The sequence below is a fragment of the Canis aureus genome, chromosome 24 (assembly GCF_053574225.1).
Source record: "Canis aureus isolate CA01 chromosome 24, VMU_Caureus_v.1.0, whole genome shotgun sequence".
Classification (NCBI taxonomy): Eukaryota; Metazoa; Chordata; class Mammalia; order Carnivora; family Canidae; genus Canis; species Canis aureus.
The window spans coordinates 17,337,448-17,409,536 of NC_135634.1; the positions used below are offsets into that span (position 1 = coordinate 17,337,448).

The window sequence follows — 72,089 nt, forward strand, 5'->3', positions numbered from 1 at the left end:
CAAATTCTGACTTTTTCCATTTTTTAACAATGTAATCTTGAGCAACCTGGACTTCACCCATGTATGTCTCCCAACCTGGACTTCACCATCTATAAAATAAAGACAATACGCCTATCTACCAGTGTCACCGGAAATAGAAGAATGTACATAAAGTGTTGTGCCATTTTTATCACCTGTTATCCCCAAATTATTCTCAAGTTATGAGACCAGGAACTTTGCCTTTTTCTCTGTGGTATCCCTGGGCCTGCCATGGCACCTACCACACAGCAAGCCCTGAAATATTTATCAATGAATGAATCAAAGAAAAAGATGCAAAATAAGGACCAACTGATTGATGCTTATACATTTAAATACTTTTCATTGAGAAATCTAAAAGGCTAAAGCTTAATCTTTAGCATTTGCCATAGTTGCAGTTTTATATTTGGGAGATATTCCATTACTATCTGTCTTCTTTGCTAGGTTAGGAATCTCAAAGGGCCATTTTGGCTCATGGTTGTATTTTCGGTACCCAACATGTTCTTTAAAATGACTAGGCAGTCAATAACAACTTATTGAATAAATAAATGAAAGAATTTTTTTAACAAAAATAATATTTGTCCATTTCCAAATCATGGCAAGTTACCACTTCCTCCTTTGAAATGTTTCAGATTCCTCAGATTCAGCACCACCTCCACCAACACCTGCCTGCCTTTCCCGTCCATACATGCTCCTCCCACGTTTGGAGACTAGAGAATGACTCAACAACCAAGAAGAACCAGGAACGTCAGACATTACTGGTGTGGATGCTAAATTTTGATGTGATTATTTGATATTGATGTGTGGGTCACACAGTTTAGAACACTTTTACAAAAATGGTCTCATCTGTCTGATGCAGCCTATTTTTTTTCACATTTTTGTCCCCCCTAAAATACCTTTTAAACACATTTTCACTTCAGCTCCAAGGTGGTCCATCATTTCTCCCAATCTCCCTCCTTTGCCCTCATGGACCTTAGTACTTGCTGCGCAGGCTGGCTTTCCCCCAAGCTTTCATCATTTCCTGAGCTTAAGTCTGATAACACACCTGCTTTGGGGTTCATGTTTAGCATAAAGTCCACCAAAAACTAAACCCCTCAGATCCTCCCTATCAATTCAGACTAATTTTCTAGCAAACTGCCCTAGGCACAGAACAAAATCTCATTGATAAGTGTGGGTTACTTAATGTGGATTTGCAAGGACAAATTCAAGCTGCGTAATTTCATTGCCTTTTCTTACTTGTATTTCAAGCTGGCACCTGGTAATATCTGGAGCAGGAAAACGAAGTGACTTTTTTATTTCAAGGTCACAGCATTTGTAAAACTGTCTCTTTTGCACTGTTTCTGAGAAACCTGCAGCCTCAAAAATGTCAAAGTGACTCACATCAATGGCCAAGCGCATGACAGAGATTAGACTGAATTTAAAGGCCATTCTGACAGATCTGGGATTGACTATAGGCTTCTTGATAGAATTTTTAAAAAGTTATAAAAAGGAAATCCTGAGAGTACCTGATAACCATAGATAAAATTTCAGTGACCGCACACATCCTGACATGATATCTCTCAACAGAGGTTAAATAGATGAATTTTTTACTTAGAAGGACTTGTCCCTCCCCAAAGACAATTCCTGCCAGCTTTGTCAAGGGACAGTAATAAAGACGTCACAATAGCATTAATCACCAGAATTAATGCCTGAAGAGAAACCATTTCATCAATACTTCAGATAGCAAAAGTTAGTCTAGAAACTTTGTTTCACATAGACTTAACTATATCTACCAAGGGTAAGGTAGCCACAGTGAAACCTAGACATTTCTGAGGCAGAGGGGCATACAAGTAGCTGCTTCCTGTGACATAACAACTCTTACACCAACTTTTTAATTCAAGGTTCATTTCAATCTATTCCTAGAACTTCTCCATAACGTCTTTGTGGGCCTCTCTCTGTTTGCGTGTGTGCGCATGTGTGAAATGTGCATGCGTGGGCATGTGCAAGTGTAGAGTACAGCAAAGCCTATAGATTTTTATTTCCACTTTGATATACTGTCCTTGAGCATACAGAGCAAGAACAATCCATTACTTAAAAAGTAAAGGATTTGAAGTTGTATTTGGCATGTAACAATTTGTTACTTGGAACTGAGGTGATGTGATCTCTCTGGCCCTTACTTATTTCTCCTGCGAATGCAGGCACCCCACTTACCTGAACAGAGGTAGCTTCTGCCAAATAAATGAAGATCCAGTGCAGGGTTCATTTCGATGAGATTTTCAGACTATACATTTAGTTTTTAATTGAAAATAACAAAGTCATATTTGTGAACTTAACAAAAGAGTTAAGAAAGTTATGGAATGTCAAAGTATGTATAGGTGGGCCATGAGAATCTTGGGTATTTTCCTTCCTCCTTCCACTCCCAGATGACTTGGTGGTCAAGGCTGCAAGCTTCCAAACCAAATCAGATATTGAAGCATCCCAGGCACTCAGAGATATCCTCTCACATTAAGAGGTGTTCAAATTATGCACAGAATGTTCACCTTGGCTTCTTTTACACAGCTATTGCTCATCTCATCCATAATAGAGCCTCTGGAAGTGCCTCCAGGATCCGCAGCATCCCTCTGAGACCAGTCCGCACCAGGGCTGGATGCCAGTGTTGATGCACTGGGATCTGATCCATGTGCAAAATATGGGCTTCTCCTTGACAGCACACAGCTGCATCGGCCTTGGGCCATGCCTCCGGGGGTCTCTTCCCAGTGTTCTCTGACACCTTTTTAACCAGTTTCTTATGGTTGAAGTTAATTTTGAGACTGTTGTTCACACTCTCAGTAAACAACTCACTGCCTTTTCATCTTGGCTGTCTCTATCCTGGCCCAGATGTTTGTCAGCTGACTTTGGAGTCTAGGATTTGTCTTCCATTAACTCATTCCCCGAGCATTCTATGAGAACCTGTGCTTCCAGCCTCAGGGAATATCAACCCTGGCCTCAAGGAGCTTATCACCAACTCAGGAAAGCAGAACACAAATGATAATGCCACCAGCAGGCTGAGTTTTACTTTTGATCTTCCAGTATTTTCCTATGTGTTAAAGTAATGCCACTACTGACAGAGAGACTATTTCCTCATGACACGTCACCACAGGACACTGGTTACCCAGGACCAGAATTAGAAATAAAATGGTAGCCGAGCATGTCCTCCAGGATGTGGACTCCTTTCTTCTGCCTCACCAGCCAGGCCAGGCTCCATGTTGGAAGGCAGGGTTCTGTTCATGTCCAGGAAGGAAAACTATCATCATACTCCACATAGCAGACAGTCTGGAGTGGAAGCACCAAGGCACAATGGCTGGTGGGGAAAGCCTGGGTTCTGTGCTCATCACAAGAAAAGAAAATGGTAGTGCTAAGTGAACCTGCAGTCATGGTGAGGATGCAAGTATTGATTGCTATAAGAGGCACAAACCTTGATAGATGCAGAACTGTTCTGGGCAATGCATGCTCACTTTCTCATTAAAATTGCACTTCTTCCACACATATCCCCCCACACACACACAAAAAAAGCCTGTATGTCCATTTCAAAGCAAAGGAACTCAAAATTCCGGTTGGTCAGTGCTATAGATTAAATGTTTATGTCCCCCCAAAATGCATATGTTGAAACCTAACTCCCGACCTGATGGTAATATAGAGGTAGGGGCTTTGGGGGAGGATTATGTCATATGGATGGGGCCCTCATGAATGAGATTAGTGCCCTTATAAAAGAGGCCCCAGTGAGCTCCCTTGGCCCTTCTGCCATTTGAGGATAGAGCAAAAAGATGGCCCCACCTACAAACCAGAAATCAAGCCCTCCCCAGACACTGAATCTCCTGGTACCTTGATCATGGACTCCCCCTGACTCCAGAACCATGAGAAATAAGTGTCTGTTGTTTATAAGCCACCCAGTCAGTGGTATTTGTGTTCTGGCAGCCCAACCACGCTGAGATAGTTACATAACTGAACCTACACACGTGCTTTCTAAGTGGCAGGACGGGGGTTTGACCACAGGCAATGAAATTCCAGAGGACCTGTTTTTATAGGGAAATGCGGCCAACAAGAAAGAAGAGATAGCCATGGGGTCAGCAGACGGATATGTGGCCTGTCTTAACCACTATGTCTTTTAACAAGCCATTTAAGCTCCATTGGTGCCATTTGCTCATTTAATAGGAATTCATTGGTGTAAATACATTTTTTGAAGTCTCAGAGTGTTGGAAATAAAAGATGTGGCTTACAATTTTTGTTTCTCCTAAACGGAGATTACGAGTAGAACTGGCTTTTCAGGTTAAGCCAGGGGTCTTAGGAAAGCAAGAACAGGGAATTAATTTTGTTTTTAATACATCTGAACTCTAGAAACACTTTTTTCTCTACTTGTAGGTTCAAGTAGACTTAAAATGTGTTATACTTTCTTTTTTTTTTTTTAGATTTTATTTATTCATTCATGAGAGACACAGAGGGAGAGGCAGAGGCATAGGCAAAGGGAGAAGCAGTTTCACTGCAGGGAGCCTGATGTGGGACTCGATCCCCAGACCCCGAGATCATGCCCTGAGCCAAGGCAGACACTCAACCACTGAGCCACCCAGGCGTCCCTGTATTATACTTTCAAATTAAGTAATGTTTTATTAAAAAGAAGAAGCCCATTTGTTGGTCTTAAGATGAAAATAATTTCAAACACTTTAGAAACAAAAGAAATAAGCATTTTCTAGAATTATCATTTATTCTGAGGTATGCATATGTATTTTTTTCAATCAGGAAGAAAGTGCATGCTAACACCTAGGATCCTGGGAAGTAGTGCTGCTACCAGCCCTCCTCCTGCCCCATCTCTCTCCTGCCTGACAAATCCGGACAGGTTGAAGCTGAGCAAGGTTTTCAGGGCAACCACTGGTCTCCTTCCTGCCCTCTCCAGAAATACTGGCCAGGAAAGTGACAAGTATCAAGCCAGAAGTCAAGATTAGCAAAACTTAATTCATGAAGGTCTTAATTGGTTCTTTAAAGACACCAAGATTCCTTAATATTGAAAAGAAAAAAAGAAAAAATCATGTAAGCAAACAAATTTGGAGAATTTATAATATACAGATATATATTCATGTAATGAACATACTTAAATTTCACACAGGATCACAAAATATCTTTTGGGGAGGCACTTTCTGCCATACAGAAGCATCTTCCCTGACTTGGCACTTGAAGCAGAAAAAAGCCTCTTCCCAGAACACTCCCTGCTGTCCTGGCCACAAATTCACAGGGTGCCAGAAGGTCTCACTGCCCTGGAGGGTCGATCGTCTTTGGAACAAACTTGGAAACAGGCTGTGCACAATTTGCTCTATCCAGTACGCGCAAGTTCCAGGGTCCTTGTCTCCTAGACTCATAAACTGTGTATAATAATCGAGGGCTATGGCATGAAACACGAGCAAAAGAAGCAATTCTTTTTACTTGATTTTTTTTTTATTTTAGTGATTTATATTTAAACACGATGTATCCAAAATACCATTTCAACATCTAACTCATTCGAGTATTAGTGATATATCTTACATTCCTATTTCCATCAGATCCTAGCCATGGTGACCAGAGCATTCGGCATCACAACCATGTCCTCCAGACAGCATCTGTCATGCGACCCATCCATCGGTGCTCACTTTCAACAACAAGTCTGTTGCCTGTTTCACATTTGGATGTGGCCAGCTTCTTGCCAAGACTCCAAAGCTCATCCTAAGAATGGTGAATAATGAGGGTGCTTCTGGAACTCTAAGCGCTTGTTTCTGACAAACTTGACAGACCAAGGAAAAGACTGTAGGCTTAAATGTGGAGTTCTTCTGTTTAGAAAATATAAGCACCTTTATCAGCAGGCAGTGTTGACTTGCCTGGCCAAGAGCACTGTTCTCTTCAGAGAACCATTTCCTGGGAAAGTCTTCAGCTATCCCAATGAGGCTGATGTGACAATGTGTGACTTCAGTAAAATGGACACAGATTTGGAGTCTTGTTCCACAGCTACTCTTGAGACCAAATGCTAGCTATTTATGTTTGCGTGGTTTGCGGCATATTTTAGTTTACACAGGAATAGAAATGGAGAATATGCTTCCTATGTGAAAGACAAAATGCACAATTAAGGGGATGGTTTTATTCAGGCTATTGCAACAGGAAGAACATGCATTAATGAGAAACCTGGGGGTTTTATTGAGGCAAGCAAATAAGAGAGTCATTGCAAATCTTATGAAAGTCACATAGGGAAGGGTGGGGCTGGGGGTTCTGGGAGAATATGAGAGAGCAGGGTGGTCTTTTGTGGTCAGCCAGCACTGGGAACACCAAAGGGTTGGGGATTGCATAATCATGGCTGTTTTCTCCAGAGCACAGGTGAGTTCAATACTGTCACCTACCTCACAGGTCTTTAAAAGCCATGAAATCAATAACCTAAGTGATGTGCCTAGCACAGAGTGTGCCCCAAACCACAGCCAGGTGGCCCAGAGCCAGGCACTGGCCTCCACGGCAGCCAGCAAGTTGGCTGGTGACAGCCTCTGAGGTCCTGAGCAAGAGCTCTGCTCACACAGGGGCACCATACACCACAGGCCCCAATAGAATCTGCCTTTTTCAGGAATTGGATCTGGAGGTAGAAAGGAAAGATGCAGACCAGCAGACGGAGGACGCAGGAGTTGAATGGCCACACAGACAAAGGCATGGGACGGCAAGGGCGGTGAGAGGTCAAGAGGAGGCCCTGAGGAAGCAGAAAGCAAGAGACAGAAGGAGGAGCTTGGAATCCGGGGTGGTGGCAGCAGGAGAGGCATAAGCGGAGACAAAGGCAATGACACTCAAGTCACCACATGGCAGAGGACCAGCCGCCGCCTGCTGCTAAGGGCAAAAACACACTCCAGGGGCATGATGTCCGACATTTGTATGAACGTCGCAAGACGTATCCTTTACAGCTGTCCCTACCCCTGAAAAATCTGATTTGAAGATCTAACATAGTTTACATAGTTCTATTATTATTAAGAACATTAAGTATTTTTTAATAGATTTTAGAATACACAAACAAAAAGAAAAATTAGAAACGATCCCTTTGGTGCCACTAGCCAGAAAGAGCAATATTACAATATTGGCAGGTATTTTTTTTTCCTGCATTTACCTAGGCCTATTTAATCTATCATGTATTTCCGTCTCTCCTCTGTTAGAAGTTGAAGCAACAAGATGTGCTCATGATAAAATAAGAAAAATGTAGTAAGCTTTGCATAATGCAAAATGTAGCCTATTTAAAACATTTATTTACAGATTAGAGACCTAAGCTTTTTAGATATTTTGGTGTTGAAGGTTCATTTCTTTTATGAAACATGCAGTGATTATAGTTGGGAGGGACATCTCTTTGTTGATCTGATTTTAGCTTGGGCTTTTTTTTAATTTTTTTTATTTCTAGTGTTCTTTTATTTTTTTAGCCAAATTAAAAATAAACAACCATGTCAGTATTCTAATGTTTTTGGAAATTTTACTGCTGCATGAAATTCCAAAGCCTGAGAACTCCTAATCTAGTCTACATGGAAATTGAGGATGCCCTGGGGAGCTTTCCATAACAGTGTGACAATCACCAAGAAAGCTCTGAATTCCCACCTCTTAATTGATGCTCACCCACATTCAAATTGGCTCTCTTTCCAAAGCACTGACTTAGGCTATAACTACAAGGATTTGGGGGAGCAGAATCATGGCATGAAACATAAAATGTTATTATTTTATTTATTAGGTGTTGATGACATCACCATCCATGTGCACACCATGACACTTCATTGTTTAAAAAGGTTTCTTTACCACTTCGGGAAAGACGTCTATTTCCCATGGTGTGGAATAAATTACAGCCACAATTCCACCTAGAAAGAGAGAGAGGAAAAAAAAAAAAAAAAAGAGGCTCAAAATATCCCAGGCCTTCTTATCATCTCCAAAGTTTACAACTAAAAAGAGAAGGGGAAACTACTGAAGCCATATACCAACATGCAATGACATGCAGCCATTTAATCAGAAGAGAGAGAGAGAGAGAGACCAGCCACTGGAGGGTGAGTGACCTACTTTATATCCTCAGGGAAGAAAGTCACACACAGAGCTGCAGAAGGTAAACCACATCCATAGGCCATCATCAATCTTTTTGAAAGCCTTTCTGAGCTTTAAAAGCCCATGATTTTTCAATTAGCCATTAAAATCACTCTGCCATCCACTATAAGCTCTTCTCCTGGAGACATTTGTAATAGATGAGGACAGACATGAAAGGGGGCCTGGTGTTGAGTCAGGAACTGCTCCTATGAAAGGGGCAACAGCCGTTCTAACAAATCACCCACCAGGAGAGTGTGATGGCCTCAGGGGTGCTGTGAGGTGCAGACCCCTCAGCCCCGCTCCAGGACTGAATGCAGTTATGGCTATTCAACCAGCCACTCAAGAAGGTACCAAGTCTCAGCCGGCCAGAACTTTCTGAATACGCAGCAGATGCAATTTCAAAAATTATTTTAGAACAATTCTATTTTTTTCCCACCCAAACAACTTGAATTCAAGTCTGCTCTCAACTTCTCAGAGCTTCAGCTTTCACATGCACAAAATACTTGAAATGCTCATCTCATTGACCTCGAAGGTCGCAGAGAAGCACAAATGCAGCCTGGGCCTGTCGGAAGCTTAGACTAGCAAACAAATGTCAGTGATTACCATTCTAAATGCAGGGAAGTGGTGGTAAAGCAAATATTGACCAGTAAAACGGAGTGCCAGCCATGAAACCACGGCTTTATAACCCAGCCAGATCACATGGCCAAAACAGAAGGAACAAATTTAATATAAGACACTACAATTAAACGATAAGTATATGGTACAGATGTAAAATGCCAGGACATTTGTGATATAAGAATATTCACTTATTCTTCAATCATTCATTGAGTTCCAACAGCCATGCTGGAAGGCGGAGGCACTACTGCAAAAGGTGCAGTGTTGGCCCTCCAGGAGCCCAGGTGAGCCGCAGAGAAAGGCGGGCACACCTGTGAAATGGGGTCGTGGTGTGGGTAGGCACAGCTCTCCCGGCAACCAAGCTGGGGCCCCAGGCAGCTCCCAGCAGTGGGTTTTAAAGAAAGAGTAAAAAACAGCCAGGTGTGAAAGTGGCAGGAGGCAAATTCCAGCAGAGACATAAATGATACCTCGTGTGGGTATAGGTAAAGCGAAGTGACCAGCATTGGCCAGCCTGTCTGGGGGCTCAGCTTGGCAGGAGCGGGAACTGGCTTGTGCAGAAAGGCAAGTCTGTCCTGGGCTGGAGCATGGGACAGGTCATTTAAAAGTTTAGGTGTCTAGTAAGTAACTCACCCAGAACTCTTCACGGCTTCTATATCGTTCCACTGGCAGGAGGGGCAGGCACCCTTTGTTTATATTTGTCAAATGCCCATGGCTGGCGAGTCAGGCACAGAGGGTCACATGGATCACTGGATGTCTGCCACTCCATGTGCCCCTTGCAGAATATGATAAAAGAGAAAACCAGAGTGTTTCTAATAATTCTCAGTCCTTTATACTAAACAAAGTTATGAGGCTCTGCTGGGAAAACCAGAGTTGGGAATGGTGGTCACGGGGCTGCAGGAATGGCCAGCTTCATAAGACTATCTGGCTCAGATCCCTCCCTAATGGGGGAGGGGGCGGCAGGGACTCATACACTTCCCTTGGGATGGACAGCAGCAGTAAAATTACTTTCCTGATCCAAATGTGAGAAGGAAAGGCTCTCACCTGCCTTCCCCTGGCTTAACCTCATGAGTTATGAACCCCACAGAGGAGCGTCCAAATGCATGTCTGGTTCTCACTTACTGGCACATGTTGCCTGCCAGGCCCTGGGCTCTACATACAGGATTTTACATGCATCATTACCCTCTGTCTTCACAACGAACCTATGGCTGGGCCTAATTATTTCCCCTAATTCCCCGAAGAGCCAAATGAGGCTCAGACAGGTGAAATCATTGTCCTCATTTTCTTAGCCAGTTAGTGACAGACATGGGCTGCAACCCAGGTGTGACTGGCTCTGAAATGCATGGTAATGACTGCTGTGGTCTCTTCAAACATTTGAAAGAGCTGACATGGAAAGTGTGTTGATCTGGGGAGGGCCCCATCCTCAGGCTGGGTGCACAGCTGACCCTGACCAAGGATTGGTCATTGTGCTCTAGACAGAGGTCTCACCTGCACAAGGGATCTTCTTTTTCTCTTTATCAACAATTCTGATTCTGGCTTTAATGATTTGTCAACTACTACAATGATTTGTTGTTCTCCAGATCCCTCTGCAGTATTGAACTGTCAAGATTCACCTGAAATTAAGTCAGAGAGCCCTGAAAACCTTGTAGGAGGCCAAAGACCCAGAGCCAAAAGCTCCTCCACGTGGTCTTTCAGAGCAACCAGTATGCATTGCTCCCTATAGCTAAAATAGCTCCTATAGTACCCTCATGCCTCCTTGCGTGTGTCCTAGGAGACTGCTCACCAGCTGAGGACAGGGTCTGTGTTCCTGCAGATTCTGGAATCACTGCCTTCTATCCTTCCAGTGGACTTGATGTCAGAGAAAGAATGCTGGACACAAAGTTAGAAAAGCTGGCTCCAAGTCTAGACTCTGTCAATCTTCAGCTAAATCCCTGGGCAAATTCTCAAGCAGTAAGAATCACCACATCGATGCGGATTCTCTCTGGCCCATGCTATCAGGCCTGATAACTACCTTGTGCAATAAGAATGAGCATTGTCTTCATTTTTACTAATATAGGAACAGAAGCCTAGCCCATGTCTTGCCAGGTCATACAGTTAAGAGGCCTGAACCTCCAGAGTGAGCACCTACAACATTGCCAACAATACAGCCATCTGAGTTCCAGGTTCGATCTGCTGCCAACATGACCTCCTTAACACTGTGTCTTCATCTGCATGGTAAAGACGCTGAAATAAAGCATCTGCATGGCATCTTGTATGGCCAACATTTGCCAATACTAGGACAGAGGGTCTCTGCACCAGGAGCTTTCATCTCTGGGCTGTGACATCATAAATCCTAATCTCTGCTCTTCAATCCTGATAGGCAAGTCAGGTTGGGCTCCTTCCCAAGGACCGATTTCTATTCTTTCAGCTTCTACTTTTTCAGTTGGATCTCATTTAATTGTTGTCATTTCATGCATTCACCTTGAGACCCTGGGGCACTCTCTGCACCTTAAACACATCAGGCATAAAGCACACAAAGATAAATTCAATTGCAGGCTTTCCACATGGTGAAAAGCCAGCCACTTCTAATAGAACCCTGATGTTCTGTCTAAATCCCTCTCAAGAGCACCCCTTGGGCAAGGAGAAACCCCAACACAACAGTTTAACCATCTCAGGAGCTAGAATAGAAGGATAGAAGGGAAAAAAATAGAAAGAGAAAGGGGGCAGAGGAGAAAAAAATAAATGTGGTATATTCTTTTTCTTCCTTATTCATTATCCTGCTCTGTTAACTTCAAATAATTTTGAGGCCATTTCACCATAAATGTTGTACAAATTCTACTACGTGTCTTGGCTAAAAAAAAATTATTTCAGAATATCTGAAAAGCCACAGATTGATAATGATAGGATGAATTTTTCTTTGTTTTTCTTGGTTTTCATGTTTTCTGAAAGTCTAAATTTCATTGAATTTAAGGGGATATTGGTCAGAGAACATAAAATTGAAGGATCTGTAAAGAAATGAACTCAACTTCTATTTTCCTCCAAGTGAAGCAGGAATGCAAACACATCAAGATGGACTTAATTCCCAGGGTTACTGAAAACTCCTCGTCTGACCTCAATCAACCTATCTGTGGCACTCACATGCGCCTATTTTCCACCAGAACCACCAATTAAAAAGACAGTCCATCTGACCCCGAACCACAAACCCGTACCAGTATCCTGACATCTGATGGTCTCTGTATTTGTTATCTCTCACTATGCAACAAATGGCTCTGAAACTTAGGGAGTGAAAAAAGCAAGTATTTATTATTTCACAGTTTCCATGGATCAGCAATCTGGCATGGCATAGCTGGGTCCCAGGCTCAGGGTCTTTCATGACACTGTAATTTAGGTATTAGCTGAAGCTGTAGTTATCTTAAGATTCAACTGAGGGAGGATGACTTTCAAGCTCACTCAGGTGGCTGTTGGCCAAAGACATCAGTTCCTTGCCTCGTGGGCTTCTCTCCATAAAGGCAGCTCACAACACAGGAGTTTGTTTCCCCAGAGCAAGGAATTCAAGAGAAAATGAGGGATGGAGAGCAAAGTGAGAGTCATAGTCACTTTAAAACTTAATCTCAGAAGTGACATCCCATCACTTTTCTGTATTCTATTTGCAAGAAGAGAGTCTTTAGGTCCAACCTACACTCAAGAGGAAGGAATTTCACAAAGAGGTGGGGATCATTGGGAACTATATGGAAATCTCTTTAGCTTCCCAGCAATAGAACATACACAACAGTAACACTGTTACCGTTTCTGTTACTCCCATCGATAGGAGTGTGCAGGATTAGTTCCAATGCACACCAATTATCCCAGTATAATTATTCATAACTACCCCTTTTACTCTCAAAAGTTCCTCATCTTGATGATAAAATGTATGACCATTCTATCGGGAAGACTTCATTAAAATGTTCTCATAAGACAGGATCTGAACTTCCCTTTCTAATGGAAGGCTCCTGTGCTTGCTCTCCCAACCAGCAGTCCCTGTCCTGTGTCACCCAAAGCTCCACAGAGCACCAATCATCTGCCTTTCTTGGTCTTAACCACACCAGCTTTCCACTACTTGATAATTTTCTTACTTTGAAAAATGATGAAATCATTATATGTACCAATATAATTGTATGGGATTATGTGGAGTGCAGATTTTAGATTTAGAGTTGTTTATAAATATCTGTGAATATATTTAGCATATTATGAGACCATGGCACTATTAATCATTCATCATGTTTACTTACCAAAAACAATATATTGATGATATCATGAAAAACTTTCTGAAAATCTTTTTGCATGTAAGAGGAGTATGCTATTATTGCACTTTTTGCATTTGCTATCTGAATGTTTCTTAAGCAGAGTGGTGGAGAAATTAGCAATTAAAAGGGAAGGGAAGGTGCTCTTAATGGAAAAAATGCTTCTGTTATCTGAATCCGTATTACTATTAGTTGAGTCTCTTTTTTGAGGAACTGCCTATCCATTTTTTCATAAACATTTCCTAAGGACAAAAGTATTTCTGAACATATGGGCCATGTCTCTGTTTTGGATGTAAAAACTTCTGGCATTTCGCTGACTTCATTTCATTCTGAGTCACTCTCTCATTTGCTATAAACATCAGGGTATTTTGATCAATTAGGAATAACTGAGATACTTTGAGCATAACATTGCTATCACTCTGTCTTTCCTAAATGGGTAACCGATTGCCCAATGTGCTATCTTCCTCATTATTTTTAAATTTATATTTTCTGTTTATTTATTGTTCCTGAAACAGATGGTCCAAGTAGAGTTTTGTTAAACTCCAAATAAAATGCTGCCTAGTCCAGTGCTCACAGATTAAACAAAGACTGCTGGTTCTGTGTTGCCTTCGTAACTTGGTCATTATTCTCAACTTTTAGAGAAAAATTACGATCCTTATGTGGGTAATCCCCGTAAGAGTTCCATGACTTCAGGTAACAAATAATCTTTCAAGATCTTGTTCACTATACCCAGGTCTGCTGTGCTCTGGAATTGTGCGACTCAATGGTCTTACAGGTCGGTGCTCAGTCACACACACACACACACACACACACACATACACACGCATTCATTCTTTCATTTGAAAAAAAGAAAGTTGTCAAAGACTGAAGGTACAGCAATGCAGAATAAAGCAATGATGAAGACAAGCCAAACCTTTGTTCTCATGAAACTTAAATTCTAGTGAAACTTAAATTCTAGCAGACAAACAGGTAAACAAGTAAATGACAATTTTAAGTCTCACAAAGCTGTAAAAATAAAAACACAACAATTTGAAAGAATGAAAGGTATGAGGGGATAAAGACTACTTTAAGATTGAGAAGGATTTTCTGAGAAGGTGACTTTTAAGAATGAAACTCATATGCTATGAGAGAACAAGCAATGAAAACACTGGGGGAAAACAATATTCCAGGCAGAGCAAACAGTAAACGCTAAAGCCTAAAGTGGTCATGAATTTAGCCCATTCCATGCACAGAAAAACACTCCTTGAGTTAGAAGGTGCTTTTAGCATAATGGGGAAACAAGAAATGAAATGGAATGTTGCTCTTGATCCCAAGACCTCAAGACAGGTCTTCCAAAATGATGGGTGGCCAGTTGGAATCTTACGTTCCAAACCAGCATCTCACCATTCTTCTCAGGTTTTCATTTCCGCCACCTTATTCTGACTAAGTAGCTTCTTGCATCAAAGCCAACTGGCCTCCAGTCTGTCTGTCTAGTCCAGTCCACATCCTCCTGTACATAGAACTGTGAGAAGCACTGGAAGTAAGGAAAGTGAAGGGCATCCGTTCACAATGGAGAAAAGCCCTTGCCTTCTATAGACCCAAATATCAGCAAAATTCCCGATTTTTCAAATTCCTTTAATCTGCCACTGCCTGACTTTCATAAATTAATTTATGGAATTTCATTAATTAAGCAAGGTTATCTAAGCAGGGTTTTTCAACCTTGGCACTATTAACATTTTAGACCTGATGATTCTTTGGTGTGAGGGCTGTGCTGGCATTGAGGGATGTTTACTGGCGTTCCTGACCTTCACCCACTAGAGGACATTAAGGTCTACCCAACTTATGATAATCAAAAATGTCTGCATGAATTGTCCAAAGTCCCCTGGGGGACACAGTCCACCATGAAGGTTCCAGGCTAAATCATAGGGACTTTCTCTGAAACCACATGCCCCTGGAGGGAAGTGGCCCCTGGCCCTCTTACCCGGAGGATAAGTGATGGAGTTTCATAAATTAAACTATTGTCTTCATCTTGAAATTCAATTTGATTTCCTATCTTTCTTTTTTTTAAGATTTTATTTATTCATGAAAGACACACACACACAGAGGGAGAGGCAGAGACATAGGCAGAGGCAGAAGCAGGCTCCATGCAGAGAGCCTGATGTGGGACTTGATGTGGGACTCAATCCCAGGATTCCAGGATCACACTCTGGGCCGAAGGGAGGCACTCAACCGCTGAGCCACCCAGGCGTACCTTCTTTTTCTTTACATTCTACTGATGTTAACTTTGAATAATTCACATACTCTAAATCTTAGTTTCTTTATCTGAAAAGTAAGTTTGAAACTATTGTCTTCATGGGTATCTTATGGTGATTAAATAAGAAAATGGAAAGTACCTGACACATAATAATTTGTCAGTACAGTCAAGCCCTGGTTTTTATCAACCAAAAGGTGCATCACAACTGAATGTCTATCAGAACCAAAAGCCCCCTCTCTGAGTCCTATGGCTTCTCTCTAGGTTTCCTCTAGGACTAGAGTTTTCTACAATATTCTCAGATGCCCAAAACTAGAAGGTCTCTTCTCTCTAGAAATGTTTTGAAAGTGAGGACCCAGGTGGGGGTAGGAGAGACAAAGGGGGGAGGGCAGTGAGAAATCCAGTGGATTCTTCTTCTTTATCTGCCTCCTGACACAGGCTAGGGGAAATGGGCCCCATGAGACAAAATTAGAAGGCTTATTCTACACAGGGAACTGAAGAAAACTGTTAATTTTCTAAAGTAATTTCACCAGCAGAGAAAAGTTTTAAGGGTTTGTTGTTGGTGTTACTGTTTAATGAAAATGATCTGATTTTGTTGACATCCAAACAAGCTATTCAGAGTTTAGCAAAGATAGATCAAAAGAGATGATGAGGGGCACCTGGGTGGCCCAGTCAGTCAAGTTCCCAACTCTTGATTTTAGCTTAGGTCATGATCTCAGGGTCTTGAGATTGAGCCCCGCATGGGGCTCCATGCTGGACATGGAGCCTACCTGGGATTCTCTCTGTCCCTCTCCCTCAACCCTTTTCCCTCTCCTCTATGAAAGAAAAAGAGAGAGAGAGAGATGATGATGATGATGATGATGAGTGGGGCTGCAGTCAAGACTTCCTCTGGAAACAAGCGTCTCCCTTCCAGAAACCTGCCATTTCATTTTACCTTCTGCCTTGGCTCTGACCACAATGAAGAGGTTACAGTTCATCTGTGAAGCCCATAATGGCAGACAATCATCTTTACAAGTCATTTTGTTCTGACAAATTTGCCAATATTTGGAGAAATCTCTTGGGAATGGAAGAATGGCCAAGCTTTTCTACATACTTTTACAAACTTCCCTTCTCCAAAAAGGCAGATCCTCTAAAAGACTCATGGAACTCATTCATCAGGCCCTTCTGCAGCCTCTTGACTGCTGTTGGGACATTGTCCCTGAAAATGTCACCTGGTTGAGAACATCATTCTTTCTTATGGTGATCTCATATCACTCTTCGAATCAAGGAAGCCTCCCACAACTACTGGAATAGCCATTAGAAGTAATAAAGACCAATAAAGACTTTCTGAAAGATTTCAGAAGGATCCAAACAAGGCTTTCATATTTTTTTTTTATGGCTTTCATATTTTTGGCACTTACTTAATGTAACCAAGTGGCAGACTCAAAGCTTGGGCACCAGCTTCCTGCATTGGATTTCCTTTATCAAAGTCCAGAATGTTCTGCTGCTCCATTTGGCAAACTATATGCTGGCCCTTGTGTGGGGGATGATTCTCTGACCACAAACTACAAGAATACCTACCCTATGGTTATAGATTCCCCTTGAGCTGAACGACATGCTGTTGTGTAGGTGTGGCTGCACTTCAACAAGTGCTTTTCCTAGTTGTTACTATTAACTCTTCTTTTTTAAAGAGTAGGACTGATATGTAGGCTAATTAAAATGGGACCCAGTACACAACTTCTCTGCTTTGCCCCATATAGGATGGAGACCATTATCAAGAGTATTACTGATATATATATGTAAATATATATATATATTCTGATATATTTATTCTGCATACCATAGAACGAATTGAAATAGAAGATGAGTAGAAAAATTCAATCAAATCTCACGTTTTTGTTAGTCATTTTGTTAGTATTACACACAGAGAAAAAACTGTTTATTCAACATTTTTTGAGTATTTCTCATGTCCTTGGTAGTGTCCTCGACACCATGGAATAAATAGTGATTCCCTGACCTCATAGAACACTCTGGTTGACCATAATTTACTATCTGATTTTCCCCTCCCAACATCCTACAAGGGTAAGGTTTTATTATCCCCACTTTATAGAGAGGAAAACTGAGGTGTAGAGAGATTAAATGTCTCCCTAAAGGTGACCGAATAGAAAGTGTAGGAATTCTGATTCGAATCTTACTATATCAGGACACGACGCCCTTTCTAGAACACTACCTTCCTAGGCCATCTCCTCTTCTACTCAACCTCAAATACTGGAAGCTCCATGCTTTTGAACTTTAGAAAAAATTTAAATTTGAGAGAAATTCTATGGGAAATTGATCAGCTCTCTTATCTGCCAAATCTGAAATATTTGGAGACAATACTTTCTAGACCTTTAACTTTTCATGGTATCTCTATTCCAGTGTTTTACCCTGGAATCTACACACACACACACACACACACACACACACACATGCTCAGAGGCAATAAAAATATATATATAACAAATGAGGAATAAAAAGTTCACTTTCTTCCATATATTTTCTCAGTTCAGATTTCTGTCAGAGGAACAAGTCATTTATATTTTATATGTGAGTATCTATGGTTGTGTATCGGTGACTGCATAAGATGAGTATTGTTTGATATATTAAAAAAATATTCAGTTCCTGGGTTTAGATAGCTAGAGGTCAATGCTATCTGAAGCATTTGATTCCAGAGTTTCAAAGACCATATAGTGAGAGTTTGGGGCAGCAAGAAATTTACCCAAAATGGTACCCAAACCTACCTGGCCTGTGAGGACACAAGAATTGGAGCAAGTAAGAGACTGTAGCAAAGGGTACACATGTGTGACCTGGTGCCTGCTTGTCAGTTTAACCAAGATCATCCCCTTGTTTTATTTAAGCTCTTCATCCTTTTGTTTTATTTAAGCCAGGAGCCCTATCTTCCAATCAAGTCAAACTGGACTATATAGAGCTGATTTGGGCTCAGTAGAGGCCCAAGCCTTGTGCTCACTGGAGGAACCTGAGGCTTTGGGAGCCCTGTGAGATCTTTGAGGCTCTTTGTAACAAAATTTGAAAGCCACAAGCCATCTTTAGTCTTACAAATGCAACATTCCACGCTGACACCAGCACTAAAGAAAAAAATGTCAATAATGATATTGTTAACCATGAGGCAAAGTATTCTGAAGAAAGGAGTAGCCTGTAAGAAAACAAATGATGAATAAAGAAGGAAGGAGAGGTGTTGGGTGGAAGGGGGAGGGAGAAAGAGGGAGAGAGAGAGAGAAAGAGAGAGAGAGAGCGTGCCAAACGTGTGCTGGCCTAAATTGTCTTTTTTCGTAACTAGAATAAACCTTGATCTTACATTTTAAAATTTGCTTTTAACGGATAATGACTTGAGCACAAATTATAGGAAGTCAAAAAATATGAAGGATTATAGGGATACAATATGTTAAGTGTAATTTTCAAAGGTCCTTTTTTGTGAGGAATTACAGTAAATTTCTCTGAATACAAAATGACTTTGAAGTAACTCGTGCCCGTCTGCTCTGTACCGCCGGGGGCAAAGCTGTGATCACGCTGGCAGTGAGGGGGCCTGAGGAGCGCACTCTTCTCTATGTGTCTTCCACCTATTCATAGAAAATTCTACCTCCAAAATACTCCACCAAGTTGCAAAAACTAATAAAGGGAGTCATTATGCACCATGAAAAGTCATGCTGTTATACAGCCCGGGAATCTTTTACTGTATAAATGAAACATGTTTTAGACCTTTTCTTTCTTTCAAACTCTTTTCCTACTTTTCCTGTAAGAGCTCAGAATAAAATATCTCTATTTCTGAACGACGGTAAAGAGAAATGTTTATTCCTCTGTTTCCAACAGACCCCACAACCCAGATTTGGAGGGTTAACCCAAAAGGTCAAATGTTTTATATAATTATCAGATCGTATGTTCCTAGATCGGGCTCAGAAGAGATGTTTCTGCATGTTCTACAGGCTGTAGGAGAGACAGATGAGTAAGTCAGACAGAAGATGTCTAAATTCCACCCCAGGAAGCCCAGGCCCTACTCCGCACCCTGTGCCTTCGGCGAATGCTGCCTGAGTCTGCGCTGTGCGTGCAGCCCCACACTCACCACAAAGGGTCAAAGATGAGCCCAGCAAAACCCCTCACCTCAAGTGGCCACAGCAGCATCCTCATGGGTATTGCCGCCTCCAGCTCTGCTTCCTCTCAGCCTCCTCTCTTTTGTGACCACAGTGATTGTTCCAAATGCAACTGACCATGTCACACCCCTTCTCCTAAAGGCAATCCCTTCCTCCTTAGCTTGGCATCGGAGCTCCTTTATAATGTGGACCTCTCCCGTCTCTCCTCCCTTGCACCTTGAAGACCCTTACCCCTACACCCTGGGCATATATAAGTACTCCTGCCTTCGCCTGAAATGCTTTTGTACCCTCTTCACCTAACTAATCCATTCTTGCCCTTCAGGGCTTTCCCAAGGGGTCACCTCCCCATCAGAATCTTTCCTGACTACATTGTTTCTTCTCTCCACTCATGTGGGTCTAGGTGAGGAGGTGATTTTGACATTACTCGTTGTACCTGATACATACTTCTACAAATGATTTATCTCATTATATTATAGTTGGAATTTTGTTTTGTTATGTTTTTTTGTGTGTTTTTTTTTTTAAGATTTTATTTATTTATTCATAGAGATGCAGAGAGATAGAGAGAGAGGCAGAGACACAGGCAGAGGGAGAAGCAGGCTCCATGCAGAGAGCCCGACGTGGGACTTGATCCCGGGACTCCAGGATCATGCCCTGGGCTGCACGTGGCGCTAAACCACTGCGCCACCGGGGCTGCCCTGTTTTGTTATGTTTTAATGAATAAATTTTACTTTTTTCAAGCAGTATCAGGTTTATAAAAAAGTTGAGCAGAAAGCACAAAAGGTCCTCGTGCACCGTATCACCCACCCAGCACCACATTTCCCTACGATTAGCATCCTGCATTTACGTTTACTCCACGTAGCTCATTTCTTTTTTAGCCCTGAATAACAGCCCACAGTCTGGATGGACCAGTTTGTCTATCCATCCACCTAATGAAGGATGCCTCGGTTGCTTCCAATTTTTGGCAATTAGGAATAAAGCTGCTGTAAACGTTTGTGTGCTGGCTTTTGTGTAGACATAGTTTTGAACTCACTTGAGTAAATTCCAAGAAATGCAATTGCTGGGTTGTGCGATAAGAACATGTTTAGCTTTTGTCAAACTGCCTTTGAAAGTGGCCACACCATTTCATTACCTTCAGCAGTGAGGGAGTATCCCGGCTGTCCCACGTTCTCACCAGCGTTTGGTGTTATCAGTGTTTTGGATTTTTGTCCATTCTAATAGATGTGTAGCAGTATCTCATTGTTGTTTTAATTTGCAATTTCCTACAGACATATGATCATTGGGCACTTTTTCATATCCTTGTTTGTGATTTGTATATCTTCTCGAGTGAGGTGTCTTTTCAGATCTTTTGCCCATTTTTTTAATTGGGTTTGGGTTTTTTTTTCCTTATTGTTGAATTTAAAGAGTTCTTTGCATATTTTGGATATGGGTCCTTTATTAGAGAGGAATTCTGCAAATATTTTCTCCCATTCGGTGGCTTGTCTTTTCAGTCTCTTAGTTTCATTATATTTTAACCTGTCTCAAGCACCAGAATGAACACTTCTAGCTTTGTCTCATCTTGGTAAATCTCTTCTCCCTCAAATTCTGGCATGTCAGTACCAACTCCAAATACCATCAACACAACCTGTTGACAATGTACTTCATTGTTTACCACTGTAGGAAAGGACATCCTCCCCATCACCAGGGCTTTGGTAGCATCTCAGAAGGGAAAGAGCAAGGTTGGACTCTGGGAATTTGAAGAGTCATTTAAGGTGACTCTTCCAATATAGGTGGTTTGATTAAGAGTGAATAAATATAAGGGTACCTGGGTGGCTCAATCAATTGAGCATCTGACTCTTGATCTCAGCTCAGGTCATGACCTCAAGTTTGTGAGATTGAACCTCCTGTTTGGCTCCACACTGGGCATGGAACATGCTTAAGATTTTCTGTCTCCTTTTCCCCCGCCTCTCCTGCTCTCTCTCTCTCTCTCTCAACCTCTCTCTCTCTCAAAAAAAAAAAAAAAAAAAAAAAAAAAGAGTGGATAAATATTATGATGCAGTAGTTTAAGATTGTTGGAAGCAACAAGACAATGGTTTTGAAGTGGGAGGTAAACTGTCAGTTGATGCTTTCTATTGAAGAGTTGATGGGTTCTCCTGGAAGTCCCTGAAATGAACAATAAAGTTATTTGCCTGGGTTAGGCATTTCCAGGAATAGCAACGTTGTGCTAATGAAGATAATGTAATGGCAAAGTCCCATTTATGCAGACTGTGTGCTATGTACTGGTAGTTGGTTCTAGCCAGTAGTTAGTGTATATGGTGTATTTGATGTATTTGGTGTGTTTGATGAGGAACATAGGCAGGTAGACAGATGACCGTTAAGTGAATCTCAGTGGACCACCTCTAATGGGCCCAGTTCAGTGGCACTGATAACCTTCTCATCTTCCAAGACAGAAAATTCTGTCCAACAAGAACATTTCAAAAATATTCATGGGACAATTGTTCATTTGCCCCAGGACTTTTTATCCTTAGGTAACTGTGTTTGCTTTCTACTCTTTTAAATGGCAACTCTAAAAGGCATCTATAAATTCCTATTCGTGACTTTATTAAAACCACAGACCTCAGCTTTTAACATCTTGCTGTACATTCATTCATTCCCAGGACTACTCTCCTGTGTAAAGTGTCTGAGGATGTAGAGGTGCTAAGCTAAACCTGAAGCCTCTCCATATTATATTACAATCACAGGATTCTCCTCTAATCTTTTGATGTAGAAGGGAGATGATCTCAAGCAAAGGTCTTCCATATTACTTTCCTTTACACAGTTTGAATTTTCTGATGTTTACAGAACCATAAGTTATGACTAAGGTTTTCCCACATTCCGTAAATAGAGTTTTTTTGTTTGTTTGTTTTAATAATGATTCTTCTGATACTTGGTATGAGAGGTGCCTGTATTTAGGGGTCTCCCCTGTTGTGCCAGAGCTGGGGCTTCTGATGCTGACCTCCATGCCCTGGCCCCCATCTATCTCCCTGGCCTCACTGTCTGCTATCCCCAACCTGTGTCACTTAGCTCCAGCAAACGCTAATATCTTCTCTGTCACTTAGCATTCAGCCTCATTCCCATCTCAGGACCCTTGCACATGCTGCCTTTTTCTTATCCTTTAATTCTCCCTCAGGCAACCTTCTTTGACTGCCCTGAAGAAAGCAACCACCGTTCATCTCATCCTAGCCACTCTCTAGCTCCACAGCTCTTCTCAATATCTAAAAGAAGTAAGTCACTGAGATTAAAGGTACAGCATAGGGAATACAGTCAATGGTATCATAATAGTGATGTATGGTGACAAATGGGAGCTACACCTGTGAGCTGTACAGAGTGGTGAAACCACCATGCCATACACCTGAAACTAATGTAACATTGTGTGTCAGGTAAACTTCAATAAAATAAAATAAAATAAAATTATACTGCATCATTTATTCATGTATGAATTTATTGTATGTCTTCTCCCATTAGAAAGTGAAAGTTCTCCTAAGGGCAGATACATCCTCTTGCTCACACCTGTATCCCTAATCCTTGACAATGCCTGACATGGAGATGAACTCACTATTTGTTTGATGATTGAATACAGAAGTTCAAATTAAAGGATCTTGTCTTGTATTCTTCACATTTATTGTTTCTCTCTTGCTAGATTCTTTTAATGATCCATGAAGACTATGCTGTAGCACAAAGCTTTATGTACTTCTTTTTATACACTGCATCTTCCCATTATGAATGCTCTGATGCAAAACAAGATATAATCTCTGCCTGATGTCTTTCTCATTGACATTAGACATTTAGTATGTGCTGCAGTATCAATCACTGGCATTGAAGACTTCCCCGACCTCAGGCCTCCTCTAGGCTGTCTCTCCTATGTGTTTCTAGGACATTCTAAGTTTTTTTCTATTGGATTCTTTACCACATTAATATAATTGTATGTCTCCCCAAATGTCTGAAGATTCCTTGAGGCCAGAGACTCCTTGCCTTTTTTTCCTATCATTAGCACTCACCAGTGCTTTCTACATGATAGAAGTTCAGCAAATGTTTGTCAAATTAGTCAGAAAAAGCTTTCTTCATGATTTATTTTCTGATGACTTTAAAGATAAGAGCTTTACATGAAGGTTCCCCACATATACCCAAATACATTTATTTTCTTTCTACTTAAAGTCCAAGATGTTCAGTACAGGATGCACACAGCTAATGATGGTCTCCCCAAGAAATTGGTTAAGTGAACATTATGGAGCTGGACACTTTGGTTTATACCTAGCCTCTGTTCAGTCAGGAAATGGAATGTAAATGGAATAGTTAAGAAATTTCAGTTCTAGGGGCACCTGGGTGGTTCAGTGGTTGAGCATCTGCCTTTGGCTCAGGTCATGATCCCAGGTCCTGGGATCGAATCCTTCATCAGGCTCCCTGCAGAGAGTCTGCTTCTCCCTCTGCCTATGTCTCTGCCTCTCTCTGTGTCTCTCATGAATAAATAAATATAATCTTTAAAAAAAAAAAAAAAGAAATTTCAGTTCTATTAAAATCTAAACCAGGGAATTATATCCCTAACTCTCCACATTGCCTCCATTTCTGCTCCCAACCAAGCAGCAAGAACAAGCAGCACAAGGTCTAAACCCATCAGCCACTTAGAACATATTAGTTGGTGAGAATGATAATTCTGAAAGCAATCTATACTTATTCTAGCTGAAAAGCTTCTGAGGTACGGTGTGTCACTTTCCAACCTCATGCATACTGCATAAGAAAAGGCCATTCACAGCTGGGAGGGGATGGTTAGCAAGAGGGCCCCTTTAGATTCTAAGAGATTTTATCTATTCTTATAGTTTGTCAAAGCTAGGCTGGTACCGTTTGGCGCTTAGCATTTCATGTCAGAGATTTAATACTTAAATTAAAAATGATTTCTGGTTTATTTCTCTTGTTCCAGAGAAAAGAGTAAGACTAAGAGAATCATTTACATGCTTACCCACGTCATGGTAACACAAGATTAGAGAGAAAAACAAAACAGGGCATTAGCAGGGAGCTTGATTCCTTGTTCACAAGACACCCCAATGTGGTCTTTTTCAAGAAGACAACACCTGAATCAAGGACCAACATGTCTGATATGGCAATCAACCAACTGTTTAAAGAAATTTGTCAAAAGCTTACTGCAGGTCATCCATGTGTTCATTTTTAAATGTATTCAATAAATGCACTAGGTGCCAACTACATCTCAGTCACTTTATTTCTCAAATCCCCATGAAGTGCAAATGATTCTTCACATTTTGCAAGTGATGAATTTGAGGTTCACTCATCACAGGAAAAAACAAAATTTGTAACTATATGAAGTAATGGACGTTAAGTAAACTTACTATGGTGATCATTTCACAATATATACATGTATGGAAGCATTATGCTGCACACCTGAAACTAACACAATGTTATATGTCAATTACATCTCAATAAAACTGGAAAAAAACAATTGAGGCTCAAAGCACGTTAAGACTTTCAAAATTGCACAGCTCTGTTCTATCTTAAAACCTATCTCTATGAAAACAGAAGATAGGAAGATAGAAGCCTTCCAAGGGCAAAGGGAAAGCCAGTACTGAAAGTATTAAATATTACGAAGATTGAGTATGTCAGAGCTAGGAAAAGGGAACCAAAAGGAGAATATTTAGGGAAATTCTTTGCAAAGAATAAAAACAAATTGAAGTGTCTCTTACGGGTGAAATATGCCTCCAAGTCTAGGAAGTGCTCTTCATGGATAAAAATAGACACTCATGAGGAGAATGTTATGAGGGACATGAGTAGGTACATCTGAAGCACAATGACTCCTACCCCAGCCTGAAGAGAGGAGGTGGAAGGAGGAAGGATGAGAGAGAGGGAGGAAAAAGAAGTAAGGGAGACAGGACACCATATGCAATAAATGCAACTAAGGGAGTGTCTTCTATTTTATTAAGCAGCTTAAAATGCAGGTGTAGAAAGAAATTGAGAGATTGTCCCACCTTCCAACAAATCCATATTTACATTCTCTTCGACAAACTGAGAGCCTCATTGTGTGCCTTCATAACCACCACAGCAGCCATTTCAAGAACCTTCCTTGGGGAAGTGGTTTCCTCAACTTGAAACCTTCCAGACTTAAAATGAATCCTCAAGTTGTCTCCTCATGATCTATTTTAAAAAAATATATTTCTAAATGAATGCTGTGTGCAACTTCTACTATTTCATGGCTAAATAGCAGGACCTGTTAAAATATTTTTATTGCTAAGATCCTTCCAACATCGGGAGACCTGTGAGGCCCAACAGAACAAATGTTTAAAAATCAGAAATCTCCAAACTAAAGGTCTCCCTGCTCCACAAAAGACATCCTTTCAGATAAAACTCTGGCAAGAAAATAGGTATTTGCTGCATTTTCCAAAGCAATCACTTCTAAATTTTCTTTTCTTCTTGTTCAATAGGTAATCAGACTTCACACTAAATACAAATTGCCTAGCTCTTCCAAAGCTAACTAAGTGCACTCGTAGGGTTATATAAGATCTTTAGTCCTCGTAAAAAAACACACAGATTTTTCATACAAGCCCAGATTGCAATGCTCCAGGACTAATGGCATTATGCACTTTCTCTGAACCCATCATTTTGAAATGATGAGGCTTGTTTTTCTGGGACAATCCAAGCAGCTCAGAGCTGAACCTTTAATGAGCTAGATAGATATTCATTCTTGAAAGTTACTATGATACCTTTATTTCTCTAGGCCTCTCTGCTTACAATGTATTATCATACTAATTTTGTTGATTTCCACAACAATTCTGTAGGATAAGTAGAATATATATAAGCAATCCTATTTGACAGTAGAAGGAAGACTCAGAAATGAACTATCATGTTACCTCACTGAAACTCACTTTAAACCCAGGTCCTCTACTCCTTTACAATAAGATGACTCCTGTCTACCTTCACAATCTAAACAAATCAATCAAGACCTCCCAGGTGGCCAAGGATCAAAGCTTCTAGTTCCATTGTATCCACTGCCCATCCCTCCCTCCACTTCACCTCCTTCAGAATTCCACTTAATCCAATTTGGCCCATTTCATCAATGCATCTAATGAACTATTCAAGTGGAATTAGAGTGAAATATATAAAAACTCCACAGAAAGACTAGAACCCCACAGACTGGTATTTCATTTTGTTCTTCATTTCAGCCCTTAGCTTTAAATATTAGATTATGAGCATTAAATTGAAACAACTTTGTTCTTCTAGACTGTAGGTAACTAATGGAAGATTGAACCTTGCAACCCAGAGAACACATAGCTGTAAACTCAAAAACAAAAAATCTTGTCCATGGCTTTAATGACACTCAAATATATATGATGACTTTAGCAAAATACTCTACCATTTATAAGTTAATTCTCATTCTCTCTCTCCTCCTTATCACTCTGATGAAAAAGAAGTCTTTCTGGTTTTGGTTATTATTTTTTGTTCGTTTAACCAATCTTGAGTTTTATATTAATGTTATAGTATATATCTTAGCCAAATAAAATAACAAAACTTTCTCACTTTAAAACATAATTTAAAAACATAAAAATTTCTGCAAACATAAATGCCTTTTCTCTCCTTCCTATATATCTGGAAGGAAGCCTCTCAGCAATTCGGCCAAAAGTATGATCTGACTTAACATAGGAGCAAGAGAAGTTATGGGTCTGACCAAATGCATCCCTTGAGAATTCTTCAACAGACATCAAAGACTTTGCTGAATTCTCTATTCAGTTTTGAGGTTTTCAGCTTAGCTTTTTTTGCACAGCACTTATGCTACCACAGAAAAAAAATAGAAACTGTAGAACCTGATAAATAGAGACTGATTAGGAAAAAAAAAAAGTGAGCTGGCCTTTTAGGTAAAGATCCAGTGAAGGGAATTACCTCTCAGTAGTCCCAGGGCCTTCAGTTAAATATCTTAAGCAGATTGTACAATATGAAAGTTCTTCAGTTATTCTGCTTTTAGGACTTTTAGGTATCGCCATTCCAGAGCCAAATAAAGCTAGAATTACCTAGTTCAACTCGAAGAAGTTCCTATCTTCCCAGAATTGAGATTACAATTATTGAGAAGGGTGAGGGAGCCAGTGGGGTATCAACCTATTGAATCGTCTGGGCAGAGAAAGAAAGATCAAGGTACTAGCACAGCTCTGTAGAACTGTGCTATCTGGTTAGGTGGACATTAATCCTTTGAAATGTGGCTCCTACAAATAGAGATGTGCTCCAAGAGTAACATAAACACTGGATTTCAGTGTCTATATGAGAAAAAGAATGTAAATATCTCATTAATTTGTATACTGTTACTTACTGAAATGACAGCTACATATGTTATATTAAATGAAAAATATTATTAAAATTAATTTTACTCATTTATATTTCTTCTTTTAATGTGGTCACTAGACTTAATTACATACATGGCCCATGTGACATTTCTATTGAACAGGGTCAGCAGAGGTAGGCTCTGTGTTCTTATACAACTTTATTTGCAAAACCAGGTGGTAGACCCCATGGACCAAAGGTTGCAGATATCTGATCTATAGAGCATAGCCAGCATTTTAAAGTTAAGGGGTTATTTGTCAACAATTTGTTTTCATTGAGAAGTTTTTATGAGCCAACAATAGGTAAAGAAGAAGGAGATAAGGAGATCTTAGTTTCCTCTGAGTATGGAAGAATCAAACTGTCACAGCCTTTTAGGTCCGAATAATGAGGACCATGGCCATGTTTGTCCCTGGGGAGCCTGACTCTCATTCTCACCATCATCACCATCTCTCATTTCAAGGCACCCTTCAGAAGCAATTAACCAACCACTCTTCCTCATGATGACAGAGTACACACAGGCACTCTCTGTGTTACCGGAAATTTCACGGAAAGGCTCAGATACCAGGTTCGTCTTTCGAACCACAGCCAGTGATGTAATTTGTGAGCGAGTGCCATTTTGAAACACTCACTCTGCCTCTCTTTACACCTTGACTGCCAATTCCTTTACAGCCCAAATCTGTAATTCAAAGCTCCATTTGGGTGTCTTGACACTATTTAACTGGCAGTATCTGGGCCTTTTTTATAGGGACATTCTGGAGTTCCTGGGGCCAGTTGCAAAACACAGTCTACTAGCCCAAGTCATCAAACCAGAGAACACTCAGAAAGGAAGAATAATGCCTGAAACCCTTCGCCCTCCAAAGCAGTGTGAGAAGAAAGGAAACTATGTAGAGATTAGCATGCTGAGATCCTAAGGAGAACCCACTATCATTAACTATCTTCCCAAGGAACGTATGGAGATAGGGTGGTTTTCCTAGCATCTCAACTAAAAGCAAAGGTTAAATGTCTCAACAATTCTCCAAGCTCTTGTCAACCTCCAAATCTATTATCATCTTGATTTGCTCATACAGAAAGCAAAAGTTGCCAATATTAAGCGTGCCTTAATGATTTCAATGAATGATGTCACAGTTTGTACCTACAAATGCTAGGAAATCAGCATTTCACCAACCATTGCTCTGATAACCAGTTTATACGAATAGTCATTGTTAAATTAGACAAGTTTATCTTTGCTAACACACTCATAACCTCATTTCTATGTTTCTTGCTGAATGAAAATTAATACCTGCACATTTAACTCCACAGAGAAACCAAGTTTCTCCTACAGTGGCAAAGGAACTGGAAAGGACAGAAGCTCAATCGCCTTAGCGCTTCCTCCTATCACTTCTCTGCCCATTTTAAACAGAGAGGATCAAGTTACTACTTTAGAAAATAAGCAAAACAAATCATTACTGATATTAATCATTGTCAGTTTATTTTTCCTCCTCTTTTTTATTTAGTTAGGTGCTGACATGTATAAGCTTTAAGTAAATTGAACGTCCACTTGTATTTTATTGCTCGTTACAAACCCTCAAGCCTCAGCAATAGTCACAGTTTATGTTAGAAACAGCAAAATCGATGTGAATTCTGGAGCTGACAATGACAGATGGAAGCCTCACACAGCCGCCCTCACTGCTTTACAGGACCTGAGGTCCTCAGGAGTTCTGCATGCCATTTGGGACACAGGCAACTCGGAAGACAAGTTCCCACGTGCCCCCACCCACATGGCTGCCAGGACTGCCGGGGCTTGCATTTGCAGTGCATATCCAGATCACTGACTTTCCTGAAGAGGTAAACCTAGAAACAGAGAAGGCTGGGGCTCTGGTTTTCTGAAGTCTGTGCTCTACCAAAGCCCTGCCATGGGCTTGAGAACTGAGCTCAGGGCTGGGAACCAGAGAAGGAGCCTCACACTGGCCCAGGCCTGCTAGGTGATGCCTGGTAAGAAGTCACTGCTCCCTTTAGGTGCCGGTCGTCTCCTCCACCAAGAGCTAATAATGCCTATAATGCATATTTTAAGGTTTTTGTGTCCAACCAACATCATGAGCACTTAGTATTTACTAGGTAGCCTGCGAGTGTAAGATGCCTATGTCTTTCCAAGGTGGGAGTTATTCTGGGGACTTCCTTCTAGTCATCGTACTTTACAGTCAAAACCTGCCATGTGTTAGCATCTCCCTGGATAAGAAGGAAGGTGATGCAGTTCCCAGTTTCCTGTAGACCGTGTAATCCCGCACTAATGCCTTCATCCACTGAGCAGCACACATTCTCAGAGTGCCTGTTCTGCCTTGGACACCTTGCCAGAGCCTAGAAATACAGAGACACCCAACACTGTCTGCTCTCTTAGATTTTCCAGCATAGTAAGGCAGCTAGACATTTACAGAATAAATTACCATGCAATGTGAAAATCTCTTATAACAGAGGTGTGACAAATGTGCTGGAGGCAGAGAGCACTGATGTTTGAGCAATCAGTTTTGTCTAGAGGGAGGAGGAGAAACTGTCCCTGAATCAGGGACATAGAAGTTGGTGGCTGAAGGATGCATTGCAGATGATCAGATGGAGAAGGTGACAAAGAGGAATCCTGGGCTGAGGGGCAGGACATGGAACTTCCCTGGGGGGTAGGAGGGCATCAGGGGATGGAGAAAATCTGCGAAGAGAAGTTTGTGAAATCAACTGCCTATTTTAAACATTGATTTTGACACAGGGATGATATTTTCACAGTAATCCATTTGCTAAAAAATAATGGTAGTAATTATAAATTACCTTTTCTGCCTAGAGCTGACCTTTTTATCTTAAAAATAACCTGCTTAATAAAAATTCTGTTTAAAAAAAAAAAAAAAGCTTGTACATTCTTCCCGTGAAGAATCACATTGTCAGAGAAATGTTGTGGTTTTTTAATAATGTATCACTTCAGAGGGCTTGACTTTTCAGCCAACCTCAGTACTTCTCCCTTTCCTCCTATAAGTATACATCTGCCCCCCAGCTGCTGACTTTATACCACTTATGTGATCATATTCCTCTGAGCAATAGGAAGGCATCGTCCTACCCATTGATCGCAGCCCGCAAAACTGCTTTCCAGTTCAAAACTGTGTCATGGAATAGCAGACCATACGCCGAGGGCTTGACAGGGTCAGGATTCCTTTTCAATCCACAGTATCACTTTGCTAGACTAAGACCTTGGCTGTCCCATCAATAGTCACCTTCCTTTGTAATGGAAGAAGTCACTGCTGGCCACGGTATTCACTAGCAGGAGGCGGTGGGCAGCCTTGGGTCCCTTCTTGCCTCCATGGGACGGAGCCAGGCAGGGTTGGGAAATCCTCTAGTGTCCGCTATTATACACAGTATACTCAGAGTATGAGGTTGGATCACATAAGGTGCAGAATTTTGCTTTCAAGAAGGAAATCACAATACACAGAAGTCCTTCCCTCCTCCTATTGTCCTTTCATCGCAGGCCCTCTGAGGGCAGTCCCCACCCAGCACTCACCACCATTAGGAGGATTTACCCAGAGACCAAATGAGCAGAGTTGGGGGGTATTACGCAGGAATCAGGAAAGGTGGTTCATCTCAGCTCAAGGAGGCTTCCTCCTGCCAACACACACAAAATGGTATTTCTTAGATGATCAAAACATGCCATGGGGCTCAACATTTGCATTCTGCTATCCAGAGAACTGGTGAATGCCTCACTGAGACCAGAGAGGAATTTTGGGTCCTCCGAAGGCCCCAGGTCATGACTGGCATAGTCTGAGGAGTTAGGAATTCCAGAGTTTACTTGAGAGGCTCACATTTTAAAATTCTCTCAGTCACGTTATTCCAAACCCTGTCTAGAATAATCAGAGGAGCCTGAAAATAACAAATACACCAAGACAGGCCCCACACTAGACCCACTGAACCAGCAACAGCTTATCAGAGAAAATGCTTTCCTTTCTCTTATGCTGTTAGAATTTAGCCATAAATAAATAAATATATAGAAAAATTGGGGTGTGTCTGTAAGTCCTACAATCAATGAATGCAGATGGTTTCTCACTGCAGGATTGAAATGAAGGTTTCTCATGCTGCTGTCTGTGCTGCCCCAGCCAATCAGAATCTCCAGAATCAAGGTCAGGAAATAGAACTTTTCAAAAAATTCCAGTGCCAATTCTGACATACAGCCATTGGGTTAGTGCCCTGAAGATTCCCCTCTAAATTTGCGAGACTGAACAGATATGTGTGTCTTATTGGGGCAGGGGTTGAAGCAATCCCTGTTCTGGTTACCCCAAATTCCACACAGACACTTGAGTGACCCAGAAGCATTCCCCAAAGACTGCTTTGGAATTTGCCAGATACTGACAACCACAGAATTGCAGCTGAGCCACCAGGAGATTGACTGTTTTAACTAGTAGGACAAGTTCTACTCCAAAACTATAAACCAGCAAAGTGAGTCAAACCCACACTGCAAGCTCAGGTTGAGCTCCTGAGAATGTTAGCTTGCAGTAGAGGCCACTACTCCATGGGACACTCAGGGACCAGTGGGTGACACCCATTCCTGGTCCACTTTTAGCTCCTAAGATAAAGCTGATCCTTCATCCTTTGAAGGGTGGACCCTGCCAACTGTGTCTCCAGGAGCCAGGATGTGTCTGTGCTCACCCCGCCACAATTTGTCACAACCTGCAGCATATATTTTCAAAGCGATTGGTCAAGGGTAAGGTCTTGTTTGGCAGCTGTGGAGCAGAATGAAGTGAGCTGCCCATATAAACTCGGTGACCCTTGTATCATGATAACCAGGTGCTGTAAGGTATGAAAATGATGGAGCCCATTGATTATGTAGATAATTCCACAGGAGCCCCAGAAACCAGATCTCAGGCTTGATCTTTGGGAAAAATAATGATAACAGCATCATAAATATCTACCCAAGCACATCACAGCACATAAAATGTTTTACAGACAATATTTTTGCATTTCTGAAAATGTGTTTTGCCCACATTGCTTAGAGAAGTTAAGTAACCTGCCTAAAGTCATAAAGTACCAGAGGCAGAAATTAAGAAAAATAAAACTGCCTTCCTAAAAGAAGTCTATGTTCTGTACCCTTGGAAGAAACCAAATGTGATCAGTCACTTAGTTCAAATTTATTACTAATTGTGCTTTGAAGATTTTTCTTTAAGTACACATGTCCCTGCATTTCTCATCATGACTTCTGGGACATCTTTGGTCTCTTTTGGCCTTCATTTATTGGGGACCAATCATATGCCACTCACTGCATTAGTTCTAATTAATTTCATTAACTACTCAATACTTAATAACTACTAAAAACAATTTTACAAAAGAGCTTATCAAACCACCTCAAGCCCAGGCATCAGTCTTGTTTTACTAGTAAAGGAAAGGAGACTCAGAGAGCCCCTTGAAATGAAGGCCGTACCTAGGAGGGAGTGAGAGCACTTTGGCGAAGCTGCCAGAGATCAGCGCCCTGTCTGCTCTTGCTAGAGGCACATCCACATTCCTTCTGACTGATGTTCTTTTCATAAAAGTTTATTTCAGTAATGTGTGTAAAGAGGCCATCTCACATAATATTGTAGCTCACCATTTTATTACAACCACCTTCGGATTTTGTCTCTACCCTGTACCAGATAAATCTCCCCATGGCCATGGGTAGCACTTGTTAGAAACATCACATTCCTGAGCTGGTAAATAGCTCCATTTAACAATAAATAACAATAACTCACCAAGTTGCTCAGCATTTACTTAAATTTAACAGATAAAGAACCAGCTATGTACATAGGCCCAAGCTGGACAAAAGTCATTAATAGCATTAATTGCAATAATAACATTAATTTAGTACCCTCACTATTCCAGGAACTGTGATGAGTCTTGTAAAGTTTTATGAATGCAATTTAATTTCATGTAATGCTCTTACTAACCCTGTGAGCTAGCTGCTTAATAATATCCCCTCTTTCAGGAGCCAGGGGTGCAGAGGGTTAAGGAAACCACCCATAGTTACATGGGGGTTCAAGGCAACTTCAAATCCAAAGAGAGTCAACAGAAACTATATTCTAACTAATCATGCTACTTTGCCTAGGGAAAAAAATTTCAGGTTGCCAAATTATTCCTTAGATACCACTTCCTTCAATATTCCTTAGAATACCGCTTCCCAGTTCCCACATTCATAAATTCTAGGCTTAGAATTGTACCAGCACACTGTATTTTAGGTCACTATTATATCCCACTTCCAGTCTGCCTGTGAGAGAAGCATTCCCTGTAATGTTTCAGCATGTCTTGGTTCCAACAAATAGAATAATTATATGAGAGGGGATGAAAGAAGTCGTGTGGGTAAATGGTAACTAAAGCCTTTAAAAAAAAAACCCTCAAAAAAATTTCATGCCCAAACGCTGGTACAGACTGCAGAAACAAAGCTCTGAGGAAGTACCCAGAAAAAAAAAAATTCATCTTCTCTTTCTTTCCCTGAGAAAATGCAATTTTCATCAGACAGTAAAGCCAGTTTGGGTAAAGAATTCATTCCAGTTGGCTAAGCTATTTATAGGCATGTTTAACCTAAAATATAAAGGCAATAAAAATATGATACAGAATTAAAAATGAGATACTTAAAAATGACTTCTAAGGAAAACTTTCAAGAAACATAAAATTATAGGTGACTCCTACTTCCAACTCTTAGGGCTAAAAAGAGGCATTTGGCCAATCATAGGCAAACAGAAAGCTGTGAACTTCCTGCAGTGCTCATGGGCTTCTCTGAATTTGAAGATATTCTTGTTCATTTCAGTTAATATAAGTTTGAAAGCTTGAGAGCTTTGTGGTCGTCAGAAGCTATACAGCAAACCTAAAACACAGAATCAATTTGTGTTCCAGACGTTTTTTTTTTGGTCTTTCTATGAAAATAAAACCAAACCACAAAATCTCTTCAGATTCTTAAGGCCACAGGGTCTCGTTAGAAGCCAAAGCAAGAGTTTCCTTATAAAATTGTACCAAAAATTGTTATGGTGATTGGTAAATTTCAACCATTCTCTATCCAGTGCCAAAACAGCAAGAGGAAAATTACACTCTTTGGGGTTTTTTCTTCCTTTATTAAGTTTTTTTAAATTTTAACTCCAGTATAGTTAACATCCAGTGTTATCTTAGTTTCAGGTGTACAATATAGTGACTCATCAACTCTATACATTACTCAGAGCTCATTATGATAAGTACACTCCTTAATCCCCATCACCTATTTCCTCCATTCCCCATTCATCTCCCCTCTGGTGACCACCAGTTTGTTCTCTAGAGTTGAGACGGTTTTTTGGTTTGTCTCTTTTTCCCTTTGTTCATTTATTTTGTTTCTTAAGTTCTACACAGGAGTAAAATCCTAGGATATTTGTCTTTCTCTGACTCGCTTATTTCATTTAGTATTATATTCTCTAGCTCCATCCATGTCCTAGCAAATGGCAAGACTTTATTTTTTATTACTGAGTAATATTCCATCGTAGATAGATAGATGATAGATAGATAGATGATAGATAGATAGATATGACATGCATCACATCTTCTTTATCCATTCATCTATAATTGGACACTTGAGCTGCTTCCATAATTTAACTATTGTAAATAATTATGCCATAAACATAGGGGTGCATGTATCCCTTTGAATTATTTTTTGTATTTTGGGGGTAAATACCCAGTAGTGCAATTTTGTATTTTGGGGGTAAATACCCAGTAGTGCAATTTTGGGTCATATGGTAGTTTTATTTTTAACTTTTTTCAGAACCTCCATACTGTCTTCCAGAGTGGCAACACCAGTTTGCATGCCCACCAACAGTGTGAACAGTGTGAAAGTGTTCCTTTTTCTCCACATCCTCATCAATACTTATTGCTTCTTGAGTTTTTGATTCTAGCCACTCTGATAGGTGTGGGGTGATAACTCATTGCAATTTTGATGTTGAGTAATGTTGAGTGATGATGAGTGATGTTGAGCATCGTTTCATGTGTCAGTTGGCCATCTGTTTATCTTCTTGTGAGAGATGTCTGTTCATGTATCCTGACCATTTTACTTTTTTTAAAGATTTATTTATTTATTTATGAGAGACAGACACACAGAGAGAGAAGCAGAGACATAGGCAGAGGGGGAAGGCTCTTCACAGGAAGCCCGATGAAGGACTCAATCCCGAGCCCCGGGATCATATCCTTAGCCCAAGGCAGACGCTAAACTGCTAAGCCACCCAGGTGTCCCTCTTCTGACCATTTAAATCAGATTATTTGTTTTTTGGGTGTTGAAGTTTTTGAATCAAAAGGCCACTGCTCCTCTACCCATCCTAATGCCTCTGCCTAGAGTGAACACCTTCTCCCAATGATACCATAGGCATCCTTCAAGACCTGGCTCCATGCCACCCCTTAACCAATAGGTAATAGGTACAATGCTCACCTAACTTAGCCAGAGTTTATCTGCCTCATCCAAAGACACACTATTATGCTTTGGCATCACCTCCGAGACCAACCACACAAGGTGTTCGACATGGTTGTGGCCTAACATGTTTGTTGACTCTGCTTATGATATATGACCCAACTTAACATGACTATGTTTCTCAATACCTAGATTACAAATGCTTCCCAGTTCACAGAATAGTTCAGATCCAGGTGGCCTCATACCATGTGAATTTTGCATTAATCAAAGATGCTTCTGGATTCCTTCCTGCTACCTCTGCATCAGTCTGCAGTGGAGGTAGAGGTTAGGGTGCATTAGCATGAACCCGATTCCATTAATACTCCTTCAGCCACCTGCATGTCTTAATTTTCCTTTCCTTCTTGAACAGACCTAGACTTGACCAAAACTTTCCTGACAATCATTATTCAAGTATGGCAAATGTGAGGAAGGTTGATTGTCCTGATAATAGAAGCTTCCAGTAACAGACACTACAAGAAGCCTTCTCCTCCCATGGCATCTATCTGCATATGCACTACTTTCTCCTTCTGTCATTCTGCTGGATGTAATGAACTGGCACTAGGCATTCATTCTCATCCCTTTCCAGAGTACTTCTGTAGAAGTACTAGACTAGAATCTGAGAGGCTAAAAACTACATTTCTCAGTCTCCCTTTCAGCTAGAGGTCCTGATGATATTAAGTATTATTAAAATTTTAAGGATGGAAGTGAGGTAGAAGAGATTGATTCCTTTTGGCTTTCTTCCCCTCTGTGTATTAAGAGGCAGTCACAGGTGAGACAGGGAGTAGATCTTGCTTTTAACTTTCCATCCCTAGCTTCAGACTCCCTCATCCTGGAGTTGGCCAGAAGTTTTGTTCTAGGCATTATTTCTGGAGCCTTAGCCTGGTAGCTACTTCCCTAGTCCTTCTGATAATTGTGTGAGCATTAAAACTCCCTAAAGCACAGTCATTTCTGCTTAAAATATCTAAAGTGGATTCTGTGTTTTAAGCTAAAGCTTGATTGGAAAAGCAAATAAGGTTTAAAAATTTCACATCTGTAATATTTTATCGGCTGTTTGACAAATAGTTAATGGAACATCAAGCTCGTATCTATTGCACATTGCACAGTTCTATCCAAATTAGCAGAATTTTTCAGTTCTGACATAGCTTGACATACGTTGAAATCTCAGTTACCATCTTGGAAAACAACCACCAAGTGACAACACTAAAGTTGGCTTTATTGGCTATTGTATCTACTGGGGGAAAAGTGACACTTATGCATTCAGCAAAGAACCTGAATGGGTCTCACGTAGAAGTCACCTGACCTAAATAGTTCAAGGGACCACAAGTAGTTTAGAGCTAATCAAGGTGTGAGAAGTTGCTTTTTGTCTATTGTTTTTTTGAGATAGAGAGAGAAAAAGAAATCAGGAATTAGCTAGTAAATTTTAATAAGGTATAACTTTTGAGTTTTCAAAAATCAGACATACAAAAAGTCGAGTACTATCAATATTTGCCTTAAAAGTCAGTTAGTAGAGGGACACCGGGGTGGCACAGTCAGTTAAGCCTCAGGTCCAGGTCATGATCAAGCCTCCTGAGGGTCTGCTTAAGACTCTCTCTCACTTTCCCTCTGCCACTCACTCCCCCACCTAAAATAAATAAATCTAAAAAAAAAGTCAGTTAGTAGAAACATAATTTCATACTGAAGCTTGGTGAAGCCTTATTTGTCACTGGAAGGAAAACAAAAAGGTAGTATCACATCCTACAACCAGATCATTATGGAAGAATAGAGGGTGTGTTATCCATCTCTATAGTATAATAAACTACATTTATTAAAGTAAAATGCTACCTAAAAGCAACAAGAGACTACAGATAGTTCCATTATTTAGACTCCTTATGCTAACATGCTATAGACTCTATTTAATCTGTATATTCCCAAAGCCTATCATTATGTTAGGCACAGAATAAGCCTTGAATGAAAATGTGCTAAGGAAAAGATAGCAGACATCAATAAGAAAGGATAAATATATTTACTTGAAGTTTATATCCATGCAAACTTTGGAGTACAGTGAAAGTTTCTCAAGAGCTAACCACAATGAAATAAGATAATTTAAAATCAAATCATAACAAAAATGAATTTAGAAAAAGCAGGACAATTCACAGAACACCACTGAAATGACTAACATGCTGAATGCTAAGAGGGAGAAAAGTAAGAAATGACCTAGAGAGAAAACCAAAGCCAAAACCATTACAAAGTAATTTAGATACTCATACTAGAACTAGCAAACCAGAGGTGACCATGCTGCTTGAGAAATTCGCAAGAGAACTGTGAAAACTCTAAAATGTTGACAAAATAGGAAATGACATAAACATGGATTCAAAGGAAATCGTTTATACCTGAAAAATCCCATGTGAAATGTTGAAAAATTTTTTTGGAATGTTGGAATCTTGATTACTAACAATAAAATGTGCTTTTCTAAATATTAGGTATATTCCCAAGAGGTCTACATTACCTTAGAATTATTAGCAATTGATAAATCTTTTTAAATGGTATGCTAAAAACAAACTAGTCAAGTACAATTTCTATGATAGCTTCAAAAGCTATAGAGAGCCATCCCGTGTACACCCACCTGCCCTTCCTTCTCCAGCATGCAGGTTTCCCTGATGGATTCTGGAAGAGTGGGCTCCTTGCCTCCTCCTGGAGACTCCCAGTTAGAGGGTTCCTACCTCTCCCACCTGTCCTTCACACTCTGCTCCTACTCCTTGCTCTCCCCACACACACTTCCACACTTTTCCAATCTGCTGGGCAGTAGGAACCAATTACTTCTGTAACTTACACACAGACCTAATTGTTCAAAGAGTGGGGACCCCGTCCTCATCTGTATTCTGGGCAGAAAAGAACACCTGGTTCTCAATGAATATTTGTTATATGAAAGAATGAAAGGACAAACAGACAAACAGATAAGAAGGGGGTGGGAACCATGGGATAAAGCCAGGCCTCAGCTCAGGACCGTATCTGACCCACTGGACCCTGCCATGGGGTCCCAGGGAAGTCAAATGGGTACCCGGGAAAAGCACACCAATAGGGCCCTTGGCAATGTTACAGTTCTGACAGCCCACCCTGGTTGTAACCATAACCGAAGCTACAACAGCCTGTGAAGTCATACATAAATCTAATTACATCCCTAGAAACAGGAAATATGGAAGGGATCCTACAGAAATAGTTTTCATGAGATTTTAGGCTCAGAGCACTGTAAGTGGGTCTCATTATACAACATACATCAAAACTCAAATTTCACTGCTGGATATCAGTTTAAGGTAGGGCTGATCCAGGAGCCGCAGCATTTCCAGCAGCAAGTTATCATAAAGAATGAAAGAACCCTGACATGTAAATGATTTCTTGTCCCAAGGTGTCCTCTCAGCATTGCGGTTGGTTTTAATCGGGTGTTTTGCAAAAGTGTATTTTACATTTTGAATAAGAGACACACCCACTTTCATCCAGGGCCCTCCTTGTGCAGAATCCAATAAGGAAGACAAATTCCCTCTGTACCCATGATAAAAATATGAAAGCTGAAACGCAAAGCCCTGGAAAGGCTCCCCAAAAATAGATTAGTTTTCAGGAGAATTAGAAGAAAGGGGTTGTGCACTCGACAGAGCCCAAAGCCCCATGCTTAGAGAAACATTCAAGAGAGAGCAAAATGCTAAGATAAAGGCACATGTATTTAAAGACCTGTTTTAGGACTTAAACAGGAGCGTTAAAGAGGAGCGATCTTTTAGGATTATGGAATTATTTCTGGCTTGGACCTTGCAAGACATTAAATGAACTCGTGCTAATTTCTCTTTTTTAAAAATAAATTGGCAAGACCAAGCAGTGAATATTTAATTTAGAGTTGGCTGTCCGTGGCTGCGCCCATCATTCATGTTTTTCCAAATCTCTCTTCCAAAAACAACTGAAAAGACTCACAGATAACAATATGCCAATATTCCATAAATAAAAAGCCATCAAAATAGACAGTAGGAGTATCTGATACATGCTAAAATGCTTCTGTCCTCACACAAACAAGCTAGTATTTTAACAGAATCGTGTGTTTGATGCTCTCACCTGTCCAAACAGCAGAGGCAAGTCTCTACAAAGTGGAAATCAGAATTGAGCATGAACAGAAGCCCCTAAGATTAACTGTACGGAAATGGAGCTTTTGGTGGCCAACAAGCACATCTTTCCAGGCATAGGCATCAAAGTGACAGCGCTTTTGTTTGTCAATGTGCACTGCCTCATATTAAATACTTTGACAGGACCCGAGAACAAAGGTAAAGTCTCAAGTTAAACCATCTCAGAACGTGCGTGCGCACGCGTGCATGTGTGTGTGTGTAGCGAGTGTGTGCACGTGCCCGTGTGCCTGGGCGTGCGCATGTGCTGCAGGCATATGCATGCTTAGCCGTACCTGAAAATCAAAAGCCACACTTACATTGTCTAACTACATGTTTAACAGTGTAATAATACCTTCACAAACAGTGTGCCACACGAACGACACGATCCCCTGAGCAGCATGGCCAAGTATTCGAGGTGTGTGTGAGGTAAGGGAGAGCACCGTGTGCAGGTCACCGCCGGGGACCTTTCTCGAAGATCAGGCATCTCCTGAACACACTCCTCCCACTTCAGCCTCTGCATTTTTCTCTGCCTCTGCAGCTGTCTAGCTATGAAAAGCCTGGAAGAGACATCAAAATGCAGTTATTTTTTACACGGAGCACATTCCATAAAACCCAAGGCTTCTCTTCTGGAGTTGACACTTCTTTTCTGCTAATCCCCTACCTCTCATCTTTCTCCCTTTTTCATCTCCCTAATCCACCCGATTTCAACCACTGTCTCCACACTCACCTTCCGTGGCTCCGGGCCTTTGGTTCCACCCCCACCCACATTGTGGCCTAAAAAGGGACCCAGAGCGGCCAGGCCACATCCTCCCCTCTTCCCCTGCAGCTCAACTACTCCCCAACTACGCCTGCTAAGCTTCGTCTGGCACTGGAATTCAAAGATGTGTATCTATTTATGAAAACGTGTGTACACACAGCTATGTATTAAACCAGACGCTCGACAGTCAAAGAATGCGTTAGGCTACCAGCTTATACACCAGGCACTGTGATCAGGAAGCTCACTGGGGACTCTGTTCATCATTCCATGCAAAAACATGCCTCACTTGCTTGACTTGCAGGCCTATGTCTTTGTCAAAAAGCATCAGAAGTGTAGGAGAACTTGTGGGATTTCATTATCTTTTTTTTTTAAAACAACAATTAATTAAATAGAACCAAGTCAAAGAAATCATTGCGATATGACATCCACAATGTAAAATGGCCCTAGGAAAGAGGGAGCTGGTGTTTGTGGTTCACAGATACAGGCTTGGTTCTACCTTCAGTGTGGATATGTTACACCCATCACAAATGTATAGTCCAGAGTTAGACCAATCCAGTACTGCTACTGTGAGGCCTGCTCCTCACCTCTTACAGATCCTGAATATTGTTGAACAGATTACGAAGATTTATTAGAAAATGTTTTGGGCACCCAGATGGTTCAATCAGTGAAGTGTCTGCCTTTGGCTCAAGTCATGATCCCAGGGTCCTGGGATCAGGCCCCACATCAGGCTCCCTGCTCAGTGGGGAGCCTGCTTCTTCCTCTACCTCTGCCTCTCCCCACAACTTGTGCTCTCTCTCTCTCTCCCTCTCGCTCTCTCACTCTATCTCCCTCTCAAATAAATAAAATCTTTAAAAAAAATAAGAAAGTGTTTCTAAAGTGCTTTGTATTCGCCAGGAAAATGCAGGTAGGAATTTCTAATAAGCCACAGGCCTAATCACACTGGCTCCTAGGAAGGGTGATGGCTCATGGCCTCTTTTGTTTTTACACAGGAAACTTGGCACGAAGGGGGAGGTAGTGTTTTCGTTTCCTTGGGGAGGGGACATTATACTGGGAAACAAAGTATTAATAAGGTGTTAATTACTAAAAATATCTAAACTCCAGCTGCCTCTTTCAATCCTAAATTCAGAATAATCCACCAAACCTGCCAACGAATCAAATCACTGCCACTCTTAAATTCCTTTGGTTCTCTCTTTCCCCCAAATTTCCATCTGTGGATTTGACATCAGTTAGTCTCCGACCTTCTTGCCTAAATAGATCTTCCAGGGTAAAACACACTCCCCAAACCTGCACACACATATGCACACACACGCATACCCCACATGAATGCACACAGACATCACAAAATACACACATACACATCACACATGTATGCACACACATAAACCACACACCCCCACGAACCACACACACACACACCATTTGCCACATATGCATGTACACACACACCACGAACCACACAAGCATGCACACCCACTACATGTATGCACACAGACACCACAAACTATATACACACATACATCACACGCCACACGTGTGCACACACACGCACACACACAAACCACATGTACCACCGACCATACATGCATGCACACACACCACACCTCAAACACACACACCACACATGCATTACACAGTTTTTTCGGGTCTTGAACACTTCTTGTCTGATCACCTCCCCCAACCTTGGAAGACCAGCTCCCATGTTCACAACCCTTTTGGGGGAAAAATGTCCCTTCTCCACTCCACCTGACTTCTGATGCTTTTCCTCTCTGAAAACCACGAAGGAGACAGAGTATAAGTCAACAAGGGACTCAAATTCGACCTCAACCCTGACAGTGGTTGCCCTGGGACCTCACATGAGTGACCCTGAACTCACCTTCCTCACCTGGTAAGAGATATGACACTTTCCTCAACCTACCTTCCAGAGCATGTGGAAGGATTTAATGGCATAATAAACACAAAAAAAAATTGAAAAATATATAACACAGTTAAAACATGTTGTGCAGAGTTTATTTCTAATCTTTTTTCTAAAGATTTTATTTATTTATTCATGAGAGACACAGAGAGAGAGAGAGAGGGGCAGAGAGGCAGGCAGAGGGAGAAGCAGGCTCCCCATGGGGATCCTGATATGGGAGTTGATCCCGCCACTCCTGGATCACGCCCAGAGCCAAAGGCAGACCCTCAACCGCTGAGCCACCCAGGCGTCCTCTATCTTTTTTGAGGCAGATGTCATGGAGGGTAAATTCTATACTTCCTCCTAAATAAAATGTCCCTTGGTTTACCTGTGAAAAGGGGAATCAGGGCCTGGCAGGACCCAGTCTCTCATCCGCTGAAGAATCTGCAGGTCCTCGGGAAGAGCCTCACATGAACCCCCCCCCCCGCCCCCCACAAGCAGGTGCAGCCATCCGGAGGCTCTAGAAAGTGATGCTGCAACCTCTTCTGCGGGCAGACCCAAGGGACACCCATAATCCAGAAGCAAGTCCCACTCACGCAGACACAAAGTCCTACATCTTTATAGGCTCTCTTTATATAAAATATAAAGGCTCATCTTTATAGGAAGGAAAGACAAACTTGCAAGTCCAGGTGAAGAAGGCCCTTAGAAAGGGCGTGGGCGGGCGAATTTCCTATCGTTTCATTGCGGTGAATCCACCTCTGGGCTTAATTTTTCCAAATCAACGAGAATTTCACTAAGGATGTGGGTCTTTTGGTGTGGGGGAACTGGCCACAAGCTCGAGGGGGTTCTATGGTCTGCCGTGGGCCCTCCGCATGGGCCGAGGCCGCGCCAGCAGCTCCTCCCTCGCCCCCTCTGTGAACTCTCTTCCTGCTGGCGCATCTCACGAGGCAAGTTAAATTACCTGCTCATTCCCAAACGATTTTGAGGCCCCACAGTTCCGAGGGCTGTGCCGGGACCCAGGGCAGGAGGGGTGTAAAGACGCATACAACAGGTCCTGGGGCTCTGGGAGCACCCAGGCTTGGCAAGGGAGGAAGATGAGCAAATAAATGACCATAAAGCAAGGAGGCAAGTTCTAGACTCGCAGGATAGCCGGGGGCTGTGAGCATGTATGGGCACAGAGGAAATTACAAATTATTTTTCCTACAGAGGAGGTGAGGTTGAGCAGACCTTTAAAGGCGAAGTAAATGAGAAGAGCATCGGAGGCAGAATGAAGCAAGGAGCGGGTACACATGAAGAGCGCGGTGGATCGTGAGTAGTGGAGAGGACTCAGCCCTGGGCTTGGGCGAGCAGTGGGAGAGAGGGCAGCCGAGCATGCCTGAGGAGGGCCCAGACAGACAGACAGGGTTGCCTACAATCAACCATAGAAGAACCCAGATCCACCATGACCAACGTAATACAGCACAACCTCATTGGACTTAACAGTGGGACAAAGCACTCAACCCATATCAGTGGTAGGTGCCATCCCTGCTTTACCCTGAACATGGAGCACTTGATGAGACCCCTCCCTAGAGTTCTTTTGGGTTAGTGAGGAGGAAACTGACAGCCCTGAACAGCACAAGAATCATTCAGTATTAGCATTTGCGACACAGATGATAAATGCAAAAATTATTCAAAAACAAAAGGATGGGGCAGCCCGGGTGGCTCAGTGGTTTAGCGCTGCCTTCAGCCCAGGGCGAGATCTTGGAGACCTGGGATGGAGTCCCACGTCGGGCTCCCTGCATGGAGCCTGCTTCTCCCTCTGCCTGTGTCTCTGCCTCTGTGTGTGTGTGTGTGTGTGTGTGTGTGTCTCATGAATAAATAAATAAAATCTTAAAAAAAAAGAAAGGATGCTGGTAGCTCTGCATCACAGAGAGGAACAAATGAATCTGTCTTGAAGGAAGGAGGGCTGGAGGCATGCACCCTGGCATGTAGGTGGGCCACAGCTAAGACTGTAGTTGGAGGTTGTTCTGGACTCAACCTCCCTGGGATTCCGCCCTCTGCTCTAGCATTCACCGGCTTGGGGTCCTGAGACATGTTACTTAACCTCCCTGGGCCTCAGTTTACTCAACTGGGAAATGAAACATATTAGCCTCCTGTATTTCAAAATCCTGTAACTAGATGTTTATAAGGCAAAGAGCATCAATTATGTGCTTTATATACATTAAAAGGCACTATTAAAAAATGGTGGTGGGGAGGGTGGGGTGCAGCTATTTGGATGATATTTTATTTGTTGAGTTCCCAAGCAGCTGCAGGCTGAGCCGGGAACTTCGCATTGGGAGAAGCACTGGGAAGAGGCCCTGCAGCAGGGTGAGCTTCCCCGGGTGTGCACAGAGCCCACAATGGCTGGGGAGCGAGATTCACACTAAGATGCCTGGCTCCGATGGGCTAGGCCAGAAAACAACCTCCAGCTCCTTTAAAGGTGGGTAAGCTCTCCATGAGCAGAGTTTCCAGTGAACTTTCAAACGAATCCCTGAGGAAGTTAGTCTAAGAAATTGTTTACTTGTGGGTGCTTATGTTCTTCAGGACAGCCAGGCTCGAGCCATCTGGGTTTCACTGAGCACCTGAAATTGGACCTTAATGGAATAAACCGTGCAGTGTAAACACACCAGAAGAGAAGCATTTGTGGCTAAGAGGAGCCCCTTAGGTTTTAAGAGGAGGGGTAGATGCTGGTTCTGTGTGTGTTCTGGTCTGGACTGAATTTTCTTTCAAAGAATTCAATTTGCTTTCCAGAGCAGGTGAGGAGAAGGAATGTGAAGCGGAATGATCAAATTTCATCCAAAAAGTACAGAAGTAATGGAATGAGCCATTACATTAATCCTCATCTTCAGACAAATTTTTCTTAAAGTCAGCAGGTGGCAAGATAGTGGGCCAAAGGTGACAACTGACAAAATGTTCTTTCCTTCCTGCAAAGCCTGTTGCACAATCCACTATCCCTGCCTAGGCGACGCAAGGAAATTGCTCTTTTGTTGTATGAATAAGAGATCCCAATAATTATTTCTCTTTTTTTAAATCTTTCATCCAGTTGTCTGTGATTAGATTTTCCTCCGTTTGCATGAAAGGCTTCCAGCTGCCTTCCAGGTGCTCAGCAGGCTTTGGGCCTCCAGGACCATGGCTGGGTTCTGGGTACCGAGGCAGCATGTGCGTAGAAAGATCTCAAGGCTGGGGTAACTGTATTCTATTCTGGTTTTGTCACTTACCAGGTGTATGCCTTAAACAGGATACTCATGGTTTCTGAGGCTCAGTTTGTTTTCCTATCACTTAGAGATGCTCTTAATTATATACATGACCTGCCCTTCCTACCTTGAAAGGTAGTTGCCAGCAAGGTAACCAGTGGGGTGTGCTTGCCTCTGTGCCCACCACTGCTGAGGCAAAGACCCAGTTCCCCATGGGGTGCGGTGAGGTCCCACAGGGAGCAGGAGCACTGCCTGGCTGGACTCAGAAGATCCCAGTTCTAATCTCAGCCATACTGTGCTGCTGTGTAATCTTGGACAAGTCACCCCACTCTCCTCTGGACCTCATTGCCTTCAACTGCAAAGTGAAGCAATGAGGATCTTTGGTATCCTAACATCCTTACTTTCAGAGGATTCTTAATATTCCTTCCTGGTCTAAACTCCTGATTCTTTTTTTTTTTTTTTTAACTCCTGATTCTAATGTGCACTGCTCTGTAAACTGGTAATTATTACATAAACAAAAGGCACTGTCAGTCAAATTGTGCAATAGTCCAAAAGCGTGATATGAGTGCCCTGAAATGGGACCAGAGGCACCGCACCCTCTCATTCTGCCCCATCCCTATAGACCACACTGCTCCTGCCACTCAGATCATCAGAGGGCCCAAAGTGGAAAAAGAGAAACACGAAACACACACCTTCAGTAAAGATGCTGGTTTCCTGGAATTTCATGAAAAGGGCTTCCCAGGAAAGCAAGCTGCACTTCAGTGACCCCTCATGTACATAGCCCAGACTTCAAAGCCCTTACATCGCAAAGTTACTTGCAGAAAACCCATCACTGAAAACAGATCTCCTCTGGCTAAAGTGGGTTCACATACGGTGTCTTTACTCCAAAGAACTGGACCTTCCTCAGAGTTAGTAACACATTTGACCGATCACAATGATCATTCTCTAATTCTCAGTATCATGGAGAACCACTGCTTATTTTTAAATGTTCAGTGGGTATTTGGAGAGCTCTTACAAGCAATTCTGTAGAATATCAAGTTTTTCTTAAAGCTCTAAACAGTACAGAGACAAATGTTGCCCAGATAAACATCTAAGGAGAGCCATCTGAAACTCTTCTGAGCTTCCCAAATACTTCCATCAAAGTACCCCTAACAGCAAAGAACAATGAACGTAGAGTCCTAGAAATCTCCAGAAAGAAATAGAAGGGGGCTGATGGCAGGCAAAAATAACAATAATAATTGTCACTGAAGTCAGTGCTTTAATTTCAGCACTCCTAATAAATGTTGTGTTTTTAATCCCTAATATTCCCTAGGTATGCTTTGATATAATGTGAATGTTTTGAATTTTCCACCTGTTAAATTCCTTAACTCCGTTCCCACATCTTTGCATACAATTCAAGTCCTCGGAAGAAGCTGCACTGTGCTTGCATGTGACTGCACATATGTTGTGTCCTGTGTTACATGGTCTCACGTGAGTGTCCTGAGCTCAGCTGGATGCATCAGTAGGCCCTAACCCTCCTTGTTACTGGGTATCAGGGCCCTCAAATCCAAGTACAGAACACTTCCTCCTCCACGTGGTAAGGTACAGCAGGGTAGGAATGGGGAGAGAGCAGGTAAGGATAAAAGACGTAATATGAGCTCTCTCATGCCTTCCCTTTCCTACCTGTCCCCCAAGTCAGAATTGGAACCCTCAAAATCAAGACTTGCTCTAACACATTCTACTAGTATGCCACTCACGCCCCCCCCCCCAACCTTTTGTGGACAGACAAGTATAAATACGGCATTAAGGTGAAATAAGAACACATATAGCATTTTTGTGTGTGAAGTTCCATTTGCCAACATATAGCATAACACCCAGTGCTCATCCCGCCAAGTGCCCCCCTCAGTGACCGTCACCCAGTCTCCCCAACCCCCCGCCCACCTCCCTTTCCACTACCTCTTGTTCGTTCCCAGAGTTAGGGGTGTCTCATGTTTTGTCACCCTCATTTTTTAAGCATGAGCTATTATGTAGGTAATGAAGTGACTTCCCTGGGCTCACAGGAGTTATTGCAATCTTCTCCAACTTGATACAAAATCATACTTGCAGACTCTGCATCATCTTACCATTTTACAAATGTATTAGTTCACAAATGACTGATTTCTCCAACTTTGATATTCATTTCACAGTGAAGAAACATTGCTCTCCCTGGGAAAAAAAGATGCAAATTTACATCTACCTTCTGAGCAGGAATTCATCAATCAAAACTTAAGGAAATCTTGCCGTGGAAGTGTTCTTGATATTTTGTTTGGTTGGTTGATACTGGCTTGTCTACGCAACTGATAAATTATTGAACACTACATCTGAAACTAATGATGTACTCTGATGACTAATTGAATATATATATATATAGTTTAGTTTGGTTTATAGCAGAATGTGTGTATTAGTCTGTGAAATTAATGCTAACCTCCAACAAGGCAAATCTCCAAATCTCACTGGCCTGACACAGTAAATGCTTATTTGTCACTGAGGCAAAGCCAGCCTCCTGCATCTCAAAACCCCTCTCTGTGGAACACTTGGCCTCCAGACCACTGAGGAGGGGAGCAGAGGTAGGGCAGGCACCTCTGCTCTTCACTGCCTTTACCTGAAAGGGCCCCCACGCCTTCTGCTCATAGCCATTGGCACTCCTCACCTCACGAAGAAAAACAGGCACTATTTGGTGAGTCCATATTGCCTCTGCCCAAATGGGCAACAGCAAATCTCTTTTGTAACATAGACACTGCGAGCATTCGCCCCGGGAAGTTACTTGCGCCATCTCAACTGAGGAACCCTGCATTTGGCTGCCTTATAGCCCTGGATTCTCGCTTGCAGGCCTTATCCCCAGGAAGTCCAGTTAAAACGAACATGTTTCCTGAAAGGGTCAACACAATTACTCCCATTAGAACCAATCAGTCTTCTATACCAAGGGATACTAAGACCTAAATACTGCAAAGAGGAAACTGGATTGAGAAGTTGGAAGAAAAAAAATCTGGGGACCACAGTCCCCAAGCTGCTGAAGGAAGAGTTTTAAAGGAGAGAATAGCGAGTCCTCTTTCCCCCTTCCCTGCCTTCCCTCTTTTCTTTCTGTTTCCTTCCTTCCTCCTTCCTCTCTCCATTGCTTTCCCAAATTGGGTGTGTGCCATATGCTAACACAGCTCTGCTTTCTGAGAGTAAAACAGGAGGTCACAGGGCCACCCTGGCAGATGCAGTGATGAGGGTGGAAACGATCACACTTAGTGCCCAGCGTGATAGCCGTAAAGAAGGTCATGCATGTGTGATGCATGCATCCACGGAGAAGGGCATCCACCCAGGCAGCAACGGCAGGAGGCCCTCCTGACAAAATAAAGATCTCAACCAACCACTTTGTATTTTAGTGAGAAGAGGATGAGGAGCAGGAGGGACCAGGGGATCTCCCCAGGGTCCTCCTGACTCCATGTCCATAGACTAGGATCAGACCTGGAGGGTTTCCTACTGAAGGTACCTTCACTTCCTACACAGACTGACCCACAACTAGCCCTGCCTGCCCATTTAAGTGTGATAAGACCTGAAATCCTCCAGCTTTGTCTTTCTTGTTCTTGGGCTTTCTCGTAAAGATTCTCCCTGTGAAGTACTGTCCTTCTGTAGGTCCATCTTCACCACCTTGTGAGCCTATCCAATGAGATTTCAGTCTGTTTCCTTTGTTCAATAAACACGTTCTTCAGCATGCATAAAAGATTAAAATGTTCTATTCTCCTATGGAGTGAAAAACAAATCCGTTATTTAATTAAAGAGTTTCTATGCTAAAGAAAAAAGCAAGCAGGGTCTTTCATTCCATGATCAGGCTTGCCCAGAAAATAAGCTTGGAAAGTGAGGGTTTTTTTGTTTTTGTTTTTGTTTTTTCTGCCACTGAAGTGCAGAGTTTATCAAGTGTCCCATGACCATTGCAGTCAAGATTGCCCTAAATTTTAAGATGCACATCTGTCCTCAATAACAGGAGTTGATAGTGGAAAATGCATCCCATGTGGGCATCCAGGCGGCCCTGATGGTGTCCAGCTGTGGGAGAAATCTCTGCTGATGAGGACAGAGGCGGGAGCTGCATGTGGATGTCCCATGTGGCATGACAGTGTGGGAGCTGGGATTAGAGTGTGGTCGCAGTAGAAGGCCATGGCCGAGGTCACGCCCTGTCATTGGAGGGTCAGTCAGCTGGCAGGGTCGGAGGGAGCTACTGCAAGGCCATTTTCAGATAGGATAGAATTAATTCTTAAAAGAAAGCCATCCCTCAGATGTCTGCCTTCAGCCCTTTCTCCAGCTGTAATGGCACAGGAGGCCACGAAATAACGGAGCATGGGTATTCCTGTCAGCAAGCCTGTTGCTTCTCGGCCTTCTTTTGGGCCTCAGCATTAAGGTGTGGTTGTACACTCTTTGCAGTAAACACATGTCCCTAAGCTTCAAAGAGGTAAGTGAAACAAAACCCAAAAGTCCTGAATCTTGAGGTCATGATTCATTTAAAAAGGCAGTAGATAGGGACACTTGGGTGGCTCAGTGGTTAAGCGTCTGCCTTTGGCTCAGGGCATTGTCCTGGAGTCCCAGGATCAAGACCTACATCTGGCTTCCTGCATGAAGACTGCTTCTCCCTCTGCCTATGTCTCTGCCTCTGTGTGTGTGTGTGTGTGTGTGTGTGTGTCTGTGTGTCTGTGTGTATCTCATGAATAAATAAATAAAATCTTTTAAAAAAAAAAGGCAGTGGATAATTTAGCTAACGCTGGCAAAAAGCTGAGGGAAGGGGTGCTCAGAAGCTTCAAGGCTGAGTCTTAAGACCCAGATAAGATAAACATTGGCAGAGCTGTTAAGAAGTCAGTCAAATATAAAATCTGAATTGCAAAATGCAATGTTGTTACCCAGGGGGAGTGACTGTTTATTTTTATCCATAGGTAGGAAAAGTGATGCTGCAGTCACAAAACACTTGCGAAGGCGTTTATAGACTTCTATAATCATTAATGTTACTCTCCAGGCATTGCCCCAAAGCTGGCTACAGGATAAAGCAAATCAAAAGACAACAAAGTAGATCATTGTATATCTTTTGTTATTTTTTATAATAGTGACTATTATAGCTAGCATTTATGAAACGCTGGATCATATGCCCAGTATTCAGCTAAGCACTTTATTTGATTATCTCCTTTCATTTCTAGCACTAATAAACGTTAAAGGAAATTTCTTCAGTGACTATGGGTCAGACCTACTAAATCATCAGCTCCTTGAGGGCAGGCATGATATTGCATTTATCCAGGCCCAGTGCTAGGAGCAGAGTGAGTATTCAGCAAATGCTTGTCTGATCACTTTTGTCAAGCCTGAAGCAGGATTTGATAGTTATGAGCTGATTAAAAATTTTAACCTACTTTTCAGCCTTTAACCAATGTTGTTTGAACTCATTTAATATACTTTTAAAGAAGTGGGTAGTATTTCACCTTCCTTTATATGATGCTAGAGAATGCTACAAGAGAACAATACTCCATGCCAAGTCACTAAGAAAGACATTGTCTTCTCCTCATTGAACAAGTATTCAACATTTCGAAGTGAATATGTTCATGTCAATAGGACACAGCATCTCAAATACTGAAAACTAAAATTTCCCATATTTTCTGATTGTTGGGGATGCTAAGTACCATAAAAAGGACTTCTCACGGCCCCTGGGTGGCTCAGTCAATTTTAGCGTCTGACTCTTGATTTTGGCTTGGGTCATGATCTCAGGGTCCTAGATTCAAGCTCCAAGTTGGGCTCCATGCTTAGCAGGGAGTCTGCTTGAGGATTCTTTCTCCCTCTTCCTCTGCCCCTCCCCCCATTTGCATTCTCTCTCTCAAATAAATAAATATTTTTTAAAAAATAAGGATTTCTTCAGGCTTATTTTTCATATCCGCAAAATCCTTTGAAACTATTTACTCAATGTGACAAAAAACTACAGTAAGTAGTACTAACTTTGGAAAAACTGCTCTACATCAGTGAAAAGGTTGAAGTTTATAGTGTGTCAATAAAAAAGTATATACAGTTCAAAAGTTCAAAAAGAAATCTATGAATATTGGCAGTCCTCAATTTAAACAAGTTGCAATCCAAAATGCACTTATAAATTGTTGTTGGGAATGTAGAATATATTTTCCTATGAATGCAAAGTTCTAAACGACAGGTAGGGTTAGCTGTGTGATGAGTTAGAAAGGTATTTGGCCAGAATCCCAGTCACTGATGAGTCACTCACCTGAGTGATCTTAGGTTCTTCCTGCTGGGGCAGAAGGCAAAGAAAGGTGGCAGGACAAAGACACCCTATTTGTTATTTATAAGCCATTCTTCTGGGTCTACTGACATGAATCAGACAATATGTGGGCCACAAGGATTCTCTCGAATGAATGAGACCTGAGGCCCAAGGATAGACAGGAGCCTCTTTCTTTTCTGACCACCCCTTTAGAGGCTGCACTGATCCTGGTTTTCTGTAGAGTGAGCAGGGATGGTGTATTAGTTTGCTCAGTTGTATTAGTTTCCTCGGGCTGCAAAACAAAGCACACACACTGCAAGGCTTAAACAACAGAAACTTACCATTTCATAGAACTGGAGGCTGGAAGTTCAAGGTCAAGGTGTCAGCAGGGTTGCTTCCTCCTGAAGCCTCTCCCCTTGGCTTGTGGATGGTCATCTTCTTCCTTTGTCCAAACTTTGTCTTCCCTTTGTGTATATATACAAATTTCCTCTTCTTACAGGGACAGCAGTCATATTGGATTAACGCCCACCTTAAAGACCTCATTTTATGTTAAATAACTGTTAAAAGCCCCATCTCCAAATAAGGTCATGTCCTGAGGTACCAGAGATAAGGACTTCAACCCATGAATTGGGTGGGGGGGGGGCAGTCACAATTCTGTGCATCTCAGTGCTCATTCCTCTTCAGAAGGAAGGAGCAAATAGGTAGGTCTCCAAGACCTACCTATAGCAGAACTGGCTTAAGATACCCAAGCCTAGGACTTCTCAGGGTGGGTAAGGAGCCCTTCCAAAATGAGAGGAAGACCCAGGCCTGTTCATTCCACCTATGTGGGAGTGAAAATATCTGTAAAAAGGTGAAGAGATGAAAAAGATACCCACAGACTCTGTTCCTCTCTTCTAAGAGAGGATGATGTCAACAAGAATAAGTCATGGGTTACCAGAACTCCAGCCAACAGGCTCCTTGGTTTTGACAAAAGACATTATAGATGGGAGAAGTGAAGAGCAGGAGCCAAGTGGGGGACACATGTGAAGCCTAGAGCTATCTCAGGAGGATGGAGTAAATCACTGAGATTATTTTCTTAGCTACACAGCAAAAGCTCATTTAACAAAAAGTAGGTGAATTGTATTAAAAGTTCTAGGTCTCAAGATGAGGATGAGGGCATGAGTCGGGACTAGAAAGTGAAACCAAATAGGAAACAGTATCCTTATCCTATGCACTGTTCAAGATTGAGCCCTTGAAAACTTTGGAAAATAGATGAATTTTGATTTTGCCGATTCTCTGTACCTTTTTCTGAACTTCTCTATTCTATGGTCATTTATTTCTATTCAGATCTTCAGATGTACCCCCCTTTCAAAATTAGTTCTTACACTCTCTTCCTGGCCAAAATTCCCTCATTCCTTCATGACACTGTGTTATAAGGAAAGAAATGGGTTGAGCTAATTCATCTAATGCCAACAAATTATTCAGAAGTATTTCTATTTTAAAGATCATCTGAAAATTTATGTGAATCTATAGGGGAGAAATTGAGGGAAATACAATTGAGGGGGATTCAGCCAGGAATGCATCAGCCCAGGGACCATGAAATACTCACCTTTGCATCCCAGAACCAAACACACTTCTAAAATGCAATGAATGTCTGTAAGTCTGTATTGAGCAAGGTCAACACTGCATGCTCCACTACACTCCTTCGAATAGTCCCTGCCTTACACACACATTTCCTTTTTCCATGTCTGAAAGTAAATATTATCTGAAATCTCCAAACAGGCCTTGTGCAGTGGCAGTGGGAGGAGCAGAAAGGACAGGCAGGTTTGGCTACCAGAAGCCATTTAATACAAGCATAGCCACAGCTGACCTCTTTTCATGCACCAAGCAATGCTCTAGGAGCTTTATGGAGAATAGCGCATAGGTTCCCTCATGAGAACCCTGCAAAGCAAGAAGCTAAGGCACAGAAAGGTTCAATAATGTTGTCCCCAAAAGACAGAGATGTGATTCAACTCAAGCCATCTAGCCCCTGCCTCTTAGTCTCAGACCTCTGTGTCTTTGAGGACATGTGTGAGTCAACTATACACCAATTAGATAGATAGATAGATGATAGATAGATAGATAGATAGATAGATAGATAGATAGATAGATAGATAATAGATACATAGATGCACACATACATAGATACAGTCAACTATATATATATGTTTATGTGTGTGTGTGTGTATATATATATATATACATACATAGTTTACAGTCAACTGTATATAGAGATAGAAATACAATCATGTATATATCAGTTTGTTAAGACCAAAGTCAACAGTGGTGATGAATTAATCAGTAAATAATTATTGAAAAGTTTCCATATGAAAGATGCAGTGAGGAAGTAAACAAGGGTGAGGAAGTTGAATCTTCCTTAATACCTGGATCATGAAAGTCTGTCTTCTCAGGGACCCCCTTCTCAGCCTTAGGTACAAACAGGGTAATAATTACTGCTCCTACAGAAGCCACTACTAGGCCACAGGGCACCATGTGCAATCAGCATAAGGTATTCCTTTGAGATCTTTGAAAGCAGAGAGCAAGGTAGATTTCCATCTAGTCACCCCTTAGAGATACTTTTGGGCTATTCACAACCCCTCACTCCCCACACTCCTATCTGGAGCCTCTCAAAGCCTATGTTCTTTCCAGGAGTCCTGGAGGTTTCCATGAAATTAGTTTTCTCTATCTGGTATTCTCCACATCATTCCTCCTCAGACTTTGCTTGATATGAACACTGCCCCTCGGAGCTTCTTGGGGGCCTTCATGGTCTGGATCTAGGATTCAGCATGGCAGCTCAGAAGCCTGCAGCTCAGACACTGTTCTCTGGGGCCCTCCAAGCTGCATACTCTTGAGGTGATCTTCAGTTCTCTATTGTCTCCAAACATTCACTTCTTCCTTCTTTAACTCAACAATCACTGAGTGCCTGCTCTGTGCATTGCATGACCCAAGCCATGCTGTTCTCCATGCAGAAATGGTAACCTTGGGTCCCATTTGATCACCCCCAAGGGTTTCTTACACCCTCAAGATGTCCAGAGTCTTATTCCTTCAGCTTCTGCCCAAAACCCTGGACTCCAGCACAAGGCAAGTACAGGGCCAGGGTTGGTCCCACAACAAAACACTTTATTCTGGTCTTACCATTTCATGTTCTATCAGTTATCTTTTCCTAAATTAAATCCACATTGCTTCTGAGCTTGCATTAAACAGTTCATCATCAGATGCCCAGATAGGTCTGTAACTTTGGCTTTAGCTCAAGCTGGGACTTCTACTTCACACAGAATATTGAATAATGAGACAAGAAATAAATATTAGGTCTGCATGCCAGTAAAGAAAGTGTCCCAGGCAGTACAGAGTGGGGGTAAGTTTCAAGGATACATGATCACTTTATGGCTGAGTTTTTGGGCTGTTCCCTTCCTACATGAGGTGTGGGCCCTAATAGAAAAACAAGAACTGCCCATCATCCTGGAGAATGGCTTTGGACAATAGAAGAATAAATCCTCTGCAGCTATATTTCCAATTTTAAAAGTTCATTGGGGAAGAAAATGCCTAAGAATCTGACACTATCAAAGACAAAACTAATTCCAAACTGTTATGGACATTTTATCTTATTAACAAGTGTAAAATAAAGTTTAAGTGTAAAGAAAGATAGGAATCACAAGTAGATGGTAAAAATGTTGGAGCCACAGTAGAGATGCAGTCAGGAAGAAAAATGAACTTTAGATGCCCCTCCAGCATCTAGACCTTCAGAGCATGTTGCTGCCCACACCAGCACTGTGGGACCTCACTATGGGGGTGGTGAAGCTGGGTAGTGACCAATGGGAACAACAGAGAGCTCAAGAGAAAGTGACCACCACCGGACCCAAGAGCCACGGTTAGGCAAGAGCCAAGAAGGACAGAAGTCCCCCTAGGAATACTGAAGGGACATGAGGTACAGTAATTGGTTTATAGTACCCAGATAAAGGGTCTCTCTCTTCAGAGCAATCAGGGTGCCACTAACCTAAGGTGCCACTAATGCAGAGGCAGTTCAAAAGTGCAGTAGTGAAGTGCTGTGCTCCTGCATCACCTCTGCTGTGGATGAGCTGGGTGATCATGGGCAAATTACTTCACCTGTGGAAACCCTACCCTGTGGAAAAGTCAGCTACAAAAGAGGAGGGATTGTCTCCATTATTGTGAAGACTGCTCTGAGTACTCTAGGCAAAGCTCTTAGGACAGTGTTTGGTCAATCCTAGCCATGGTTACTACAAGCTATTCTTAACTTGCATGTCCTTACTAGTTAGAAGATTATTTCGAATTTTTTCATCACTTGGTTCAATATTCCAACAGTTCACTCACCAATAATTACCTCACTTAAAAAGCGATAGTTTTAATTATCAAATATAGTCACCAAAAGGGCACAAAAGGCCAGTCTGTTTACAGCTTGTACTAGATCTGCAGTCTTTGAGCTGTAGCAATTATCAAAGCAGAGGATTTGGACATCTTACTGGAAACAGACCTCACAGTTCTTGGGCAGGGGCAGGGCAGAAGGGGGTAATTCTCCCACACTTCCTCTGACAGCAGAACCCCCTCCCATAACTGAACCCACCACCCACCCTGACATTTGCTTCCCCAATGCCACCACAGCTGAGCCCAGGCATGTGACTAGCCCAGATTAGGCAAAGTCTTCCCAGGAAAGCTTCCAGAGAAGGTATTTCTTTCAGGTTAAAAAAGATATACATGAAGAACATGGTCTTTGCCAGCCTTCCTTCCTGCTTCTCCACATTATCATAGGAGGAAATGATGCTTAAAGCTGCCACAAGAATCACAGAAACACCAGCTCAGAGCCCAGACATCGTCAGACAGCTGAATAAACCCCAGAAAATACTTATCTCTGGACTCCTCATTAAGGAAGCAAAATAAAGCCCAGATGTGGCAGGACTCTTGGCCAGATGCACTTTTACTTGAATTGACTTACCTGCATTTACAAGTGAGACACACATGATTCTTGAGACTCCAACTTAGTTATTCAGGATATGATGTGGCTTTGCCTCAAAATGGTGTAAGATCTTAAAAGAGTGACCGAATCACTCTGAACCTCAGTCCCTTATATATTAAATGGAGATCATAATAGGACCTACCTTGGAGATCATAATAGGACCTACCTTGAAGGGTTACAAGGACAAAATGCAACCACACAGCCATTGTTCAGCAAATACTCTGTATTGAATATATCTGTAGCGTGCACACCATTGGCACTTAGCTTGCAGGTGCTGCTGAATGTTTGCATTGGAAACACCCAATCTGAAGTCTTGGCATTTTTTGAAATGAATCCTGTCACCATAGATGATGCAAAGGGATATCATGCACCCCAGATGAAGCTATCACACTATTTACCAGAATCTGTTGGCTTTTGAATAGAACATGTAAAATTTCACAGACTCATGTGTCACAATGATATAGCTAAAGATGATGCTGATCTGCCATCCTAACAACAGGGGACAAAAGGGAGGTCCATGCCCTCATAACCAAAAGAGAGGTAGTTGAGGAAGCCAGCTTTGTTTGCCATTCCTAGATTCCAGGTAGCTCCTTTTGCCTTCAATTTCTAGAATTGCTATTGTCAGTTAACTGCAGAATGTCACCATTAGATGTGCTGATCACTAACTGAACTATAAACTGAATGTCTTTGATCTTTATAACCCATTATAACCCATTTGTCTTTTTAACCCATTAATATTCACTAAAATCTAACAAGTGCTTTGAGTTACACAATTTTATTTTCCTCTAAAACACAACAGAAAGCATTCTTTCAAAGAACCCAAATATTCAGGAATCATCTTTAAACAAATCCATAAAGCTTCTCTAGGAAGTAAATAAGCACCTAAGGTAAGGAATGCACTAAAGGGAATTATGATACCTTTTGAGTAAAACAAATAGCTGGGTATTCAAGTAAAGATCTGGGCCTGAGAATTTCAATTGTTCAATTGTTCTACTCCTATGAGAGCACTGATGTACAGTGCATCCTGCCTCATACAGGATATATGGTATAGTTAGCAACTGTTACTGTTTGGCATAAGTTAACCCACAAAACTTACTGAGCACTTTCTAAGTGCTGGCACCACTCTCAGTCTTTACAGACTTCGTCTCATTCACTACCTACCAAAAGCCTGAGTGGATAAGGATCGCAGTTGCCATCTTATAAATGAAGAAAAAGGATGTGTGCGGGGTCAAGAACCAGCTAGAGCCACCCATTTCAGTCCAGTGCTGCTCCTGCAGTGGTTTTATTACAGGAGTCCGAGCATGGGAGACCATGTTCTCCCTTCTCCTAAGAATCCTCATCAACCTTAACACAGCCAATTCTGTCCTTCCTCAGGAAAAATCTGATTCAAGATCTTACTGTGACCTCCACCCTGTCAAAAAGCATTCAGGCACACTTGCTGATGCTATGGAGGCTTGAGATCATTTTCCTCTGGAATGATGGGACAATTGCATGCAGAGAAGCAAAGGCTCTAGACGTTACATTCTAGACAAGATTCCCATGGCTATGGGTACTTGGAGGCAATCCCCAGATTTCTACTTTATTCTTAAGCAAACAAAGACAAAACCCTGTTGCATACTATTTTCTTTTCCCCTTGCTTCTTATATGCTCTACAAACATCAATTGGGAAATGACATTTGGAGTTCTTCCAAGCCAACCCTGGTGGATTGTAGTTAAAAGATACCAAGTAAATAGTTTTGCTTAAAGTCCTAAAGGGAGGAGAAGGTCCTTCACAGTCTTCCCTTGGTGGATTAGCAGTTCATCACCAGCAGCATTGTTCATCTGGAAAACTAGCAAAATTGCTATAAATATTATATCTTGAAATACCCAAAACATCTTTCTAGGCAATAAAATATCACTATTTAGAAAACAAGTGCCTTTCTGCTATTATTTGGAAGTGAGTTAACAGGCATTCTAAAAGAAATAATTAGGATTTACATATATGTGGTAACTAGACCCAAATTTGGGGCACAATGCCTGTTTTACTTCCCTTTCGTCCTAGATACTAGGCTTAGAGATTTGAATTTATTTCATTCTATCTAAGGTAAGCCTTTTAAGAAGAAATGTTCATTAAGCACCTAAATGTTGATCTGAGGTAAAGCCTTTATATTTCAAAAAGAATCAGTAAAAAACTATTGACTCTCTAAGATGTTTATGATCATTTGAGCCTTATTAGCACCATAAAAGAGATTCACATCCAATAACCAAATGAGGGAGGATAATATGGTAGCTAAAGGGGGTCAGAAGGAAAGGGGAAAGAGCCATCCTACTGTTACATTGGATTGGTCTAGATTCATTTGTTTAATAAATATTAATAGCTTTGGGACTTAGGCAAGCCAATTCTCAGGGATTCATCTTTCCTTATCTTTATTCATTCCACCAATATTTATGGAGTGGCTTAGTAGCAAAACAAAGCCATCTCACCAGATGACCTTCAAAGTCCCTTCCAAACCTAAAGCTTTACAATGTGTCAGTGCAGTCTGCAGTCTCTATCAATGTAAGTACAAGTGTCATTTAATCTGTCACTATTCAATTATTCAATATATGTTAAGTTGTAAGTTTTTATCACTATGCTGAGCAGAGAACAACATTTTTTTCTTAATAGGAAGCCTAGTGTAAGAGCTTCAGTGTGTCTCCTCCTATGCTGTTAGGAAAACAATATATTCTCAAAATAAACATTAATTTCCTGTGTTGTAGTTCAGAGAAGAAAGAATGCAGTGTAAGAGGCAATGTCCTAAGGAAGATGTGGGGCAGGAGCCAACCTCAATGGGTGTAGCAATGGTGTCACGGAGGGAAAAGGCATCTCCATCAGAGGCTGAAAGAAGCACAGTACTTGAGATGAGTAAAGAGCTGGTCAGCCCCACTAAAGCAGAAGATTCTGCTGGAAGGGGGCAATATAATAGATTGAAAGCAGGGTAGAAGGTCTGATGGTTAATTTTCTGTGTCAGACTGACTGGGCTAAAGGACGCCCCATAGCTGGTAAAACATTATTCCTGGGTGTGTTTGTGAGGGGGTATCTGGGAGAGATTAGCATTTGCTTTGAATCAGTACAGACGGGGAAAGAAAAGCATTTTCACCAATTGTGTGGACCTCATCCAACCCACGGAAAGACAGGCTGGAGCAAAAGGTGGAGGGAGGGTGAAGTTGCTCTCTGCTTGAGCTGAGCCATCTATCTTCTCCTGCCTTTAGACTTTGGCACTCCTAGTTCTTGGGCTTTCAGGTACCAGGTCCTTCACCACCAGCAGCACTGCCCTCTATCATCTCCTGCCATTCCCAGACCTTCAAACTCTAAATAACACAGTGGCTTTCCTGGTTCTTCAGCTCTCAGAAGGCTTCTTGGCCTCCATAACCATGTGGGCCAATTTGAATAATAAATCTCTTTTATATATTTATACCTTCCTTTTAGTTCTGTTTCTCTGGAGAACTCTGATAACACAGAAGGCAAGCAATAGTTGCAGTGCATTTCTGATACTACTACCCAAAGGTAGGTCGAACTTCAGGGATTTAGGGCTCAGTCCTCCACAAGACAGTCTCACTTCAGACACAAGCCAAAAGCTTGGGAGTACTGGGTCACTCACACTTCTGACCAACTAACTGAGAATTTAAGAGTTCCCAAGACCACCTCAGGAAAGCTCCATACTTAAATCACAGTATTATGAAAGTTCCAGATCAAGACTAGCCAAATGAAGAGACACACACAGAGCAAGATTTGAGAGGGTCCCAAATATGTCCTCAGGATGTTTTATCCTCCTGGTACATCAATGTATATCACCAACCAGGAAGCTCACACAAGCTTCCGGAGTTCAAAGTTTTTTGGAGGATTTCATTATATCAGCATAATTGACTGAATCATTGACCACATGAACTCAGTCTATAGCCCCCATCCCCTCCCCGGAGGTCAAGAGGTCAGGCTGGTGTCACCTGGCTCAAAACTTCAACCCTCTAATCACAAGTTTGGTCTTTATGACATGGCCAGCCTTCATTCTAAAACTATTTAGGGATCTATCACAAGTCATCTTATTAGCATACACTCACATGTACCTGAGGGATCCACTATGAATAACAAAGTTGCTCCTATTAACAAATTCCAGAGGTTTCAAGGCTCTGTCCCAGGAATCTGGGATGAAGACCAGACAGATTCCTTATCATTCAATAGTTCATTGGATATTATGAATAGTTAGGGGACTGAAGATACTGAGGACACAGCACAAACATTAAGAACCTCTTTAATCCAGGAAAGGTTCATTTAAATGCATGGAGCACTTAAGCCAAACTTAAGAGAAGAAAATAGCAATTCAGTAGGAATATTACATTTCAATCAATGAAAAATAAATTCAATTAACATCATTAGATTTTAAGGACTATGTGAAGAAAACAAGAAGGGAAGACCAAAAATAGAGACCATGGATCTATTTTTAAAAATAAATAGTATTAAATAAATAAAAAATAAAAGTAAATAGCATTTATAATAAACTGGGAATTGGAAATAAATATAGTTATTAATAAATATAAATATTTATTTTCTTGAAGAGAACTCAAAATGTGTAAGAGCAATTAGATCATTGATTTTAAGTTACAGTTTTCACAGCTTTGAAGGGGCAAGTGAGGCCCAAGTTCTGAGCACAGGGAGACATGAAAGAGAGGTGGACAGGATTTACCTTTTCCTTAGGAAAATTTAGCACCTGTTTTCAGAGCTCCCCTCCAACTATTTAATTGCCAAATTTACCTTGAGATTGGTTATAAAAATTTGTTTTAAGAAATACAGAATCCATTTTCTCTTCTAAGGAATGATAATCTTCACTTTCACTTCTACAGATGCGGCCTTGGAAGAGGGGATGCCAACCAGGGGACAAAACCAAGGCATGTTTAGACAGCAGAGTACCCATAGAGGGAACTGGATCTAAGAAAGAAGAAAACTAAATACAGATGTCTTTGGTTTCTGGCTTAGGTGACTTCCCAGACAGATAATGATCCTATTAACCAAGATGGAAAATATCAAGAAGTGAAGCAGATATGAAGGTAAAGCTTGTAAGTGGATTTTGTGACATCACATGCAGATGTGCAGGAAGCAGATGTGCAGGAAGCAATTAGAAAGACAGATCTGGAGGTCAAGGGTCCTTGGCAGTCATATGTTTTTAATTACTTGAATGAAAACTCTTTAAATTTAAAACAGTCCCTTTTAACTGGGACAAAAGTTGCTACCCCAAGTTTAATTATTTGTATTTATATTCATGTTTATGTGTATGTACATGTGTGTGGATAGACACATAGGTAGGTAGATAACTAAAGATAGATGATGATGATGATAGATAGATGGTGGATGGATGAAAGGATGGATGGATGAATGGATGGATAGAGAGATGATGGACAGTAGGTAGGTAGATTAGTGTAGTAGCTACCACCTTTGTAATCAACACTTTTGTCAGCCAACTTAACCCAAATTCTTTCTGGAATTCTGTCTGTAGTATAACTTTTGCATTCTTCCCAAACTTCTCTGCTAGGGAAGAAAACTGACAACTAGTAGTAAATTCACATTTATGAAATTCTATGTCTGCCTAGTTCTATGTCAGGCACTTACTCATGTGCTATCTAACGTAATCTCCATTATGACCCTGAGAAATAGGCCTACAAACCCTGTTTTCACAAGTAAGGAAGCCAAAGAGCAGACAGTCCCATGACTAATGAGGGGCAGAGTCAGGACAAGAGCTCCAGACCTTTCTTCCTGATTCCAAGAGGACTCCTCGACTAAACCACAGCGGCATTGGAAAATAACATGTAACACTATAGGACAAGTTTAGACCAGAACTTTTACTGCAGAGAAATTGGTACAACTTCTTAAAACTTCTCTAAGCTAATATATTCTTACTAGTCTGTTTCAAACCAAATGACCAATGCTTTCTTTCCTCAGGAGCATCAAGGAATGGAAGAGCTGAAGTGATTGTGGAAATGTCCTAATGGCAACTAACCTCAGCTGGTGAAGAGATGAGTCTCTAAGAGAGAGAACAGGTGATGAATCCTTTAAAGAAGAATGGGCTGAGGAGTTAAGAGCTTACATCCATGCCAAGAGGGCAATACATTTCTGATGCAAAGGAAAAGAAATGTTCAAGTCAACTTTTCTGACTTGACTGGACTCAGATATCCTGCTGCACCAGAGTACAGCTTACCTGTACTTTCTGGAAAAATGCCTATGCAACATTAATTCAACTGAACGAACTGACAGATGGAAGCCTTGAACCAAGGGCTCTTATCCACTGACCCCCAAAGATGTATAACAAGACTGCATTTTTCTTTCTGGTGGTTACTAAATTAAAACAAATTCAACATGCATCTCCTGAGCACATGTTTGTAGGCCAGGACTTGCACTGTGTGCCGTGGGTACAAAATTTTAGTCCCCGTGCTCAGGGGTTTCACTGGACTTCCTCCTGGAACTCTACACCAGAGGGCCCACAACATTGTTCCCTGCCCACAGGGAACTGAGAACCCACTTCGTGTGTGTATAGGAGCAAGGTTGAGATGAAGATAGATATTACTCAAGTAATCCCACAGATAGAAAATCACAACTGTAAAAAGTGCTCTGAAGAAAAATTACAGTGTCCATTAAGAGAGTCTGTAACAGGGGCCCCTAGCAGGTTGGGCTTCCCTAAGGTTGCATTCAAAAGGATGAGTAAGAGTAACTGAGGGAAGGAAGCATGGTCATTCAGGGGGTCAGGGGAACTGAAAACACATCGTACAGCAGAAACCAGCAAGTGTGGGATGGCTGGTGAAGGGAAATATTAGAAAGACAACTCTCTGCAGAGCTTCACGGGCCAGTGGGAGTTTGGAGTTTGAGGTGGGTGGCATGATATTTTGAAGAGACAAAGATAGCTGAGAACATAGTGGAAAGTGCCAGGGTGGATCTGGGGAGGCCAATGGGAAGAGCACTGAGCTGAGTCCAGTGGGAGACGCTGAAGAGTGTGGATAGATCCCGGGTATAATTAGAATGTAAGCTCACCACATTGAATTTTTGTCGCATTCGGTTTTTACTATTGGGTCAGGACCTATGTCCTTCTGTGCTTGTACCCCAAGTATGTAAGATAGTATGAGGAAGATGGCAGGGGCAGAGGGTGGGGGAAAAAGGAAGAAGAGAAAAAAAATGACTTTGCCCAGAAAACAGCAATCCTCTGAAGAATCGAAATAGTGGATTCCACCTTGCTCCATAGTCAGCTAGAAGTATGAACTTCTAGAAGCACTAGATATCAATTTTAAAACCTTAAACCCTTTTCATTTATGATTTTTTTAAAATAATTTGATTACAAAGCCTGCAAATATTGTATCTTGTTTACTTTCCATTGCAATGTAAGTTACAATATGAGTGATAGCACTTTTGTAGCCTGGTCTGGGCGTCTGACCCTCATCATAACAGTTATAAAATAATTACAAAAGTTATAAACAATAAAAAGGTACAAGATGAATGAGCTGTGAGTTCCACTGAACTGATTTACAATTTGCTCTTGGTACTTGAATCAGGAACTGCTGGTAACTCTGCTTAGTAACTGGCCTTGCAGAAGTTTCTCCATTTTTTGTGACTTCATTTACTTATCAGTAAAATGGACGGACTTTGGGAAATGATTTGCTTTCTGAAGTTTCTGTGTTAATGTTTCTAACTACCCATTAGAAAGCAGTCTGGCTCCTGTGGACTTAACTGCCCCCCAGTGAATGTGAGACATCAGCACTCCCGTTCCTGGTACGTGATGTTCCCTAACACTTGATAAATGTGAGCTGCCCTCTTTCCCTTGGTTGCTCTGGTGATAATACCACAACCAACAGAAAGGCAACAGGGTGGGCGTAGAGCAGGGAGTCCTGCTGAGTGGGCTGCTTCCCAGCTCCTGAAGGTTACCATGGGGCAGAGGAATGGCTTACAACAGGAATGGAGTGGGAGGCAGGGGCTGGCTGAAGAGCTGTCTCCCCAGATGCCAAACCACAAGAGCACAGAGGTGCCCAGGGTCATAGGCGGCACCACCAGCCCAGTGCCAGAGAGACCCAGCAAGTGTTCTGTTACCTGGCCAGGCACCAGCACATCCTGCCCCTTCCTCCTAGCCATTGTCCCACACTCCCTCTCCTCACCTGACCCAGGAAACAGCAGCAATCCCTGATGCTCAAGAGGAACCCAGAGAGAGGGACACTATTGGAGACAGGGTAGATGGAGCACCCCCAAGTGGTAGGATAAGCAGAATGGTGAGGAATGAAGGGACCCTAAGGAATCAAGACTATGATTGGTTAGAAGAGCTTATTCTCGGGGTCCTGATACTATGATCTGGGCCATGGGAGGAACACATTCACATCCTTAGCTGCTTCCCACTAAACACCTTCAAATGTGAAATGACTCAAGTATAATGCAGAGTAATTCCAGATCTATGACAACACTTTCAGTACTTGATGTATGCCTTCTCTGACAAAAATTGTCATCACATTCGCTCACTGGAAAAAATAAAGAAGTCTTCAAATTATTCATCCTCCTCTACCTTTGTTGCCAGGCATTGGACTAAATATTACTTTGCATACGTTATGTTGTTATGATACATCAACTCTGAAAGGGAGTCTTTATTATTCCCTTTTCTTTGATGAGGAAATGGAAATTCAAAGAGACTAACTAACGTTTCCCAAACAACACAGCTTTGTGGGTAGAAAGGCCTCTCTGTACCCAGGGATCCTGGGCATTCCCCCGTGCAAGTGAGCATTTCTCAATGTGTTGTTTGCACACCACCATGGTTCACAGCAGAGCAGGGGCACTGGAGGGGGTAACTTGGTGTGTTCCGTGGCAAATGCCTATCCTTCTGGGAGTCACATGTTTATGTTTTAATTAATTATGGTAAAGTGATACTACTTTTCCTCTTGCAGTATGATATGAAGTCTCCTCCAAAAAGAAATCTTTATTTAAGTAAAAGAGAGAAGAAAAAATAGAGGAAGGAAGGAAGATGGAATTAAAGAAAAAACATTGATGGAAAAAATATTCAAGATGTTGTTATTCAGGTAACTGATTTGACAACCCTACACCCCTACATTACATCATTTTGCCATGTTCATAGTATCAAACCCAGACTTTGGTGTGTCATCAAAAAATGGTTTCCAATACTGGCTTTTAAGTATTGATGACTTTATGTAATGTATAGTGTTTTATCAGTAATTCTCACCACACAAAACTATAATTCTTATGTACTGTACTTAGTGGCAAAACTCAAACCTATCATGGTAAAGGTTCCATGTTCCCAGTATGAATCATGCTTATTCTGGTCATTCAAGGCTGGGAAATGTCAGAATTATCCAGAACCGATGCCCCGGAAATATGGAGAAAGACCAAATGAGATGGAACCAGAAGTATGGGATCAAAGTGTGGCCAAAATTAAGCAAGGGGTCTAGGTAGGGCAGTGGGAGTGGTTTTATGAACAATGGCATCATAGGAGCTTCCAAGGAGCCCTTCTGGCTTATTAAGCAAACAGGTCCTCCAATCCTTCACCCTCTCTCCAAAGAACTGCTGAGTTAACAAATGAATGGAGAATGCATTGATGAGTCACTCAACAATTCTTATTCATCATTCCCTTCAGTCATTAAGCTGAACATTTAGGGAATATGTAGAGTAAATGGTTCCTGATTTCAAGGGGCTTACACCAGGACCAGAAGATTAAAAATTAACTGTGACAAAATTAGAGTAAAATTTGCCAGAAAAAAGAAAGGAGGAGGAAAAAGAGGGAGAGGAAGAGGAAGGAGCAAAAAGACTGTGAAAGAACTGCCTCAGGTGGAGGGAGGAATCCTTTCTAGCTAGAGTTATTGGAGAAGGTTTCAGGGGAGAGGTAATAACTAAGCCAAGTCCTATAAGATGGCTCCATGGCACAGGTGGAGATGGATGGGAGGATGAACTCTGAGACTGGTCTTGCCAAGAGTGAGCATGATTGGGGTCTGTACCTGCCTTAAAAACCCCAAAACCTGGGGCATGAAGAGCCCAAGAAAACAGAATCCTCAATGAGTCATGCGTTGTTAAGTCTCAGCAATAAAGCTTCTCTTGTCCTCTTAGGGAAAACCAACTCCAAATGCTATCCATAAATTTATATTTTCAATCAATAAAAATAACGACCTCCAGTTAAAGTGCCCTTGAGTTTCAAGAACAGAAAAACATGTCTTGATTTGTCTTATCTTTTTTGTTAGCTGAAACTACAACCCACACAGACCCACACGCAAGAACACCGTAATTAAAATAGGAAGCCCACTCACACCTTCCATGGAGATACATCAATATGCAAAGGTCACCAAAGGGGAACCCTCCCCCGAGTCTATCAAAGAAGATAAAAGATTCCGAAGCCCAAGGGGAAGCTGCTGAAAACTGTCTGTTGGAAGCTCTCCATGCAAAGTTGCCAAAATTCACAGCACACACGCTCTGCATGACATTATCATATTGAATCGAAATGAAATGTGCCCATCAGATTTCTCCCTGGTAAGCAAACAAACTAATGATAACACATAACTTGATATTTCCTCAGAATCAGTAGTGTCTTCGCCTTTAGGTTTTGTTACTGTAAATCTTGACAAGTTTTGTCAAATGATGTTCAAAGTGCCAGAACCATGACTACAATGACAGAGGAATGTCTCTTGGGCTGGCAATTTGTGTACAGCTCTACACAGGCTCTTCATGCCTGTTCTCCACAGTGACCAGAATAAGAAACTACCCTAAGCCAAGAAGATTGACCCCTCAAGGGACCCAAGAACGAGTACATTTGGAAAAAGCGTCTTCTGGGTAACCAAAAATTATCTTGTCCCCTAAAGACTGGAAAGGTGGGAACCCCTTTCCTTGACAGTGAGGGAAGGGTCTTTGCTGTACTAGGAAGGCTCACTGGTGATCACCATGTACCACAGCCACCCCAGAAAGGGGAAGGAAAACACGCTCTAGCCTCATGTGCCACGTGAACTGGGGTGGCCACAGCAAAGGAGTGACATCGTGACCTGCCTGAGAAAAGAAGGCTCTGATAAGGAGGTTAAGGTGAAATCAAACCTTTTGCGGGTCAGAGGCAAGGTGGAGTAGCTTCGTCATGATGCCCCACAAACAGTGAAGCGCCCTATCCAGAACAAACCACTCGGTCGCCTCACCCACTACAGTGCTCTCTAGCTCACCATTCAGCAGTCCTCTCCTCCTTCCCACTCCCACATCCAGGCAGGCATTCCTGAACTTTTCCTCCTCACCCTCCACCTCGTTGTCACTATCACTGCTCTGTGACAGACTCCTCTCGCTCTCGTAGAGTCCGACAGAAGCTTGCTACCAGTCTTCTTGGCTCTGGCCTTCACTCTCCAAAATGCCACCCCCCACACTACATCCTGAGTGGTCCATCTAAAGGACAAATGCAAGCAGGTCTCCTCCTGCGTGGCAAGCCTTTGATGGCTTCACGTCACCTACTCTGAAAAGTCAATGCTCCTCACCGTGGTATAAAACTGGGACTTAATGCTGTTTGTGATAACCAAGCAACAGACTCGCTTCAGATGCTCTGAGGCCGTGTGAACCATGCAGGGATCGTATCAGTTGTGACAGTCAGCGACACAGCACTGACAGAGCCAAAGGAGAAGCCCATCAAATAACATTCACCGGTCACCCCCAATACCCTTGGAAACTGCCATTGCACAATTAGAAACAAGTGTGCCAAATGAACAGCGATTCCACTGAGCATTTATTCCATGTAAATTTGTCTCCTACTTTAATAATCTGTCCCTTTTTCACCCTCAAGATATGAACCATTAATCCCCAAAGTGTAATCCTGGCTGTACACTCGGCATCACATGCAGATTCCTAGGCTCCCCTTGAGCCCTACGAAGCCAGGACCCCTATAGACACAAGACCTCAGAAACTCCCATATTTCCCATAGAATCTCCCTTATTTCCCAAGTTCTTCTATTTTTTGTCAACGCACACCAAAAGGTTAGTACCACTGATATGTACCATCTAAAGTATAATTTAGGCTTTCCCATATGTATTTCAGTCTGTCTGCATGTTTTGAAGTGGAAAGTGTTCAAAAGCTTTGAATTTTACCAGCCTGCCACAGATGAAAGATCCACCGAGCCTTATCAATAGGGTCTGCGGGCCGAGCTCTTTTCTCCTTCACTACAATGCGCTGTGCTCCTCCTTTGAGGAAAATGTGAGCCGCACCGGCCGATTACCTGCGTGGGCCATTTCAAGAGATTATGAGCTACTCTCTGAAAGGGCGGATAGAACAATCTATTGTAGCATTTTCACACTAACAATCTCAGGACACACCTGGGGTCTCATTCAAGATATTGTCACGAGAAGTCTTTACCTTCAAAGGTTATGAAATCACCCACGAAATTTTAAAGGGAAGACAAAGGCCGGGAAGAGGGAATTCAATCAAAAGTGCACGGGGCCATTCTGCCACAGTCTGGCTTTTCAGACTTGCCAAGCCCTAAAATGCTGCTTTGTCCAGCTCCGCTCTGTATTTTCTGTAGAAATGCTTGCTTTTGTGATCAAAACTTCATGTATTTTTAATATGTTCTCCCAAACTCCAATACATGAGCCTGTCTGGCCCTCCTTGGGACAGGGTAGGGTTGAAGGGCCGTGAGGGTGGCAGATGGGGACCCACGCCGCGGAGGCCGAGGCGGCGATAGAAATAGGTGGCCCCGTGCAAGGCCCACACCTTCTCGAGAGCACCTGGACACCCATCACTCCGCGTGAATGCTACCTCGGCCCGGGCGGTGCTGTAGGGTGGACAGTGGCTCACGCAGAGGCAGTTCTTCACATTCCTGGGCAGACCGGCGCTCCAGAGGCAAGGCCCCTGTCTGGGTCGCAGGTCGCGCAGCGAGCTTTTACTGCCTCAGTTTCACCAGTGGGATCAGTCATGGGAAACGGAGGGAGCCCAGGCCACAAGCTCACGTACGCTGGGGATTTATTGGCTGCCGTTTGGGGGGAGTCTAGGACATATGTTTTCCTGAACCTTTGTTTTGCCCGTGTCTCCCCAGACATTCTCCATATGCCTCTGTGAGAAACAGAGCAGAGAGGGTCAGGGAATGCAGAAACACGCCCTGGGTTCCTGGCGAGAGAGAGGAGAGGCAGGGATTTTTTTCTTCCATTAAGCCCTGCCCTGAGCAGAAAGAAATCATCTCTAAGCTCTTGTCTTGGGTGACATTTCCCCTGACACAGGGTTGCTTTTCCTCACCTGTCTAAACTAAGTAAAGAGGATCCAATATCCACTCAGTGCTGATCTTTTCAGCAGATACTCAAAGGATAAAGGAAGGATAATTTATTATTCTTCTGTTTAATCCCATAGAGTGGATTGTGAACTTCCAAACAGTAAGGCATTCTTCTGAGAAAAGAGCCCTCCTTATCAGTTTGGCCCTGGCCAAAATAACGATGACTTCACGTTGGCTTCGGCTTCAGGATGTATTTGTCTCCTGTCAGTAACTGACGTTCAGGACCACATGTATCTGCCTTCTAAGGAAAATCTGGAAAACGTGACAACCCAGCCTTCCTCAGGGCATGGCACTTCCCACTTTCTTGTGCTCCCCAAGTAACCCTGAAAACGAGAAGGGAAGGCTGGCCTTCTTCCCTTTCACTTGGCTTGGCTGGGGGTAGAAGTCCTTCAGGATAACCAGACATGCCAGACTTACTCAGAAGATATTTCTTTAATAAGGCCTAATATCCAGGTAGGTTTTGCATGCCTCATGAGTAGAAAAATTTAAATTGCTGTTAGATTGAATTTTAAGTACAACTTTTAGATGTAACTCCAGATTATTCATTTGTTTTTTCAAGCTAAACTTAGAGCTACCCTCTCTATGATTGGTCCACAGAGCTGTGGGGCATCCGTGCCATGCCACCTGCCCGTGAGGCTCAGGAGACACCAGATACCAAAGCAAACCAGCAATTTGGTGTGGTTTCACATGTGCCTGTTTCCTCCTGTGAGGACTCTGGAATCCTTAGGGAGGCCATCATGCTAGACGTTTCTCATTAAGTGAATGGTATCAAAATGGAGTTTCATTTCTGTGGCCTAGGTGTATATGCAAGTGCACACACACAACCACATACACATTCACAAACACATAGTCCATATATTTATTTATACAGGTGTATCTAAAATACACCCACCAATAGTACATATGTAATGAAACTATTCCCCAGAGAACATGGAGACTGATATTTCTCATCTTTATATTCCTTGCAGGGATATTCAGCTAATACGTACCATGTAGTTTTGGTTCCAACTATAATGCTCGATTTCTGAACTTATTAATTTAATCTATCTATTGAGCACCGACTGTGTTCCAATTACTCTAGGAGGCATCAGGATACCAAGATCCTTCCAAGAGCACACCATCCACTGAACTAAATATTTTGATCTTACAGATGAATTCATAAGAGTACTCTCAGATATTTAAGGCCGAACGGATAAGGGTTAGTAGACGAGTCCAAGAATTTTTTTTTTACTTTGCATGTAACCTAAGTATATACTGCTTGCTCAGGAAAGAAAATAATAGCAGTCTCTCAATCCTTCCCTTCTTATCTGTTTGTTTTCTAAGTCTTCGCTAGAGTATGAAATCCTTGGGGGCAGAAACCACGGCTCATTGGTTTCTGCATCCCTACCTCCCGGCACATGGCAGGCATTTATTGTCAACAGTCTGACCGACTTACTAAGTAAACCAATATAAAAATTTTCAACATTCAAAATATCTGAATAAAAACAGATAGGATGTGCCAAGAAATAAATCAAGTTCCCCTATCCTCCCCCAACCCCACTCCTAAAAGATATGTTCCATGGGAGGGCAGAAGAGCTTC

The 72,089-nt window shown here is 42.0% G+C and overlaps 1 long non-coding RNA gene across 1 annotated transcript; it reads right to left on the minus strand.

Annotated features, from left to right (window-relative positions):
• Window positions 1-9,324: 9,324 nt before the first annotated feature.
• On the minus strand, window positions 9,325-48,250 carry LOC144296460 (uncharacterized). The gene is made up of 4 exons (XR_013363577.1): window positions 48,135-48,250; window positions 40,525-40,729; window positions 31,138-31,238; window positions 9,325-9,463 (listed from the first exon to the last, which is right to left on the minus strand). It is a non-coding gene; the product is annotated as an uncharacterized LOC144296460 (long non-coding RNA).
• Window positions 48,251-72,089: the final 23,839 nt, after the last annotated feature.